At 42.0% G+C, this 70,431-nt stretch overlaps 5 protein-coding genes across 8 annotated transcripts in view; 1 reads left to right on the top strand and 4 right to left on the bottom strand.

Annotated features, from left to right (window-relative positions):
- The window catches only part of mob3c (MOB kinase activator 3C), a 7,859-nt gene extending 433 nt beyond the window's left edge, over positions 1–7,426 (bottom strand). Inside the window, exons 1-4 of one of the 2 annotated variants that reach the window (XR_004613596.1) lie at positions 6,706–7,426; positions 2,398–3,005; positions 838–1,040; positions 1–23 (exon numbers count right to left, since the gene is read on the bottom strand). The exon at positions 1–23 is cut by the window's left edge and continues 18 nt beyond it. Coding sequence is in view for 1 of the 2 variants with exons in the window: in XM_034582546.1 (XP_034438437.1) it covers positions 1–23; positions 838–1,040; positions 2,394–2,811 (644 nt within the window). In the remaining variant the exon portion in view is untranslated. Of the gene's footprint in view, positions 24–837; positions 1,041–2,393; positions 3,006–6,705 lie in introns of both variants that reach the window. The other variant, XM_034582546.1, reaches the window with a different exon arrangement.
- A 3,856-nt stretch (positions 7,427–11,282) lies between these two features.
- Positions 11,283–28,192, top strand: elovl1b (ELOVL fatty acid elongase 1b). 2 transcript variants are annotated; one of them, XM_034582544.1, is made up of 8 exons: positions 11,283–11,430; positions 25,840–25,942; positions 26,037–26,227; positions 26,446–26,526; positions 26,642–26,698; positions 26,782–26,887; positions 27,155–27,291; positions 27,370–28,098. In XM_034582544.1, the coding sequence occupies exons 2-8, from the start codon at positions 25,873–25,875 to the stop codon at positions 27,676–27,678; spliced, it is 951 nt and encodes a 316-aa protein (XP_034438435.1). In that variant the 5' UTR covers positions 11,283–11,430; positions 25,840–25,872; the 3' UTR covers positions 27,679–28,098. The 2 variants fall into 2 exon arrangements, with proteins under 2 accessions (XP_034438435.1, XP_034438434.1); XM_034582543.1 differs by lacking the exon at positions 11,283–11,430 and adding an exon at positions 22,336–22,594 and having other exon boundaries at positions 27,370–28,192.
- A 1,183-nt stretch (positions 28,193–29,375) lies between these two features.
- On the bottom strand, positions 29,376–39,478 carry zfyve9b (zinc finger, FYVE domain containing 9b). 2 transcript variants are annotated; one of them, XM_034583566.1, is made up of 16 exons: positions 39,173–39,478; positions 36,451–37,232; positions 36,217–36,316; positions 35,933–36,135; positions 35,662–35,773; positions 35,044–35,166; positions 34,685–34,840; positions 33,727–33,951; positions 33,559–33,641; positions 33,325–33,429; positions 33,074–33,224; positions 32,136–32,216; positions 31,722–32,007; positions 30,908–31,013; positions 30,642–30,821; positions 29,376–30,096 (listed from the first exon to the last, which is right to left on the bottom strand). In XM_034583566.1, exons 1-16 carry the CDS (start codon positions 39,234–39,236, stop codon positions 29,935–29,937), a joined length of 2,919 nt encoding a protein of 972 aa, XP_034439457.1. In that variant the 5' UTR covers positions 39,237–39,478; the 3' UTR covers positions 29,376–29,934. The 2 variants fall into 2 exon arrangements, with proteins under 2 accessions (XP_034439457.1, XP_034439458.1); XM_034583567.1 differs by having other exon boundaries at positions 31,722–31,884; positions 39,173–39,476.
- A 2,705-nt stretch (positions 39,479–42,183) lies between these two features.
- Positions 42,184–46,072, bottom strand: ptgfr (prostaglandin F receptor (FP)). The gene is made up of 3 exons (XM_034583568.1): positions 45,866–46,072; positions 44,400–45,206; positions 42,184–42,534 (listed from the first exon to the last, which is right to left on the bottom strand). The coding sequence occupies exons 2-3, from the start codon at positions 45,189–45,191 to the stop codon at positions 42,226–42,228; spliced, it is 1,101 nt and encodes a 366-aa protein (XP_034439459.1). The 5' UTR covers positions 45,192–45,206; positions 45,866–46,072; the 3' UTR covers positions 42,184–42,225.
- A 9,624-nt stretch (positions 46,073–55,696) lies between these two features.
- Positions 55,697–68,229, bottom strand: st6galnac5b (ST6 (alpha-N-acetyl-neuraminyl-2,3-beta-galactosyl-1,3)-N-acetylgalactosaminide alpha-2,6-sialyltransferase 5b). Its single transcript, XM_034583942.1, has 5 exons — positions 67,914–68,229; positions 67,265–67,480; positions 59,228–59,637; positions 58,077–58,184; positions 55,697–56,599 (listed from the first exon to the last, which is right to left on the bottom strand). Exons 1-5 carry the CDS (start codon positions 67,932–67,934, stop codon positions 56,359–56,361), a joined length of 996 nt encoding a protein of 331 aa, XP_034439833.1. The 5' UTR covers positions 67,935–68,229; the 3' UTR covers positions 55,697–56,358.
- Positions 68,230–70,431: the final 2,202 nt, after the last annotated feature.

The raw sequence follows: 70,431 nt of genomic DNA, 5'->3' as shown, positions 1-70,431 counted from the left end.
CATATCTTATCCGTCATCTCTTTCTGTAGGGAAAGAAAACAAAGGACACGTTAAACACATCAAGCTCATATCATGTTGTACGAGGGGATGATTGTTTTATTGTCAAATACAATGAAGAAATACATTTTTAACATATTGTTCCTATAGGACCGATACAACAATCGACTTGGCTACTTAAGGTAGGACAATAAAACCGTGTCTGTTTATATGATTTATTTTTCCTGCAGTGTATTGACATAAATGTCTCATCCCTGTTTCGTGTTGGGAGGGGAATTACACGGGCCGAGCAATATAATGATGATAACTGTGGCCTTTTATTAACGTGTGGAGAACCATTCTCCATCAGCTCATATGTGATGCAGCTCCCTTTATTGGAAAAATACTATGCAAACTCTTGTCTCATGATGACGGCACAAAGTCAGCAATTTCTCTTATGTGGGCTGTTGCTGCAAACCGAACCAATTTCTATAAAGAAGTTAATGAGTTTCTTTCATGATGAAAAACTGAGGGGGGAGTAGATGATGATTTCATTCCTAGTACGAGACGGTAAATTATGTGTGTGTATTGTTGAACACGTGTTGTTGTGTTAAATGCCTAGAGAGAGATTGTGTAGCATGTATAAGCTTCAGTACAAATTTTCTGCACTGCGCTGACAAAGATGAAACTCAGCCTCATTGCAGCATGGTGCATGGCCAGGTTATAGACCTGACCCGCTGACATTTTCTTTCCAGACAGAGTCATGAGAGTGACACTGACAACTGATCCGTTAGAAACCATCTAACTGATCCTCTCCCTCACTTCGCCCTGACACATATCGAGGTCGCGCTATCGTCTCACCAGGGGCTCCAGCTCAGAGTGATCGATGAGGTTGAACTCTGTGATGAAGTAGTAGTAGTGCTTGTAGCAGGTGTTGATGTGGGCCTCTGCGCCCATGCTGCAGACGCTGTCGAAGTGATGGATGTAAACGTGCACGAAGACTCTGAAGAGGCGGCTCAGGATCTTCTTGCACACCTGCTGGAAGTTTTTGGGGAAGGGCACACCTGAAGCGGAGAAGAAAAAGAAGTGTCACAGAAATTATGAGACTTCCACCTGAAAAATAGTTTGATTTGATAATATAATACATCATTTCTATATTTCTATATTTCTCCACAGCGTCATTCCCTTAAAAATCGGATGTTCATGGATAAGTGAGAGGAGAGCACTAAAATCATATTCCATTGCACCTGTAGTCCAAAAAGTGTCAAAAGACAGTTTCAGATGCCAATAAGCCTCAGTCGGACAAAATGTTTGAAATATTTCCAAGTAAATGTGCATTAGAGCACTGGTTCTAAACCAGGAGCCTGGTTACTAAGGATAATGTCTACAGATTGTGGAGCAGCCCAGTGTAGTTGACAAAACAGGAGCTATGGAAATTATGCAAATAGTATTACCAATTTGTTTTGAACCTGATATCACAACAACCAATAACACGAAGGGTCGATCCAGTTAAGGAAGATCAACTCAATATCTAAATTGTTTTTAAAATGTCGCAATGTTAAAGATAGTGAAAAGCTGTGGACCAAAGTTTGATGAGCTCTTCCCTGACCCTTACAGCATCGTTCCACCAAGTGTACATTTGTTTTTGTGTAATCTTGCTTATAATCAAACAAATGGACAGGGGTGAAAACATAACCTCCTTGGTGGAGGTAACAACAACAACATTAAGTCAGGATCGCAATGTGTTGGTGAGTTGGGAAGCTGCCCCTTTCAGAGGTGTAAAAATATCAAACACTAGCTATCCCACCTATGGTAGGCGGGGGAGAAATGAGGGAGATCTGGGATAAAAAAAGGTTTGTGTACCACTTAACTGCAGCACATTGATGCATACACTGTACTAAGTGCTATCATCCAGCTCAAGGTCACAGGGAATTGTGCACATACTGGGTAAACAGAAGTGAAACACCATGGACCAATTTCCCAATCTATCACAGACTAACAAATAGACTAAACACATTCACATCTGTGGGAACAAGTTTATTTTAATGTCTTATACGTCTAAATCCACAGAGAAAAGCTTATGACTGTGCCCCACCCCCCCCACCCCCCACCCCCCCCCCCCCCCCCCCCCCCCCCGAGCTCATATACCTCCATTACGACCAAGAAATGTTGATGGTCACATTAGGTGCTAAGATAAAATAAGACCAGGATCAGCCGTTCACTCTCCTCTAAATGCCAGCCTGATTGTTTAATTAACCTCTGCTTGAACTTTATCGTCCCATTTGCGATGTTGATGACGGAGAACACACTTCAGCTCTGATGCTGCACAACGTTAGTGTTGGCGGCGCTCATTCATGCATTAGGTGACACGTTCAATAACGACCCGTGGCCTTCATTTGTCGCCCCCTCACACACACCTACTCTGGTGGGGAAGATGTCCTCATTGTTGATGAGGGACTCGATCCAGTCCATCAGCAGGTTCATGTACTTGAGAGCGGGCAGCTTGGTGGGCTTCTTGTAGTCGTCCCCGTCCTGCCACCTGTACTCGTACCTCAGCCCCCCAGACATGATGGGACACGTGCGCTCGGTGCAGTACTCGCTCATCGTGCCGTAGATCAGGTTGATCCTGTTGAAGAAATCCACCACGTGGACAGCGATCCAATCATTGATGTTCTCTCCCTCTGGCAGCTGAACCACCTTCCTCAGGTCCAGGCCGGACTTGAGCGAGGCCTGGGCCTTCTTGTACAGCTCAAATCGCTGGGTGCCGGGCTCGAACCGCTTCCTTGGCCTGAATGTTTTGTCTTTGCTGAACACTTGTCCAAGACACAACGCCATTGACTTTGACGTTTCCCCCGAGATAAGGGGAGAATGAGCGCTCCAGAATGATGACTAGTTTTGAGTTTGGTAGAGGGTGACCTTCCTGAGCGAGGGAACCAGGCCGGTGGCAGCTCTGAAATCAGGTCACGCAGGGTCAGCGTCTGTCATGCAAAGATTGCACAGGCGCTTGTTTTCAGATGGCGAGGCCGTCCCTGTGAAACAGAAAAACAGGAGAAGTCGGCTTAGGCAAGAATGACAAAGAAAAACAGTATTTGAACATGAGCAGATAGAGCCACAGAACTACACATGTCCCTGACAATTGTCAACAAAGACGTTTTGTAAAAAAAAGTGGGCATAACATTAAAGTTTACGTCTGACATGTCAAAAACTAGGTAATTAAAAAGACTCATGTTCAACTATCTATAAATGATTTTGTATGTTATCTCTATCTCGGAGAAAAATGGATGTGCCATGAGGGAGAAGGCGTCTTATACTGTGCTGGAGAGGCTGTGAGGAAACCTTCCTTGTAAACTGTTATATGTTGTCGAGTGTTTGAACAATACTATATTTTTCTGTTTGTGAGTTGATTGATCTATCTTTTCATTTATTCAATTCTATTTTATTTTATTAAATTTATTTTAATTAGATTTAATTTAATCCATACCCAGCTGACATTGCCTGAGAGGCGGGGTACACCCTGGGCAGGTTCAACAGCGTATCACAGGGCAAACAGAGAGACAAACAACCATTCACATTCAGTTTCACACCTATCATAAATTTAAAGTCTCCAATTAACCTAAACCCAATCTGTATTTCTTTGGACTGTGGGAGGAAGCAGGAGTGCCCAGAGAAAACCCAGAGAAAACCCATGCAGACACAGGGAGAGCATGCAAACTCCACATAGAAGGACAAGGATTCTAGCTAACAGTGCTACCCACAGCCCCACACTCTTTTATTTTATTTTATTATAACTTGCTTTATTTTTTGTCTATAATATTTGACAAGGGTTTCTGCACAATCCATTTTTGCACTATTCCGATTTGCACTACTCTTATCCTATCCACCGTGTGCCTTATGACTGCATACTATGTCGTACTTTGTACTTTGTCTTGAGTAATTAATATGTTGCATACTTATATGTTCTGTCTACTTATGTAGATGAGAGATGTGGGGATGAGAGAGAAATGGCATTTCAATCCCGTCTATGTCTTGTACATATGGCAGAATTGACAACAAAGTTGACTGTGACTTTGTTGTAAATATTTGAAGTAATGTCATGTTCCTTTTTTGAAATATTTTGATGTTATAATAATGTAAATGCTATCCAAAGTGCACACTGCGAAGGAAACAGTAGGACAAACCAGTGAGTCCATCACAAATGCACCATTATTGCATCATCTGCTCTTCGTGACCAAGATTACCATTAGTCCCCAGTGATATAAATAGAAGCTGTTTCAGTTTGTTTTGGAAAAATAGTTTTCAAAAAAGTTTTCAAAAAATCAGGCCACTAGAGTCAAGTATAATTGTGGGAATGAATAACAGGCTGCAGCTCAGTGAGGATGAAAAAAGACTTTCAATGCAACGTGAGAGAAAAGGTCCTCGGCCCAGTTGTTATTGCTCAGGGAGAGCAGAGCACTATCACTCCCATTCACAACAGTGGTGTGTAAATGTTGATGCTATAAGAAACACTGCAGCCTGGTGTAAAAACACTGAACCTGACAACTGATGGGAAACAGAGAGTCAGCCCCTCCCCTGGGAAATGCCTCTCGGGATATGACAGGGGTTCAAAGGTTCAAGGTATCTTTATTATCCCAGAGGGGCAATTAGTCGTAGGGCCAACAGTAACCACACACGGCTAAAACCCATAATCACAATGAGGCATTTAAAAGGCCGGTGGCCGCAGGAGTAAATAACTTTTTTTATCCACTACTTCTGTATCTTTGCAGACTGTAGCTGAGGCAACAAACGCTCACTCTATAGTGGCTGGCTGAATTCATGGAGGGCTGTTCGGGCCTTCTTGACCTTGTACAGGTGATGAAGGCTATCTATCCATATAGATACCACTTATCCTTTGAAGGTCATGGGGGGAGCTGGAGCCGATTCCAGCTGGACATGTCGCGGGTGTATCACAGGGACAACATACAAAGACAAACTAGCGTGAACACTCACATTCATACAGTCAATTTAATTACTCCCAATTAACCTGACTCCCAATCTTCATCTTTGCTCACGGAGAAATGATACAAACGCAACACAGTAAGAACCGGCCGTAACTGGATTCATACCGATAACCTTCTTGCTGTGAGAAGACAGCGCTAACCAGGGTCGTGCTGCACACATCTACAATAACCTCCACCCTTTGAGGGGAAGAGAAAGTAACAACAGATGAAACACTACTCGTAAATTATTGACTGATGATTGTATTTTTTTCTGGTACCTATTAACCATCTGGAAGGTAATACACACTGATTGAGGGTGGGACCTCTCTGAATGATGATGCTCTCCAGTGCCTTAATTGCTATGATAAAACGTGAACTGTAGCATTTGAATATTAACCGAGAGGGCTATTTTTGAATGAAGAATGTGAACCTGATGGGAAAAAAATAACTTCAAAACTTTATTGAAGGACTGATGGATTTTTTTGGAAAGTTAGGCCCCTGTAATTGAATATCTTAAACTACCACGATGATACAGAGCTGTACTGAGTTAATCCAAGATAAACTATGCGACACCTTCAGGAAAAGATTGTCACAACATAAAATAATTTGGGGGTATTTTCAGTTTCATTTTATTCTATCTGAGCTTTTAGTTTGGTCATGACTTATTTTCTTATGCCGAAATGTGTACGGTTCTTCTGCGTCTCTCATTGTACTTTTTTTCATTGGCCGCTGTAAATATGAAACGCACAAATATTAATAACAACTTGGTTTAAAAAAAAAGAAAAATAGGGTGAAAAGTTAATACGAAATACACACTATATTCTAAAGGATTGTAAGGGGTTAATTTCAATGTGTTACACTGGCGACGCTCCGTGGAATTGTGTGTTGGTATCCAGTGCCCTGGAGGATTAAAACATGTCGCCTCTGTGGGTTCATTTGACACTGAAGTCACATTCAAGTGACTGCGGTTGCAACACGACACTATACATCCGCATTTATGTCCCGAGTCCGTTTTGCAGCACGAGTCTTAACATTTCCTGTGGTCACTTCTCAATTTAAAAGAAGTTTCGGTCTCTGAATTATCATCTGCTCTCACATAACAGAAAATAAACACTGATACTGGCTGTTTGCTGTGAACTTGACTGAGAAAAGTCACAAGCCACAGAGGCCTCACGTGTTTGTTAGGCTCCTTTTCTGTTTCACCCTTTGAGGGAACGGTGAGGATTTAAAAGAGCACATAGTGTTGGATATATGAGAAGGGGTACTTTAACTTTCCACTAGCCTCCACAGTCCGTCTGATCTCAGCTTAAAACTCACCACTGGGGGAGCGTGAATACGTGGTCATGAGATAGCTGTTAAAATGTGTCCATAACAAAAGGGCTTGTGTGGAGGGGCTTAAAGTCACAGTGTTTCGTTCTCCCCCAGACAAATCTCAAACTTGGATGATGAAGGCGTGAACGTTGGCACAAAAGGTGACATCATGTGAGAGAGAATGACTTCAGTTTTCATCTCTGCTTGCCTGAACAGCCTCCTGCATGTCTGAAGCATGTCTTATCATGTGGGTGTTGGCAGCCCTGCATGCATACTCTCAAGTGTTTTCATGGACTTTGCTTCTGACACAAGTCGAACACCAGGCATTACATTAAAAGGAAAAAAGAGAGCAGGAGCTTCTACGTGTGAAACAATAGAGGAGACGGAGGGAGATAAAAAAAAAAGAGAGACTACTGAATGGAAAAACCTGTCTGTACTGTACCTGGCTGAAATCCTGGAGAGTCTGGAGTCAGGCTGGAAAGTCATGGGAACTTCAGGAATGTTTTTTGACGTTGGATCCTTTAAAATTCCCTCTGGAGGTCAGCTCCAGCCGCTCTGTCCCCCCCCCCCCTCCCCTCCTCTAGAGCCCCTCTGGGTCTTCTCCCTCCTCTGGAACTTCTCCCTCCCCACCGGCCACGACAGACCGAGAGGCTCCAACTTCCCTCGGCTGCAGAGACGGAGTCACAGTGAAGGGAGAAAAAGTTGTTTGGCTTCTCTTCCTGTTGGTGATGTCACATCCTGACTTTGTCTACTTTGCCCCGCTGCTGCTGCTGCTGCTGTCTATGTGTGTGTGGGTGGGTGTGTGTATGGAGGACCTATAAATTGAAAGAGAAGAAGGGCTGGTAAAGGTCTCTTCAAACCCCCACTCGGGCCTCCCTCTGTTCCATTTTTTCCCCCTTCTTCTTCCCCTCATCCTGTAAGCAGAGGAGCCAGCCCACTTGTCCCATCAAAGCCCGGCCCTCTGGTAAAAGGTCCTGAGAAAACAACCCCTCCTCTTAAGCCACATATAGGACACAAGCAGCAGAATGATCCCACAGACATTTCTGGATGTTTGGCAGGACACGCCGCTCCTTGTATTTGTGAAGTCTCAGTAACATATCATTTAAATTCTTGGTCTTTTAAAGACATTGTAGTTGAACTCTGACTTTATAGCCTTAAATAGAAAATTTGCTCTTTTTTTTTTTAAAAAACAGACAAGAATCTGCGTTCCACAAGCGAGGCGTGTTCGACTGAGCCGGTCCATTTTCCCTGTGCCCTGGAGGGCCGAGGGTTCCTCTGATAGCTGCTCCCTTTGTCTGGAAGGTGAATAGGTGCCACAAAAAAATGCAACGGGTGTCTGTTTTCTCTCCTGTGTAATGAAACACAACCTGCAAAAAGAAGCTGGCTATAGACCTTTTGTGACATGATTCTCAGTGGGAGGGATGAAACGGTTGGATGGGATAAAGTGACAACAAGCTCTAGTGTTTAGGTTTGCTGCTGTATGAACAGATTAGGAATAACTGTAAAAATGCAGCTGCAGATGTGTGGAGGCAACAGTTAATGGGTTGTAGAGGACACTAGAGTTTATGGATAACTGTTGATTAAGGAGCAAAAGTCAGATGCAACAACAACCCTAACAATAACATTTTGTTTTGGCCTTCCTATATATTTGTGGGTTTCCTCTCTTTTTTGAACACACGCTATGTTGTATTATATTGCAGTACTGCTGTTTGATGGGTCCTCCCTGCACAACTATCATACATTTGAAATTTTGTTATTTATTTATTGCTGCTAAACTGGAGGGAGTCTAAACCTCCCATATCTCACACTTGATGGATTCAAGATGTTTTTATTCTATAATGTTGTCAGAGCTTAATTTAAGTTTACTAACCAAAAACTCCAATAACAAGATCACAGATAAAAGGAAATTCTGAGATGCAGTGACCCAACATATCCACTTGGGGTCACCATTACTGTTTTAATGAAAGGTGCATTATAACTTCTGTATCTATCGACGAGGCAATCACTGAGTTACACATCTGAGAGAAAATCAATATAAAATAATACTTTTTCATACTGGTAAAAAAAAAGTAAGGCTACGCTAATGTTATTTTTGATATTTTACATTTGTGATTAGGTGTGGATTTAATGAAAATGTAGATTTAATATTATTTAGCATGTATAATATAATCAAAGTGGAAGGGGTCAAATTTCACCACTACTTTGATTAACCTGCCAAACTCAATTTTTAAAAAGTCATCAGTCCTTTATATGCAAACAATTACATGAGATCTAACAAAAAGACCAAAAATGAGGATTAAACAGGACCTGGTCAAACAAACATTATTCAACTTTTTGCAAAGATTCACCCCAACAGGGACGACATTCACTGGATGTGTATGCATGGCCTGCAGCTACATGGCCTGCTTTGCACTCGGTGTGACTGTCACCACCCAGACATGTGACACAGGAGGAAGTGGAGTCAGTCAGGCCTTCTTCCCCCTTTGATCATCATTCAGCATAGTACTCGCAGTCATTATTCACCAAAACACGCTGCCGGTCGCTCAAACCCCTTAAACCGCACATTCCAAACAGATCAAGGACAAAGTTTACCCACACATCTGAGGAGAGTGGAGGTAAGTGATGAGCCTGTTGTTTAAACTGCTGCCACCATCTTATCAGATAAAGTGAAAGTTAAATCAGAAAAAGACAGATTTTATTTTCACTTTCTCTAACATTCGGCATTTGCAACCTTTTCAGCAATTTCTCAGAGAATAATTGGATTGATTCGAGAATAAATAAATAAATAACCAGACATGTTTAGAGGAATGATTTTATGAGTGTGTGTAATTTGGTGCAGATCAAACTAAAACTGTGGATCTAGTGAATTCAAATGTTGTTCTCTTGAGGGGACTGTTGGGCCTTGGCAGATGTAAGCACTCTCTCAGGGATCTTCTTTTTTATATATATATATATGATTGAAATATATTGTATAGTGTATACACTATTTATTATCAGTTCAGCCTTTGTCTGTGATTTGTTAGGATTTTAATAATATAATTAGACACTATAGCCCCGAAAAGGATAGATTTTACGCGCACCATGTTTGTACCTTAACAGAAAGACTTAATGTGTGTGTGTCTGTGAAGATGGCAATGAAACTGAACTCTAAACAAATGCAGTATGTTGGACAGGGGTGGGGGCAGGGGCAGTTTGGGCTGAATATGTGGGAAACATAGTGACTGATAGTAGCCGTTGCTGGGTGGTTTTAATCTTGAAGTTGATTGTTGTGTGTGTGTGTGCGTCACATCGCAGTTCAGTCTTGCACCTGTCTGATAATGCCTGTTTGAGAAGACTGTACATCTGTGGCATACAATACACTGTACTTTAACTTGTTCTCATACCTAACTTGCTATATTACAGCCTAAACTCCATTAGCTTTATTCAAACATCACACATACATGAATGCACTGTTTTCTTAAAAAACTGTGACATACCCTTAGAAAGAATTCAAGCAGCTGCCACTAGGGTCTGAAGGACAGATAGGAAAGGCGTTGTTTTGTCTAGAAAATGCGCATGCCATACTGAAAACTCACAAGCTGTCAGCCGATTCAAGGCTTGTTTTAAAACACCAAACCAAACACTGTCAGAATGTGAAGATTTTCCCAGCTACTATCTAAGGAGGGACGAAACGGGGAGCAGCTCCTCATCATTGGCGGATTCCAGTACCTAGAGGCTGGGACCAGCCTGTGCACTAGCCACGTGACTCCCCCTCGTTATTGACCAATGAAGTTCTACCTATTATTATAAATATTGCACCTGTCGTCCGTTCGGGGCGACTCTTGACTACCCCGTGCTACTAGAAAGCCGAGGCTGTGTATTGAGTGCCCATAGCTATGTGCACATAGCTATGCTGTACCTTTTCATTGCTTCTGAATAAATACTTGTTGAACCAAACCGAGACCGACTTCTCATATCTCGGGATAAAAGAACACGACAGTTTCCATAAGGAGACTGTTCTGTGTCTTATTTGTTCTCAAACTAGTCACAGATTGCCTAACCCTTACCCTAACCCTGAACCTAACCTGAATCTAAACCTAATCCTAAACTTAACCTAACTTCAAAACATGTCTTCACCTTAAAATGTATTGATTTGTTAGGTGGACTTGCTTTTTGTCCCAATAATGTGACTGTGTAAACAGATTTAGGTCCCCACAACATGAGAAATAACTGGACCACACACACATATGCACACACACAGGTTAGGGTTCGATAGGCCTGACATCTAAAGCAGCAGGTGGACCGGTAGCCATCACACACATGGATGATTTACGATCAGACCAGGTGTCTAACACACTGAGCTACAACTTGGCTGTAGGCGCAGAATATTTTCTCTCTGTAATCATTTTTCAACCAGTATGATGTCACCCTTTCATCTCACTTCAACAGGCTGTTTAATTTGAGAGTAAAGGGACACATACCTGAGCTGAGGCATAGTTTGTACAGGGGAGTTTATCTGTGTATGTAAAACATCCTGGTAAACACATGTACAATCATGTCTCTGTCTTCACCAGGGCCACATGAGGGTTTAGAGTCTGTCCACTTAGTTAATATAGTGTCTGTATCCACCTCATCACTATCAAGGCATAGAAAATGTCTCTATCCTGATTCCGAACAGTTTGTCCAGTGTTTCTTTACAGTAAACATCTACCTACACAACAGTCTTGTATACATAACAACAAAAGATGTATAGTTCAACCTACAAGTTGTCAGAAGGTGCAGTAATATTCAATGTTTTTTTTTTTTGTATCTCACCTGGATATATTGGATGCAAACATTTACGAGTCATTTCTTTGACTTCCAGTGAATTTCTCCACAAAGTCCAGAATAATCAACCTGGGGGGGGGGCAGAACTGCAGCTTGTGTGAGCGACGGTGAAACGCGAGGCTGCAGATCGCGGCAGACTTACAGTTGATTACGTCCATATTAGGCGACCAGCAGAGGGGTAGAAAAATGACTCCACCTTTTTTTTTTTTTTCCCCCTTAGCAGCTCCATCAAAGGGCTGGGTCATGAGGAGGAAGATTTAAGCGGAGAGGAAGAGGAAGAGGAAGCGGGGCTAACTTCACACGGACAGACACGCCCTTGGTCACATTACCCGGCTGCTTTCGACGCATTAACTCGGCGCAAGTGAGTAAATCTTCACCGAAGATATGTGCGTGTGTGCGCGCCGGTTTGAACTGCTTCTCTTACACTGTTCACTTTCCGCTTTCAGGTGCGTTTCACTTTCTGGGGGCGTCGTTGGCGGCGCGCTTTTTACGCCGCGTCTCGCTCATTCTCGTTTCATTCGTCTCGTTTCATTCATTCAAACGGCTCTGTGTGTGTGTGTGTGTGTGTGTGTGTGTGTGTGTGTGTGTGTGTGTGTGTGTGTGTGTGTGTGTGTGTGTGTGTGTGTGTGTGTGTGTGTGTGTGTGTGTGTGTGTGTGTGTGTGTGTGTGTGTGGTTGCCTCCATAACTTCATATAATCTAAGGGATGAACTTTAAAACAACAGATTTGCTGCTAACGTCAGACTTGGTTTCGATCTTCACTCTTGAACTCGTAGCGGTGCTGTATCCACTGGAGACGTGTGGTTGCAGGGGCCATTTGCAAACCTTTCAGCTGAGTTATTGGGGCTATTGATGGTGTTCTTGGTGTGTGTGTGTGTGTGTGTGTGTTCCTCATCATTGACATCTATGTTGCCTGTCCTGTGCAGACAACTGTTCACTGTCTGTTTGAGGTTGTCACATCCATTTGAAGGAAGCGATGGGGAGGTTAAGTAATGGGTGTGGGTGTAGTTAAGATGATAAAACATGACAACACATGACTTTTTCACAATTTTTCACTTGCTTTTTAAAAGAATTCTTGTACAGTCTGTTGATTTGTAAGAATGTAGAAAGTGCATGAATCTGATCGGAATTAACCCTCAGAGCTGATTTTTATATTTATTTACAGCTTCAACACAAGCTGCCTGTAGATGTACTTTAAAATATGTTGTTCCAATGGAGAATATTGAATCAGTTTGGCCAGACAATGTCTATTCTTCGCCCCCTCAATAATAAATAATTATCTTCTGAGAGGTGTTAACAACTTTCCTCTCGGTAGAGCCCAACAGTACCTCAGGCGCATCTTTGCACCATGTTTGTACTGTAAAGAAAAAGCAACAAATCCAAAAAATGAAATCTCAGTGTGTGTGTGTCCCTGTTTAACAGGTAGGCAATGCATTATTGCAAATATAGTTTCGCCATCTTGGACCGTGAATGAAAACCTATACCTGCTGGTCAAAGGTCACATGTTATAACGGTGACCCGCTGTGACTGCTGCCTCTCACCTCGCATGCTCCCTCACATCTGTTCTGTAAGCCAAGAGGTCAAATCGTTTTAAAGTCCCAGCAACGTGTTTGCCTTGTGCACTGCAGAGCAAATGGATGTGGTTGGCGTGTGTCGGGTGATGCAACAAACTATCGCAGTTAAATCGTTCTGAAGTCACTCTTAACTTCACCCTGAGTGGAAAATCATAAAATAAGATGTTCATCTCGTTACTAAGAAATGATTAAGATACTGAATTTTACCTCCGCTAAGGACGGTAGGTTCTCACCCCTCTCTGCTTGTTTGTTGGTTGTTTTTGTTTGCAGGATTATGCAAAAATGACAAAACTGAGAAAGGATAAGGGACATGGGCCAAGAAATAACCCATGACAGCACGAAACTATCATTTTTATTTTATTTGTTTTCTGTAATATAGTGAGATTGAGCACTTTATGACTTTTTTACCAATTTCTCAGAATAATTAACTGATCTTGATAGAAATAAGAAATCGGGCACATTTAGGGAACCGATATTTGAGTATGTGCAACTTAAATTGCTGTTGGGTTGTGACAGAGACAACATTCAAGTTTTTCAGGATATTGACACATAACTCTATCCAGACAATTTGTCAAAGCCTTAACAATAACTAATTGAAGCGCCGTCAAACTTTCTACTGTGCGAGTTTTCAGTACAAGAGCAAATATGTACACCATCTTATCATATCCAGTTAATGCCCTTTATACTGATAGCTCTGCCACGCACACCTATTTACTCAGTGTAACAGTATAGGTCATGTTAAACTCTTGCTTTATTTCATCACTCTGAGTCAAGACAGAACCATATCGTGCACCAACTTGTTTATGCAATGCACGATTGCGGAACAGATTCTGCTGAGGGCAAAGCTGCAGGCTTTTACAACACATGAACCACACAGTCTGCCAACTGAGAGCACAGTACCATCAGATAAAGTGGCACCGTGTCCAATTTAAATATTTGCAATGGACACATGTTAAGTTAACACTGTGCACGTGGATTTTGATGGACTTTTTTATTTTTTATTATTGCATAAGTAACTGACTGTACTTTGAGAACAGGATTTACAAAACATGAGCTCAATGTGTTTTTTAAGTATTTAACAGTAGACCTGATATATGGAAAAAACCATGTGCATTGGCCCCTTATTGACTCTTTTGTCTCTGCGGGTAGATAATGGATCACTAACCAGGTGTAAACAGTAGCCGCAGCTAGTGGCTGTGGGATGGAGACAACGGGCCCGAAGGTCAACCAGCACCGCAGGTGTACCTCTGATAGTAATGTAAACACGGCTGCAGCATTGTGACTGTTAACGCAAACTCAAGTTTGCATATTGTTATCACCTTCATCAGCGACAACACCCTCACATCGACTGAACTCTTCTTACAATGGAGGTTGAAGAATAGAGATTTTTGAGTGGCTGACATTGGGCAGCAAAAATATTTGCAATACTGATTTTTAATTGGATCTAAACCAAATTGCACACACATAAATATCAGTCCCCTAAACATGCCATGAATTATTCTCCTGAGAGATCAAGAAAAATGTTGAAAAATATCTAACAATGTTAAAGAAAGTGGGAGAAAATAATCCTGGATTTGCCCCTAATCCGGATCCACGCCGAAATTAAAGGGCTTCTTTCTGGGTAATGCCCAACCGCTCGTCAACATTTCATGGAAATCGGTTGAGTAGGTTTTGCTCCACATGTGTAGTACTTGAATGCAGAGAAAGTGCATATATTTATGTAAAACATATTAACCCCATGGCACATCTGCATTGTTTATTCTGTAAAACCAGTTTTCAAATTGGTCGAGCTCAAATATAAAGTCGAAGTTTCAGCCAGGAGAAATGACTCCTTTTTTTCTTTTGTTTGTTTTTAAGAAAACTCATGCAGGGCTGAGCTGAGTGTGCTTTTCTTTATGCTGCAGTCCCACTTAACACAGTTGACCTCTAACCGCTTTTCTAGAAGTAAAAGGAAAATGTTATTCATTGACTGTGCCGTTACTACATATTCCTTACCAGTGTGGCGTTCGAGGGATCCTTGTCCAAACACTGTTACTTCTCATTGAATTAATTCACTGACGCACAAAGTGAACCAGTGACAGCGATACAGATCTGACGTCCTACAAAGACGTCTTCCCTGTTCGCCCGGGTGTTTGAACAGCGTTACAAGCTCCAGATAATGATCAGTCCCATCGAGATGGAAGTCTCTGTTGCTCCATTGGATGTTGGCAGTTGATTTAGGGCTCGTGTTTGTTTAGTATAATAAATGAATATTTAAATCTTGGTTGTCTGTGAAGTTTACCTTATTTTTGAAGACCCATGTTAACGTTAAGAGGATGCAAATAAAAAAGGTCAAAGGTTACTTTTTAAAACCATTTGAACGGTTGAGTCCTGCTCTTTGAACATGATATTCTTTTGTTGTTTTAGGAAACAGATGTTTTAGGGCTGCCACCAAAGAGGTTATGTTTTCACCCCTGTACGTTTCTTGGTTAACTTACAAGTACTATTATTCCTGTACTGTTGTAATTGTGTTGAGTTGGACAAATATCAGCTGTATGATTGAGCTTTAAGGGGACTGTTGGGCCTCAGCAAAGGTTTCCCCTCCACTGAGTGTCATTCTAGATCATGTGAGTGTGTCCTCCTGTCACTGGAGAAACTGTTGTACCTGACATTCAGGTAAATGTTGTGTTAGACAGAATCCTCAAGTGGCCCTTCAAACTGTGTAAATTTGTCTTCTAGCAACTTTCAATCCCCCTCGCTTGAGGCTTGAACCCTTCATGGTGTCATTGTAATGAGTGTGAGGTTTGATTGGTATGTGTCAGCATGTTTGAACCCACCTGAACCAATGCAACTGTAGGTTTCTACATTACATCACGTGCTTTGGTGTTAAGTTAAGTTTTGTAGAGGCTGTAAGAGTTCAAGGTTTGGGCTGTACCTTCTGTAGCCAGCTCAGGACAATATGTACACACTTAAGTACATGTTAAATCAAATACAAAAATATAGAGACTTGCATTATTAATATGTTGTTTATCATGATGCCTAAATGTTTAGTTCTGCTGCTGGTTAAATATGCACCAGTTCAATTCAGTGCAAGTATTCATACACTCAGGGTATATAACTAAATAGAATGTGGAGTGAATTGTAAGTACTGACCTTGTTGTGTCTTTTAAATATGTCGTTTGTTATGACCAGCATGCTTCGAGAAGTCCATGCCAGGTTGCGTGTTTTTAGTTTCATCACTGACTGCTTTTGGAAAGTTGACTTTGCTTGTTTTGTAAAATGTAGCTTTTGAATTTAATTTAGCTTTTGAATTTAAGCTATTCCCTGCCTAGCTGTTTTTTTTTTAAATTTTTTTTTAGGTCGGTGTCTTTAGATTTTGGAGAATTGGAAAACATAAAAAAAAAACTGGACTGTGTGTTAAGGCACTGATAACTAATAACTAGCCGACTGGCAGATGCTTCCAGATATGCATCAGTCCAGAAATCTGTTCAACATTCCCTGATTTTAAAATCTTAAAACTGAATTAAATTATCTTGTGTCTATCAGGTTCCTGCCTGTATATGACCCAACTAACTGCATTTCAGTCAGACAAATCACTTTCAAATGTTTACTGCAACAGTAGAACAGGTTAGTGTTTGGCATATAGGCTCTGACTGAATCACGTATGATTACATAGATATAATGGGAGTGATGAGCAAATACTTGCGGATGGTGGAGGGGCTGAAGCAACCGGCAGCTGTACCGCTGCAGCAGCGGGGCAAGCCGAGGGAGTGATGGGAGATTATCTCTGCTTAAATAGGCCGCCTAATAAGGTGGGTGTGTATTATAGATGATTGTGGAGAGTGAGGTATGTCGCATGATGTAGTATGTCACATGATTGGCTGCCTGAAGTAGCTCGCAGGCGTCGCTCCAACACGTGGCCCATCTTTGAACCATAATGACAAACTAGAATGTCACTCACATTGCATACCTCCAGGTTTCAACAGTCTCCTTATGGAACTACATTTAATTTCACAAGATCCAGATTCTTTTTGGATCTGACATTGCACAAACTAATTAATATCAATCCCCTAAACATGTGTCGTTGTTTTTATTTTTCTTCAAGATCCATGAATTATTCTCTGAGAAATCAAGGAAATTGTTGAAAATCGCCCTCACAATGTTAAAGATATAACTTCACTAGTAGTGTTACAAAAAAGTATTTACATTCATATTCCTGGCAAGTATTCAGACATCAGTAGGTTGTATCTGGGGAGGAGTTGGTGTTAAGTGTTGTTCAGTGCTTGGTTTTTTCTTTTGTCCCTCCCTTTTTGTTCCTTTTGTAAATCCCAGTAAATTTTTCCTCTGGAATCCAGGATACTTCTCACATGACTCAAGCAGAGACTTGTCTTTTCTTTAAAGCTCAGTCTTGGGCTCGCCCTCTTTGCACCTTCACAACCTGGGACGTAAGAGGAGAAATCCTAACGTAACCTGTCCATTAACATGCATCAGATAAAGACTTATCGGTTCAACTTTGGCCCACAGTAATTTCCACAGTTGTTTTGCAGTGAGGAATTATTGCAGCTGTGCTTTTGCCTGTGAAATGCTTTGATAATCTGACTAAATATTTGGCTTATTACTTGTTTGAAGAATACGTTTCTGGCCCCATTTGACTTGGTGACATCAAACACTCAGATCTGTCTTTTCAGTATGTTATAACTAAAATACACGATAAGACACAATTGCCCTCTAATGTTGTGTAATCAGTGCTTGTTTGGTCCTATCTAATTCATTTTTTTCTCCAGAACATAATCCTTTGCAACATTTTAGCCTAATGGCAGCAGCAGTTTTCTGGTGGATCTATGTTTTTGCAGAACTTCAGTTTGTGGAGAACGATGACACCGCGTGAGTTCACTTTCCTCGTCGCTCTATGAACCTGTTGACGTTTCTCTATGATCTGAATCAGCTTGAACTCCTCAGTAAAGTGTGTGTGTGTGTGTGTGTGTGTGTGTGTGTGTGTGTGTGTGTGTGTGTGTGTGTGTGTGTGTGTGTGTGTGTGTGTGTGTGTGTGTGTGTGTGTGTGTGTGTGTGTGTGTGTGTGTGTGTGTGTGTGTGTGTGTGTGTGTGTGTGTGTGTGTGTGTGTGTGTGTGGGGAGAAAGTTCCAGAAATCTGAGTCGTCGGAGGGGGAAGTCTGCAGAGGGAGGGAGGGGCGTGAAGAGAAAGAGACCAGTGTTGAACAGTCGGTCTTGTCTGAATTCTCACAGGTAGGGGTGGTACTGCTCCCCCTACCTCTGCCACCACCTAAACACAATGTAGAGAAGATGATGTAGCCATCTAGGTCCAGAATCAAGTTCAGCAACATACTTTGTGTTTTTTGTTGGGGGGGGTTGACAGTGCTCAGCTTGTATACCATTAAGTCACTTGTATTGATTGTTATCATACCACAAATCTGGTTGGAGACCAGTGGAGGGGTGTGTTTATGTGCAGTCACTGATCCAATATCTTCACAAAGTCAGATGTCTGTAACAACCATGTTTTTGCATAATACAATGTCACTGGGCCGTGCATTTTTTATTTCAGATAAGGCAGAAGACGGATGCACAGCAGAGATGCAGTGCAGGGTTTAGCCTGTGACGTTAATACATTGAAGGCGTGCTATGAAGTCTGCTGAAGATGTTTATAGAAAAGTCTGTTAAGTGGTCTGTTTTGTTAGTTTTACAGGATTATGCAAAAAACAACTCAACTGATTTCTATGAAATTTAGTTGACTGGTAGGACATGACCCAAGGAAGAACCAATTACATTTTGGTGTGTATCCAGGAATTTTTTTCTACATTCTTAGATAATGCAAGATATATATATATTATTTATTTTTTTCAACATTTTCATTTATTTCTGTTGAATGAATCTAGAAATCAGACATTTTTAGGGGACTGATTTTAAAAGTGTCAGTAATTTGCAGCAGATCTAAATAGAAATCTGCATCTGGTGAATTTAAACGTGATTTCATAAGGAGACTGTTGGGCCTTGGCAGAGGTATGAACTCCATTGAGTGGAATTATCAGTTTTTGAAGAATTCAATAGATTTTAGAAAATAAATACTTTAATTTACACTTGCATAAACATGAATACAAATCACAGTTGGATCAATTTCTTGCCTATTTGGGTTTTTTGGCTGTGGGAGCATCAGTTTTTGGAAAAGCTGAAAAAGCTGTTTTTAGAGAAAGACACTTTTTAAAAACTGGACTGGGTGTTGCAGCATTGATGGGGAAACCAATAATCAGCCAGCTGGCAGATGCTTCCAGATGTGCAGCATTCCAGATAGCACAGTTAAACACATCATTTAGAATCTGTACATTAATTTGCACTTGATATTGCCAGGTACTTGCTTGTAATTCTGGATCAAGTGAATTTAAATGTGTGTTTATAAGGGGACTTTTGAGCCTTAGCGGAATTCTGTACTTTACTGAGTTTTTTTTAAGGCTAATTTAGCTTTTGAGGGTTAAATGATATATTCAGTGTGTGTGTGTTGCTTCTGGTGTTTCCGGTGTTTCCATCCGTACTCGGGCTCACACCCTCTGTCAGCCACACCCGTGCGTCTGTCTTTTTGTTGTCATGTGAAACTAGTGTCCATTTAACAGATTCCTTCTATCAGTTTCAATTTGGCTTTCACTTAGTTTTCAGGTCGGATGTTTCTGCGACTCAAGACTGTCTGATGACCTGTTTAAAATTGTAAGCGCATGAAGGAACTATGATGTCACTCAGTAGAGCACATGCCTCCGTCGATTCATGGATATCAGTTCCCTAAATATGCCAAGATTCATCAAGATTATCCCCTGGGAAGTCAGTGAAAATGTCGAAACATGCTGTCTTGCAATGTCAAAGAAAGGCATGGAGAAAAAAAACTTGTTAGTTCTGAGTCGTCCATCTTAAGTTTTTTGAAACTCTTAGACATTAAAGGTGATTCTTTGTCTTATGACTTCCCAGAGCAAAACCTAGTTCACCCTCCTACGCAGCAGTGGAGGTTTCTCACATATTCAGGCCTGCTATTAGTTCAGTCGCGAGGCCTTGGCGACAAAGTCAAACTCCTCGCACCAGCGTGTCACATGCTGATGGAAAGTCATCATGTGCTCGTTGCTATAATGCATCTGCTGCACACATGTATGCTCCTGCATTTACACTCTGCGTGTCAATGGATCATCCATGGCGTTATACAGTTGTGATTATCAGTAAGTTCAGAGTTGAGCTTCCAAACGTAGAGATTAATCGATTTTTTTATTGTTCCGTTTGGGTCCAAAAGTCTGCCAGGCCTCCCAGAAACAGCAAAATGTTCCCCGACTTTTGGACCCTGCTGCGGCTCTTATTTGTATCCTGATGGAGTCGTAGATAGCGTGGTTAATCAGTACAGTGAATCGGTTTCTAGTCTGTAATGACGAGATGCATTTTGCTTGGCACTGTGCCCAGGAAACATCAGTGTTTATCTGCAGCACCTGTCTAGTCTGTGGTTTTTAAAGTAAAATGTTTACGCCCTGGTTGTACTATACACGACTGCTAAAGCATCTGACTTTGCAAATACTTACAGGTCGCTCACAGCTCATGACGTAAGTAGCAAATAGCTGCACGTTTCTGGTTATCTGCATCATCGAGACATCGTGGCAACTGACTGCGACAGAGATAATCTATAACACCTTTAAGAATTTGAACCCTTCAAAAGGTTGTCACGACATGAAACCAATAATCTGTTGATCTATTCAAAACACTACTTAATCGTCTAACAATGGCTCAAGCGTGAAAACAATTTATTGTTTAAATTTTTTTAATTGTGACCGTAAAATCAAAAGTCAAATCAAAATCCTCGCTTGAATCCAAAAAGCTCAGATCTTTACTTGCATAATTTAACCACAGTCTTTTTTTTTTTTATATATGAGTACTTCTGATTTTTTTTGTTTGTTTGATGGATTCTTGTTGAGTCGCAGCCTGAACGGGAGCCTTTTTGATGATTATCGTATATAACGGCGTCAACCACATCAGCAGTCAGGAGTTAAATAGCTACTTCTTCTTTAAATACCACGATGGGCACTTCCACGCTCATTTTGCAAGCTCACGGCACAAGATGTTTATCATATTTGAATTGTCTTTGTCAGCATCTACTGCAGCGAGCGATGATGTATTTTGTTGTCTGGTGTGTTTTGGTATTTCGGGGGGAGGGGCTAAAATACACTGGAGTTCTGCCACTATCACCCCCAGCTCCCCACCAGGGCCAGAGTGACGGGTAGAACCAGCCCAGTCAGTCAGATGCAGTGCGAGGAAGATAACCTGTGCAACAGTTTCAGCTTAAACAGACCAAAAGGGCTTCTTGTTGCTGGATGAATTTTCAAGTCTCGCTTTTGCAAGGCAAATTTTTTTTTTATTTTGCTCATCTGTTGATCTGCAGGAGTGAACGCTGCCTTGCAGGTCGAAAAGCAAATGTTTAACTTGATGTTTAAAACCACTGTGTGAATCGTTGATGAACGGCTGGTCACATTCACAAATCTGAACGTGATGAATGAAACTGCGAGGTTTAATTCCCCTGTTCCGAAAGCCCAAAATCACTACTACTATTAGTGTTGTTGTCGTTTTTCCCTCTTTGGATCAGCTGGGTGTGACGCAGAGATCAGACCGAGTGATTCCCTCTTGCAGCGAGAGCTAAATCCTCCTTACGCAACACTCTATGAAGAATTTTTAAACATTATCGTGTGAGTCATCTCTTCCCTCCACAGCAATACTTTTCTTCTGCCATTGGCTTCCCTACCCAGCCCTGAGTAAACATCAAGGTTGTGTGACCATTCACGCTGCCTATGAGCTGTGGAGAGGTTTTCCTCTGCCAGGCTGTTAGGTTGTTCAGGAATCAATGTTGGATCAACTTTAAAAATTACTTCAATCGGTAACACTCAAATAAATTATTTTGATTATTAATGAATTTTAAATCAAATTCATCAATTTTGTTAATATAACTCAATAATAACAATAAACGATAAATAAACTCAATTAATTCTTCTTTTTTCAAATAAAGTTTGCAATTGTGTTGGTATAAGTTGTTCACGTTGAACAAACGTCAATAATTTGTGTGTCACTAATTGAAGTAAATTAAACTATATTGAGAAACAACTGGAAATTCTACACAGGTTGTAATAAACCTGAAGTTCACATCTACTCTGACTTGTTTCAGTCCTTTTAGACATGACATGATGTGGATTGTTCTACAACAGAGAAATAGAAATGGACGATAGTCTTGTTTTATGGGTGTTGGCCGGCGAGAGGCTCAGTAAACAATGGCCCCTTCATGATAACAGAGTCTCCACTGATTTCTCGCCCGCTGCCTGTGAATAATATTATCAGCCCACCCCCGAGAAAGGAACTTACAGGGTGACTCCTGAGTCGTGTGTGTGTGTGAGGTTCAGCGGGTGTAGGGTGTGATTGGGAGAGGAGGAAAAAGAAGGGGAACTCGCACATGTGGAAGTCAGGGGGGCAGCCACAAAATAGAACCCAGTTGCATTTTCATTTGGCGGGTGTTTTTTTTGTGCGGTGGGTTTAAATAGGGGCCATCTCGCTCTCACCCCAGTTGTACTCTCTCTCTCTCTCGCTCTCTCTCTCTTTCTCTCTCTCTATGCGGCGTTACACACTGCGCTCGTTCTCTCTCTCTCTCTCTCGGCTCTGCCTCCTTCCCTCCCTCTCCTTCTGTGAGCTGGTTATTCATCCACTGTGTGAGTCAGGGAGGGTGGAGATTTGGACGACTGCTGTACCAGTCACACTTTGTCAGTCTACTTTCTCATTCCCCTACTCTTGTCTCTCTCTCTCTCTCTCTCTCTCTCCCCTGCTCTGCTGCTGTGCTGTGTTTTTTGCAGCTGCATGTCTTCCCTGTCCGCCTGCCCCTTTTCTTTTTATCGATTACCAAGAGGTGAAAAAAGGAGCCGTTTTTCCCTTTTGGTGATTTAAGTGGAAAAAGTGTCGGCAAGGTAAGTTGCTCAAAGTTACATAAAGATGGTGAACTAACTTACGTGTGGAGTTTGCTCACATGCTGAGCAGCCCGGGGTGTGTGGTTTTATTATTTTCTTCCTCCTCCTCAAGTTTTCATTCGGTGTTTGAGGTTCTTCTGTTTAAAGAGACTTTATTATGCAGTTTTCCTGATGGATTCCTGGTTCCTCTTCCATGGTTTTCTTCCATCTCTTCTCCAGCTTGTTCATCATTAACTCTTAACCTCGTGAGCTCCCTTTTTCCATCCCTGTGAATCATGGACATGGCTCTCATTGGAAATGTTCCCCCTCCCTTTCCTCTGTACTACGTCCCCTTGGTAGACGTAAACCAGCCACCTTGCACCTTGTTGTCAAGGTTGCCTGATATTCAATGGGGTTGTTGTTGATGGAATATTCTCTCCTGGACTTTTTAGTTTGGTCACAAGAATAAGAGTGGTGTAACACAGGGCCGTAACTTTTTGTGCCTCAGTGGTCATGTGTCTGCATATAAATTGCGTCACTCTTTCATGAGAATGGTACAGGAAACCCTTCTTTTTTTTTTTTTTAAAACCTCCTCTCTCACAGTTATGAGTAAGATCCGGTCTTCTCGTAAAATCTCTTTCTACTGCTGATGTAACTGAACAAGGTATCGGGTGTCTTTGAGTTCATTGATAACTTTCAGATAATGAACGGTACAGATGCATCAGAGCAGTGAGAGATTGTGAGATGGTTTTGTGGTTTCACTGAGCTTGAATGGAAGGGGGCTGCATTTTCGGTTTTCTTGGAACTTTTGTTCATCTTCCATCTGGGTCTCTTATTATTAGAGTTGTCTTGATCATAAGACTTTATCCCCCTGACTCACACACTCAGTCGGTTATTATTAGTCAGTTTAAAAAAAACAACTGTAAGTCACATGTTCCTTCATAGGAAAGTAAGATGACTTTATTTAAAATTCCAAACCCAATCCTACTTATGTTGCAGTAGGATTTCTGAATTTAAACCTAAACTAAATCTGATTTCACTTGTATACAAACTCACAGCAACTTGAATTTAATGCATTACCCTCATAATTTCATGATATATTCTTGCCTTAAAATTTCCACAGAAAGGAAATAATAAAAAAAAAACGATTCAAGGTCGCAGTGCTCCAGTGACTCTAGCAGACTTCCCCACTGACCTGACCAGAGTATGATCAAATCTCTGTACCTGTTCAGCATTTTTCCTCAGAACAAGACAGACTCCGCACCACTGACATGATGGTACTCTTGTTGCAATGTGAGGCGTCTGACCAAACGCCTCATCGTCGGTTCAAAAGCAACCACAGCTTTTTTTGTGTAAGAGTTATCTGAAATGTCAAATGTGTCTTAAAACTGTCATTTACCACCACCAACACCAGCATTTTGCACAAGACAAAAACTGAGGGGGAAAAAGTTGGTCAGTGGTGTCAAGTGCTGCTGTCAGACATCGGTGTGTGTGGAATGCTGTACTTAGTCAACTGCAGGCTGAAACAAGAAGGAGATGACCAGAGAGATACAGTGGTGTTGACGTAGGCAATGACTAACAATGAACAAACCACAGTGGTTGTCTGCAGGAGCAAGAGGAATGTCCAGTTTACGACAGAAGCAGTTTTTTTGCTGTGCTGCTCACAGTCGGGTTTAACCTCGACACAATGAATACACCCAATATTAAATTAGACACTTTTTCATTTAATTCAAGATGAATTTTGATGTTTTTTCCTCTTTCTGGATACTTTTTAATCACAAAAGATACAACAATTAGATCACGGATGATGATTTGTCACAATTGTTGGTTTGTGTAAAAAAGGGCTGAATCTCGGTGTAAGTGACCGGTCACACAAATGTATCCGTGGCGAACCTTCACCTACAGTTCACCTCCAATCGGTGCAAGGGAGGAGGTGAATATAACAATCACTTCCTGTGGCGAGGCATGGACTTAACTTTGGTGAACGTTGGCCTGCGATATTCACTTTTATTCAATTTGTATTTTTAACTTTAAGTAATAAAGTATCTAGTGTCAGTGGCAGATGTAAAACCCCTGAAAACACACGAAATGGCATGCAAAAGTACATGAAAATGACACCTTGCAAATTACATTTCTTGTTCGACATCCTATGAAAACAAAACATTTTAAAAGCGATTCCAAAATTAGGTCGACATTTTCTTTTTACTGCATTTCTTTCTTGCCATTTTTTCCGCCCCCTAAGGTCCGCTCCCTGTCCTCCGTCCTTATATGACCCTCCCATTACTTACCGTTAATGATATTGGCTCAAGGAGGGCTAAGCTTTAGTTCTCACACTGTAAAAAATCGGAGCGTTGCAGATTGCACATCAAACAATAGCCCCCCTCTGGGTCGAGCGTGTTGAAAGGAGACCACACCCGGCATTGCCCTCTACATTGTGTCTACACTTTGCAGTTTACAGTTGATGAGATAAGCCCATTTGTCAACAGAGAACCTACGAAACCATAGCAACATTCCCGCGTGCAAGTGGCACTTGACATTAGTGAAATGCATCTCGTTATATTGGATGTGCTGATGAGGTTTGAGTATGCGGTGGCTGTCTTCCAGTCCTGTGTGGTTTACTGCATCCTGGATTATCTGTGTCAAGGTTCAGCAGTTTGGAGTTTCAGGTTTTCGTGATCAACAACTGGGGGGGGTGTGTTTGAGGAGAGCATTTTGGATGTTGTGTCCTGACTCGTGAGTGTCACCTCAGTGTGGGATGAGGGACGCCTCCCTCCCACCTCCTTGTGGCCCCTCCTTTCTGATATCAGGCCATGTCTGACGAGCAGCTGGAGCCACGGCAGAGCATCCTGGGCTTCTTAGTGGGAGTGTTTTTGTTTGGCGAGGGATGAACTTCTTTCCCAGTAATTGCATTTCAGTCTCGCTGAATCAGGAAATGTCACAATTGCTTCTCCTTGAAGACATTTATTGGTCATGGGTGATCACCAGCAACACGCAGACAAAGAATTGAAGACATGTGAATTTTATTTTTGTCATCAGTAATTCACTCTGTGTCCAGTGTGGCTGGAAATTGTGTAGAAAAAGTGTCACACAAGCCATTTCCACAGAAAATAATACATTTTTCAGTTTCTAAACATACAACAAAATATTGATTTCTTGAACTGAATGATATGTAAGTGTTTGAATTGCTGTCATGGGACTGCTGGAAGGATTGCTGCTGAGCTCGGCTCTGATGAGCAGAAACTAACAATGGGCTTCTTTTTTTGCAGACAATTGGGTCCTAACAATACAAGACGGTAACCATGCTTCAAGCGATCAAGGAGATTGGCTCACACGCCATGGATATCTATGACTACCTCCTGGCCGGATTTGGTAGGTGACTGATCCCTAGAAACACACATACTCATATTAATTTTTTTGAATCGTTTTGTTTTGAATTTCATGTTGTTGTCTTTTTCCTCTTTAGATCCACGGCTGAAGGACTACCCAATGATGCAGAATCCCATTTCCATGACTGCGACATTGCTTAGCTATCTGTTGTTCGTAATGTACCTGGGACCTCGCTTCATGGCCAATCGCAAGCCCTTCCAGCTGAAGGAGGCAATGATAGTGTACAACTTCCTGCTAGTGGGGCTGTCGATATTCATCGTCTATGAAGTAAGACGCTGTCTGCAACACTTTCAGAAACGCTCACGTGCTGCTGCTGCTCTCTAAACTCTGGCTAAATCAGTGTTGTTTTGTTGACTTTCTGTTTATATGGTTATTTTTTTTTTTTTTAATTTTTTTTATGTATATATATTTGCTTATTAGGTAATGACTGATGACTTCAATCCAGTGTTTTGTCCCCACGTAAAGACAGTTTACTTGTTCTTTAGTTCCTGATGTCCGGCTGGGCCACAACGTACACTTGGAGATGTGACCCAATTGATACCTCAAACAGTCCTGAAGCTCTTCGAGTAAGTCCCCCACTCACTTCTCAGTCCCGCACACTTCAGTCATTGACCAAAATCAGCTGCATTTGTTCGTAAATGACGATTTCCTGTTAACTTGACTCTGCACTCCCTTCACTAGATGGTCCGAGTGGCCTGGCTGTTCTGGTTCTCTAAGATCATTGAGCTCATGGACACAGTAAGTCCGCTTCCTCAACCCGACGCCTCCGTGTTTGATCGTAAGAGGATGACTTCAGCTAATCAATACCCTCTCTCCGTCAGGTCTTCTTCGTGTTGAGGAAAAAGCAAGGCCAGATCACATTCCTGCACATCTTCCACCACTCCTTCATGCCCTGGACATGGTGGTGGGGAATCTGCTACGCTCCCGGTAAGTACACATTAACTGGAACTCTGCTTGTAGAAGATTTTAGAAACTGACGAGCAGTCGGGTGTAGCAGTTACTTCTTCCTGTATTCCAGTCCTCCCGTACATAGACCTGTACGATCAGTCACAATGTTCTAGGCAGTGCAGGCTACCAGAAAAGACTTAAAACCTCCACGTTCTCTACATTCTTGTTTTGTATTATGTTTTTTGCAAGGTTTTTGGGGGATTTTGGAGTTGGTCTAATGTGTGTGTGTTGTCATTATTACTCCAGGTGGAATGGGATCCTTCCACGCCATGGTGAATTCTACCGTCCACATCATCATGTATTTCTACTACGGCCTTTCAGCTGCTGGACCTCGCTTCCAGAAGTTTTTGTGGTGGAAGAAATACATGACAGCCATTCAGCTTGTATGTATACAATGTGCACAAAGATGAATCCATCTAAGTAAGTATGCAAGTGGCTGACTCCTGATTCCTTCCCAACAGATCCAGTTTGTGCTGGTGTCTCTCCACGCCACCCAGTATTACTTCCTGCACAGCTGCGACTACCAGTTCCCCATGGTCCTCCACCTCATATGGATGTACGGAACCTTCTTCTTCGTGCTCTTCTCCAACTTCTGGGTGCAGGCGTACGTGAGGGGCAAGCGGCTGCCCAAACAGGACCTCAAGCAGAGTCAGAACGGCTCGGCCAACGGCAAGTGCCACGAGAACGGCATCAGCTACAGCAGCAGCAGCAACGGCTCGACCAACCACGACAACAGCAGCGCTCACATGGGCAAGATGAAGAAGGCCTAAAAGATCTTGGGAAGAAAACTCCCAAGAAGTATGACCCAGGAACCTGTTGTTGAAACTACCTTACATTCCAAAGATAATTCCGCCGTTCTTTTCCTGTTTTTAGTTTTATATGCAAAACATGGGCAAAAGACGTGGTCAATGATTTCCACAGTTGGGGTCTCACGTTATGGTTTGTTTAGTTTCTTGGAGTTGATGAACCATCTTTGGGACACAATGTATGAAGAGAAGATGTTTTTAAGCTAAATGTTGTCTTCAACCTCCTTGTTCAGCGTCAAACCCGGTTGCTTCTCACCCCTCTTGCCTTCGCTACTTATCTGACACCCCTGTGATCCCCCCCTCCCCCCTGTGGACAGATGACTGTACAGTTTATATCAAACTTGAACATACTTTTTGTAAATAGTTTTACAAAAAAAAAAAAAACACGAACTAATTCTATTGGTATGCTTTAGACTTTCTAAATTTTGTTACCTTGTGTATTTAAAATAGAAATGCCAATAAATTTAATTTTAAATTATCTTGTTGTACAGAACTTTCACTGCTCGTGTAACTTTCTGGACGTTCTCAGTCAGGGAGACTTGCATTGTGCTGTGTTGCAGCAAAGAATACGAAACAAAAGGTTTTGCGTCGCTTGCTTGTGCCTCTTGTCTTCGCTATCTCAAGTATGTGGAGCGAGTAGGAGGCGGAACAAGAGAGCCATTCTGCTTTGTTTGGAAAGATCCATCGGAAGAGGCAGAGAGAGAAAGTATCCTCCAGACTGACAAACGCCGCGGGTTCATCAGGGACAGAACATGGGTCATATTTCAATATTGCTCTGTAAAAACCTGCTGCTTATATTCATTCACTGTGGTTATGTATATAAGCTAAATAAAGCACTCATCCACAATGAAAAATAACGACTCTTGTCAAGTTACAGACTGAAGCAGCAGCTTCTCTATTTGCCGTAAGCTGCTTGGTCACACCTGGAAATGTGCCTCCCTCAAAGAGCTGTGTGAAGCTGATATTGTCAACAGGAAATGCTTTAATTTAAAATTGTAACCAGTATTGGTGTCATTTCCATAAGTAAAACCACCATTTAAAATATAGTGTCTTTTAAAAAAAATAATTTTAATGTTATTGATGAGAGGAATATTGATCCAATCAGAGCAGACAGTTAACATTAGACCCCGCCTCCTTCAAGAAGACCTAAAATGGGTTCAGAAGAGCCGAGACTCAGTCATTAAATAAATGACAAATGAGTCTGTGCTGTTGTTGTATTAAACAGAATATACAGCAGGCATAGTTAGTAATGTAGTTGACCAATGCATTAGGGAATAGGATACTATTAGTACTTTTACTTATAAGAATATATAAAAGCAAGTATATTACTAACTTTTGCTCAAGTTCAAAAGTTAATGCGGAACTTTTACTTTAGTACGAGTACTTTTATTACGTTAAGTTAATTTAAATGTTTGTCCTTACCTTTACTCAGGAGAAAAGTTAATGTTTTCCTATCTATTTCAAATTTTAATTAAGTAAAATATTTGAGTGCTTGCTCCACCAAACGAGGATGTACACTGTATTTGTGCAATAGTGCAAGGAGATATATACAGTATGCCTATATAGACTGTTACTTAAGTAAAAGTACTCCAGTTTGTACTTGAGTAACTGTACTGCGTGTTGTGCAGAGAGTCCTGGATAAAGACGCAGTAATAATCCAGTCATTGTTTTAAGTTTAATTCCAGGCTGACATAACATTTCATTAGCAGTCAGTTAAAACACATCCAGTATGAAAACATTCTTCAGGCATTCATTCTCTGTGCATCAGGTTTCTACAGATCTACTACGTACAGTTCTTCAAGTCATTCTCTTCTTTTCTTTGCTTTAGGGTCGCAGGGCTGAATCCAGCTCCCACTTTAAAGGTTTTCTCCATATTTGGAAACTGTATTGAACGTTGAGACATGAGTGATATCAAGCTATGAAAATGCTACTACAGTGCAAGTACTGAGCACCTTGATCTGATGGTCCATCGGAGGTTTCATCATGCGTACTGGGGATTGTCTGCTGCAGGGCAGAGTGAGATCCGAAAACCACTAAAGGAGTCAGACCACTTCTCTCTACTGTTGAGTGGGTGAGATGGATGCAGACCTCGGGTGTGGTCTGGTTCGCCCTTTTTGGAGGCTTTTAATCGCCCTGAAGCCAACAGCAGTGCTGATGAGACGTGCCCGCGACAGAGTCGTGGTCAGGGTTTAGTAGATGAAATTGTTAGATAAGTGCGGCCTAAGTAATGTTCTCAAGGATGTAAAAGATGAGCTCCATCACTATGGGCTCGTCTCCCCTCTTTCGCCCCCTGCTGTGTATGACAGGGATCATCACACTATCCAGGGCGTTGAGATACCGAGCAGGGAGTGGCTGCCCGTTGCTCCCAGCCACAAATCCAACCTGAAATTACAAAACAGACCACTAATCAGCTTCAATATGGTCACACCCAGGAGCCTGAGTTATAAACTATACCACTGCGCATTATGAGGCACACGTTATATTGCTACATCTGTCTAACCATATATTTATCATTAAATACATTTAAATATGGGTTTAAAGATAAATTTAGTATACTATGGTGAATTTATAAAAATGTTTATGCATACATACGTATGTATATAAGCATATATGTATGCAAAAATATACATATGTATATATAATACAGATACAGTATACAATTTCATGCAATCATCCTGAGTCACTGTACTTTACTCAAGTACATTTCTATACAATATAATATATAATATTCCTGAAAGGTTTACATTAAGTAAGTTAATTCTGACAATCTGCTGCTATAACAAATGAATATCAGTAATGTTTTTTCTTATCTTATCTGATTTTATAACAGATGTCCAAAAGTCCGATTTTAGAATTCATGATGTAAAGTGACATCTGACGTTTAAGAGGCTGATTTTGAACCTGATGTATCAGACATCTGTTCTGACCTCTTGAGGGTCAAACGTGACGCGCAGCCCCAGTTTGGCCATCCCGTCCTCCTTCAGCAGCTTGAGGTGCGGACACAGTGCCAAGCAAAAGGCTCGGGCGATCCGCTCCGTCAGCCGGTTGTGTTCAGCAGAGTCACTCGCTCCTCCTTTGGGATCATCCCCCGTCTGCAGGAAGAACACCTGCAACAACACATTCACACACATGTTGAGAGGGGAGACAGTTTGAGGTGGACTCGTTTTGGTTTTCAGCAGATCAACATATTTACTTCTGTCCAGCGGATGATTTTCCCATTTTCTTTGTACTCGGACTTCTGGAACATCTTCGTGCTGCTGATGGACTCCATGGATTTCCCATCGATGGGGCTTATGACTCTGAGGAAACAAATGTTTAGACAACCAACAATTTGACACAGTGACAAGAAAAATGAGGTCTGGATGGTTTTAAAGCCTCCGCTGGATTGATTTGACAACTCCTAGGACACAAGATGATATCATTCTGAGTTATGGCACTACAAGGACTAATTTCTTTCAAATGTGCAATACCGATTTGTTTGTGTAATCAATCTGTCACTGTGATTTAAACATTTTTAATGTTTAATTTTACACTACATATATATTTTTGCTTTCTTTTGCTTTTGCTTTTCTTCCTTTCATTTATATTGCAATTTTAGAATCTTTAATATTGCGAGAAAGGGCATTTTTCTAATTTTTCCTTGATTTCCCAGAGAATAATAGACTAAATCAGGTTTAGGGGACTTACATTTTTGAGATTTGGTCCAGAAGTTAATTTAAATGTGGTTCCATCGGGAAATCATTGTGCCGTGGCAGATCTCTGAATGCCAATCTAGTTTACAAGTTACTGCTAATGCTTCTATTTTGCTATCCCCTATGAATACAGCAATTTCCCCTGCTGTGGGAGTAATAAAGGAATATTACACATTACATTGATATTCTCTAATCTTCATCTACTATTCTAATCCCTTTGAACGTTTTCATGAGGCTGTGTTTGAATGTGGCCGTTCTGTTTTTCTCTTCGTCCTGCAGCTGCCACATGAACTTCAGACAGGTGGACACACTCACCCTTTATTCACAGTGCACCTCTCCTCCACCCACTGTACACAAACAAGCTCCTGGCTGTCTGATTGGTCAAGCCGTCCGCAGGTGACAGTGTAGTCTTTCATCTCCCGTAGCGACCGGCGCAGCTCTGCCATGGTTTCCACGGTGATCTGCACCATTAGCCCATCTGAGGAGAGGGGACAGCGATACGGGAGAAACACACATACAGACACCAACGGGGAGACACACACACACACACACACACACATACACTCATACATCAACACATACACACGCCTAGACACACAATCTTTTAAAATGTAGACAGACACACACATAAAAACACCAGTTGGAAGGCAGGGGTGTTAACATGCACTACTTCATGTAAACAGGTGAAAGTCAAGGTCAACCTGACGCCCCTCTGACTGAACATCCTACCTTCTACTATGCTGGACTTGGCCAGGTATCCTGCAGACGCTTTCAGAGCACTGCTGAAGATAAAGAAGCACGACCCAGTGACTGTAACAGAGCAAATATTTGTACAGAGAGAGAAACAGACTTTAGACACAACTGGTTTTAGTCCATTTTCAGTGAGTCTATACAATGACAGGATGATGCAGCATCATCTAGTGTTAAAAAAGGGAAAGTGCACCACTGACAAGACTCTTTTACCGGGTTTTTTTCTTCACTATTCCAGGTCAATTTGATATACCTCTTGTGACTTAACATTTATGTCTTTTGTTAAAAATATAGTGTAAACTACTATAACTACTAAAATAACCACTAGATTCCTTGTTATCCTTTGCAACCCTGACATTTCCCCTGCGGCCTCCAGAGGAAATATTGTATTTATAGTTTAATTATATACTGTATGTACATCTTGATCTATTTATGCCTGTTTCAGTGCAGCTTAAATTCAGTGTAATATTAAAATCTATAATTTCTTTGGCTGCACATTTACACCAACTGGCATTATTTTATCTACAGTTCATAGACCGAACTATAGAATATTTCATATCTTGTGATTTACAATGCATTTTTATGGGTTTGCACGTCATGCAGTTGCGAGAATGCATTTTGTGCAGCAATGCTCATTACTCAATTAATTTATTTCAAATGTTAAAAATTTAAATTGTCAAATTTTGAATTAGTAGATTGCACCAAAATGTCTTTAGCAGGTTTTTATACAAAGTTTCTAACGCAAACTCAGATTTTAGCTTTTGTACAGATGTGAGTGTGCTGATCATAATTAGTGCATCCCTGAACAGCAGATAAATGCAGCTTATCAGTCCTCCACTGCTACTAGATTACAGAGCCCAGACTCTGATATACTGTCGGTAGTATGCTGTCTCTTCCTGTTTAACGTCAGGACCCACCTTTGCGTGGCTGATTGTGGATGCTGATGGCTTGGGTCTGGTACTGGCCGCCGTCCGCTTGCACACAGATCAGGTGGGAGTCTGCTGCCTCGTTGAAGCACGCTGCGATGGCCAGCACGTGCTCATTGGACTTATTCAAAGCCTTCATTAGCTGGTGTGACACAAGCAAGCAGAGAGGGGAGGATGATGGATAATGAAAAGCATGTAACCTTAGCACTAAGTGGGAGGCGTTTCATAGCGTATAGCCTGACCTCATTATACCCGGTGGTTGGTATCTTTATGCAGGTCCTCTGAGCCTCTAGATCCACGGTGAGCCCGGGCACCACTGGAAGGCTGTAACGGTAATTCCTAAAGTCCTGGAAGAAACAAGTGACTGTCTATTATTCAGTTTGGTTAAGGTTACAACACAAAACGTCCTGTTTATGATGTTAAATGTGGTTTTGTAACATTCCCAAGAAGAAGTTGTTGCAAAATATCACACTCACCACTAGTAGTCTCATTATGGTGTGACCTATTTCCCCAAACAAGGGCTTCCTACAACGCACGCTGTACAGGGGACACGGGTAAACTATAAAAAGAGAAAGAAAGTAGGTAACTTGAGAGGAAAGGTGTATTATAACAGTTGTGAGGTTTCATACCAGCACCTGGCTTACATCGGTACTCGGCCCCCAGTCGCAGCATGAGCCGCAGGGGGAAGGCTTTGGCCCAGGCCACCTCTGCTCTGTGGACCAGCAGGCCGAAGAGGTAGGGCTGGTTTGGCAGAGGTAGACCTTGCAGGGACTGGAGAGTGGAGTGCACGTACAGGAAGCCTGCGTGCTCCTCACTGCCGAGGAAACTGCTGCCAAACAGGGAGAGTGACAGGTGTTGCACCACCTTCCCTACAGAAATAAACAGGAAATTGTTAGATGTGTAATAATGTGCAAATATTAAAATAAACTAGTATTACCACCCTGAGGTTAATTGCCTCTGCCAGCCAGTACAATTTCAGTCCAGTTTTTCCTTACATCATAATTATGTGAGGTCACTGTGACCTTTGACCTTTGACCACTAAAAACAACTTGAAACCAGTTAATCTGGGAGTCTAAGGGGAAATTATTGCCAATTTTAAGGATTCTCTCAAGGCGTCCTAAAGATAACATGTTCACAAGTGAAAAAAAGGTTTCGTGAGGTCACTGCGACCTTGACCTTTGACTTTTGATCGCCAACATCTAATCAGTTCATTTTTTAGTCTGAGCGAACATTTCTATTAAATTTGAAAGGATTCCCTGGAGGTATGTGTGAGATATCGTGTTCAAAAGGTTCAATAAATGAGTTATGTGAGGTCATGAGACCCTGATATTTGACCTTTCACCACCAAATTATATTGAGTCCGAGGGAATGTTTGTACCAAAACTGAAGATTTCCTCAAGGCGTTGAAATATATTCAGAAGAATAGGATGGACGGACAACTCAGAAACGTAAAAGAGAAGAAAGTGCATTGAGACTCTTTTCCAGAATGGGTGTATTATGGCCCAAAGGTGGGGGGTGATACTCAACACAGAACATCACGACTAAGTACTGACCAGTGAGGTTAACAGCATGTTGGCGTATATCTGTCTGTATGTCTCTGACCTGTGAGCATGTCCCTGTACAGCTGGATGAAGTGGCTGAAAATGTCTTTGGGGAAGCTCTTCTCTTCTGGCAGGCACTGCAGCAGCACCACCACCTCCACCTGGCCCACAGCATGCATCCCCTTCGTCGTCACGCACCAGCACTTCCTGTTTACATCTGTCAACCAATCAAGTCACAATCTCAGTGGTCCACAAGGAATTTTGTTTGCACTGTGTAGAATTTTGAAAGTATAAGCAAGAAAAAGTATAAATACTTCTAATTGGGTTTTCAAATTAGCTCCTTAGTCATTTAATCATACCAGCACTGTCCCACTTTATATGTAGTTTATCGTTTAGTGTAAATTAAATAAAAAGACGTACAGTTGACCAGCTTGACCATAGCGAGCAGGTTGGCGTTGAGGACAAACACCAGGGGCTTAGGTCTGCCGCTCTCCAGCTCCTGAATAAGCAGCATCTCAGAAGGCTGCTCCTCCACAGTGTAATCTGAGCAAAAACACGTGTCACAGCATTTAGACGTTAGTGTCTTTGAGTTTGAAAAGCCCATTACAAATGACAGAAAAAGACAGATTCATGTTCAAAATGAAGTTACATACATACATAGGGGTGAATAATCGCTGGTCAGTGAAGAAGGGTTGGGTGTTTATCTTATTGAATTGTACTGATTTCCCTTGTGACACGAGGCCAAACTGAATCCATATAATGATAGGACATAAAGATGGACAACGTTTTTTCCACTTCCTCCAGCTATCCAGAAATTAAGCCAAAATATCCCGGATATAAACACTGACATCCTGCGCATTTATAGCCCGGATTTGCGCAGTAGAGATCGGGGGACAGAGTAGTAAGGTCCCTCTGATACACACACTTGACCAATCCTGAGTGAGTCTCAGCTGTCAATCATGACGTTTCACACTGTTTATATATCATCAAATCTGATTCTCGCTGTATTCTCCAAGTGGATCTTTGCACCCGTCTTACCTCCCTTGACTCCTGTGGAGGTGAGGATGGGGGGCAGACCTTCCAGGGGGATGAGGTTGGCCGAGCTGCTCACTAAAGCGGTGGTGCCCCAGCCGTAAGGACCACAGGCCTCCTGGGAGAAGGGAGAGACAGAGGAGTGGGTCGAGGTTGCTGTCAAATCTACGATGTTGTCAGAACTAGCAAACAGAAGGCCGTAGGATTCATTTCCCCCTTCATCAAGTATCATGTTCTCTGTGTTCTGTCTTTGGTGTCACGTTTTGGATGACCCTACACTGATAGATGTCCCATCCGGCCGCGTGGCTCTCCTGATCTGCGGCGAGCCCACGGGACTTTTAACCGGCTCGCCCAGCGCTCGTCTCGTCAGCGGCGAGAACGTCGGCCCTCTGACTGGCGTGGTGGGCGCAGACTCCGACCGCTTGTTGGTGAGGATTTCGTCAGCGAACCACACCCTCCTCTTCCCCCTCGGAGGTGTCCCTGCGGAGGAGATGTCACGATATTCATGCAAAGTTTCCTCCAAAAACGATGAACTATAACTAGATGTAAATATGTCCTCACTTTTGATGAGTGTTGAGTGACAGCAGACACACACTCGTCCCTCCTTGCCATCCAGATGTGTAAGTCTGAACTTCAGATTGGAGCAAAGTGCACAAAATACCTGACGACACACACATGCACATGCACACACCAAATAAGCACAGATGTACACACACACACATTTCCCACATCACCTATCAAGTCACTTTTTTGACTTTGAATGCTGCACAACACATGTAAAAATATGATGCTCACCTTCCCACAAGCACGGCAGTGGTGCCTCCTCTTAGTAAATGTAAACTTTACCCCACACTTCATGCAGACCTGAGCCTGAGCATCAGGGATCCACACTGGCGCTACCTCCCCGAGGACGCTGCCTCGATCCTTGGACAGAATACCAGCAGGGCTCAGCTGGGACTCATTGTCAGGATCTTCACAGGAGGACGCAGAGTCTCCCACTGCTCCCTCCCAACTGGTGTTCTCCTCATCTCTTCCGTTAGATGTGGTCTTCTTAAACTGACCCGGAAGCTCCCAGGACACAATGCCACACGCCTCCTCAGGTGTTGCAGTCGCCTCCGAGCTGCAGGGCTGCTCCTGCTGCTGCCCGCTCTCCTCCAGCTCCTTCTCCTCAACCACAGAGTCCTCCTTTGACAGGAGAGCCTGGGGTTTCTTCCCCTCCTCCACCAACTCGGCCCCCTCTTCCGGCCATGCAGCCTCGGCAGGGCTCAGCACCAGGGGGCTGGCGGACTCCCCGAAACGACTCTCACCCCATGAGGAGATGGCGGTCACAGTGCAGCTGCCCTCCTCCAGCTGGGAGGGTGAAACTGTTTTGGCAAGGTGTTCAGATGGTTTCTGCTCGCATGGCACCAAAGTGGTTCTAACGGTGGCATCTGAAGTGGCCTTGGAAGGAGACTCTGCTCTGATCTGTCCGCAGCCCAGTCCGGGTTTGGACACGTCCCCATCTTTGAGCACCAGCAGGCAGGGTCTGTTCAGCCAGTGATGCTTGGTGTCCTGAAGAGACGGATTGTCTCCTTCATCTGTATCGAAGGGGAACATGATGAAACCATCAACACTCACTGCCTCTGGCACCTCTTTCTGTCGAGCTCACACACACACACACACACACTTACACATGCTATGAAGCAAGCTGATTAATAATGACTCATTATGTGGAAAAGCTGTGTTCACATGTGCTAAGTGGCCATTTAGCAGCATGTGTTAATTCACATCATCACCTCTCAGACACCCCGTGGCTTTCAATCACCTCTAAAGGCAACGTTATAGCATGTGGTCGTCCTTGAGAACTGATCCAAGAAAAGACAGTGCACGTTTAAGAAAATAGATGAGTGTGAACTAGATACTGATCTCAAATCAATAAGTGATTGATGTTACCACATACATGTAGAACTGCTGGTTCCCCAGAGAATATAAACACGTCAATACACTGCCTGTGTATATGATCTCATATTAAATGTCTGTATTGCAGGGCTAGGGTATGGGTTTATGTTAGAGGCCGACCATTATGGATTTTTGGCGCTGATGCCAATACCGATATCAGGGAATGAAAAAATGTTTCGACTGATATATCCAACAACTATATATTTTTTAATGACAGTGATTTGTAAGATGTTATCAAACCTAATACCAAACTCAAAGTCATTCCCTCAAGCTGATCCGAACCCTAACCCTGAACAAAATGAAAACCAAGTTCAAGTGAGTGTTTATACCGAATGTGAGAGAATGCCCTCGAGGCGTATCGCATTCACAAGGCAAAATATGTACTTTGTGAGTTCACACTGACCTTGACCTTTGACCACCAATTTTTATTCAGTTCATCATTGAGTCCAAGATAATATTTCTACTAAATTTGAAGAAATTCCCTCAAGGAAGGCGTTCTTCAGATATTGCGTTCCCGGGATGGGACTGATGGACGGACAACCCGCAAAAACTGAATGCCTGCAGGCACTGGCTGTAATTGGCTTGGAGTCATAAAAACAAGCATGGTTAAAAGGGTTTGGTTCTAAGTTATCCATTGATAACCTGAGTGTGCCCTCCATAGATGACTGTGTTTCATTGTGAGTATATAAATATACGTCACTGCTCCATTCTCTGATCCCTCCATTCATATCCTCAACATCAGGTTCTAGAGAAAGGTAAATTCCTCATGTTGTTACATCCAATTACTGTGTCGGCATCAGCCATGATACGACGAGCACATTATAACCATTACTGTGCATTAGCAGCAGCTAATTCAACTGGAGTTAATGGGGTTTCACTGATGATTGTGACTCAGGAGCCTCTGAAGAACTCATCTGCGAACCTGAACCACTTCATACTAAAACGTGTTGTTGTTGCATTGTGGGATGTGAGGTTTGGCACTGATGGAAATGATGTTGCATTTGTTAAAACTGCTCAAGCTGCACATGCTCCAGGTTAAACTGCATTGCAGCTCCTTCACACGAATCTTGCAAAACCGGGGGGGAAATGAGAGGCGGGTGGTGTCGATCCCTCTGCGGACAACACGGAGAAGATCTCCTCACACATCAGCCTCAGTGGCTCTCTCTCGCTCCGCGGGACGGTGACGCATCAACACACACACACACACGCACGCACGCACGCACACACACACGTGCACAGTCAGATGTTGGATCCGGCTCGCAGGCAGCGGTCCGGCGGCACTGCGACACTCTCTCGCCCCGTTACATCAGCTCATGGAGGTGATGGTGCTGCTCAGCTCCGCGGCTCACAGCGCAGCCTGCGGGCTTATGTGCGCAACACACACACGCACACGCATCACACGTCTCAGGTGATGCTGACTGTGCGCAGGCAAACGCTGCATCAGCGATTTTCAGTGACAAACACAATCACCCCCCCTGCAGCACACACACACACACACACACACACACAGGCAATGAATGGGGAGCATGCACGGACTGAAGCACCCCCCTACCCAGTTCAAATCATATGCACGTCTTACCCTCTGTTATTGCTCCCAGCAGGCTTTCATTCTCGTCATCCCGCGCAGAGAAGAACTTCAGCATTTTATTTATCCCGTTACATCTGAGAGGAGGACGGATTCAAGCAGCAGCAGCAGCAGCAGCAGCAGCAGCAGTGGCTTCCCTGACAGGAGGAGGAGGAGGAGGAGGAAGATGGGATGGTCTCTCTCTGCCCCACACTCAGCTGTGATCTCCCTCAGTCCCTCCTCCCCTGTGCTCCTCTGCAGCTCTTTGAACAAACTCAGGAGGTGTGCAGAAATGTCCCTCCCTGTGTCTCCACATCCCGCAGAGCAGCGAGCGAGCCAAGACAACACAGCTGTGTACGGTGCACAGATATGCACAGCTCTGCCTGCATGCACAGCCTTGCATATACGATTAAATGTGTGAGGTTAAAGCTCCATGCAAAGAACTTCATCATAAAATCTGTCACTTGGCTGAGAACCATCAATCTTCTCAATGAGGCTCCATTCAAATATGTTAAATTACTTTTATTTTAGTTATTAACCTAATAAATGTATTAGACTACTGATGACCACTGTAACCCTGACCATTTCAATGATTTGTATAAGTGCACAAGCCAGTCTGACTCATTCCGTGTACATATTTCTACTCTGACCTTTGACCACTGAAATGTAATCACTCCATCTTTGAATCCAAGTTGACCTTTGACCTCCAGGCACCAAAATCGAATCAGTGCATCTTTGAGTCCAAGTGAGTGTTTCTAACAAAGTTGAAGAAATTCCCTCCAGCTAATCTTAAGATTTCACATTTACAAAAAACATTAACAGAATTGTGAGGTCACCCTGACCTTGAAGTGTTGGCTTCCAAAATCAGATCAGTTATTCCTTGTGAGAGGATTCCTTCACAGACAGACAACCCAAAAACAGAATGCACAGGGCGACACCGCGGAGGCATAAAAAAGAGAGACTTCTCGGGTGGCACAGGGATTGCTTGTTTTACCTAACATCCAAAAGTCTTCTTCAACTCTACAGGTATTCAGGGTACCTCCCATTGGTCAGTTGGTAGGTACAGCTTTCTTGTCATCTTTAAATTATAATATAATAAGGGGATTTTACTGAATAAGTCTTATTTTTATCATTTAAATTTTTCAGTTTTTCCACTTGCATGTCTATCGATAGAATCCCACTTCACAATCTTCTTTACAGACATATTAACAGTTTACACTTTATGATTACTTTGATATAACTATAAGATATTTAAAGATGTGTCAGCAGTGCGACACCTGGAAATGATATTTCTTGTGTTGTTACTCATGACCAGTTTAATGTGCTATTAACATTTTACTTTCTTTTAAGATGCAAACTCAATCATTCAATTAGCTTTTTGAAAATCATCATGATTGAGTCATTTTAATTGATTATAAGTGAGCACTGTAAGAGTCTATAATAACCATCCCATATAATGTAAAATGAGTCCCATATTATGTGATTATAACGAGACATTCAATTTACTGTAATGTTTTTTCCATTTGTTTTACCATATCACATTTGTTACATTGTTCAGTCCAAAGATTTCACGTGAGGAAGTTGACATACCTTATAAACACGTGTGCACACCATCACATTTAACATTGATTTACATATATTACCAACCAGCAGATGACTGACTGACATAACTGTCATAACTGCCTGGAAACAATGTTACATGAACTTCTGATGAAAGAGACCATGAAAATCTCAGATAAATTTGTGTTGCAGTAACATTCATTATCTGTCATGATGTTTTGTGCCATCAGTTGTGGCTCAGGAGGAAGAGCGGGTAACTAACCAGAAGGTCACTGGTTCGATCCCCAGGGCCTGCATTGCTCCTCACAGCTGTGTATGAATGTGTGTAAAAAATGTCTCAATGCAACGTGTACTGATGGACAAGACTAGAAAAGCACAATGTAAACACAGCTCCTTTACTATTTACCTTCATCAGAGCGGAAATTTCCATTTCATGTAGAACACAGGTCAAGATGGTGAACATCCCCTTTATGTTTAAAGGTCTTACGCACTGGTTTGATGTTAAGTTTCCAACCACCAGCAGATGTCAGAGATCACCAGCAGATATTCGCAACCACCAGTGAACTTTAGGGACATATCATCAGTTGGTACCTTACTGTCATTCTGCCTTTCAATCACAAGACACCCTCTTCTAACGCAGGCCCACTACAGGCTGATCAGATAGGCCTGTGTCCCTGACATCTCAGGGCCCAGCTGGGGTCTTTCCTCCGGACCTAGACCCATTACCTCTGGACCCTGTTATGTCTGGTGCAGGGCTTGTCCCAGGATTCCTATAATATAGGAATAAGAGCCCACTGATCTCCAGTAACTGGCTGAATGAAGATCCATCCCACCTGCTATGTTCAACTCCAGCTGCCTTCAGACACATCCTCACTGGTTGTAAACTGAGTCTCTCACAAGGTAGTTACACGTGGAGAAAGTTTTTTTCTCTCACATTGTGTTGATCAAAGTGTGACTTGTAATTGTTCAATATTATAAACCCTTAAATAAATAAGGATAAATATGTTTGTGGACTGGATCAAATCTGATGGTGGGTTTTACAACAGAGCTGTCTCAGGTTAAACTGCACATTCTGCTGCAGACGTTTGTTTTGCCAAAACAATAGAAACTGCATGAAGCTGCTTCACATTACAACTAAAACATCACATGTAGCTGTGTGCATCACTGCACGATTCAGGTGTTTATGATTCTACCAGTAACACCAGTGATAAAATAAGACAAGGAGAAACAAACACATTCAGTACAAATAGTTCCAATACAAAAAACACAATCAAATAATATTATCATAACATATTTACATACAAACATTAATAACATCATTTATCAATGATCTAGACAGAGGTTGTTTACAGGCTCTGGTGCATAAAACAGAGCTTAAAGTTAAGAACAAAAACTTCATCCCATGTTGCACAAAACATCACAACTTTCTAAATGATCAAAGTTCTCCTCATCTTCAGCCTCCGCCTGTTTTTCCTCAGTTCTCAGATCAGAACCATTCAGACCAGGTTTCAGGTGATTGTTCTGATCACAGTATCCTGAGGAGGTAATCTGCCATGGCAGCGGCAGTCGGACACTCCGATACCGGAGTTGCTGGTGTCCTGGGAGCTGCGGAGGAGGGTGCACTGCCAGCGGGGAGGGTTGTGAGATTTTGAGCAGCAGGGGAACAACATGAAGATTTTCCTCAGCACGGCCCTCCTCAGCAGGATGTACACCCAGGGGTCCAGGATCTGGTTCCACGTGGCCACACGTATCAGCATCAGCAGAGTGAACGACGCGGTCTCTTCTTTGGCTCTGGTGCTGAGGATGAAGACGTGAATCTGGTGGGGCAAACACAAAAAAGATGGCAGTTGCAGAAATATTTCATTCTTGTTCAAAATAATGGCTCCTCAATCCAGCATCAGCACTTTACAAAACGCAAAGCAATAACCACCACTGACTTTCATTGTATTTTGTATTTTAGTGTATTTTTAAGCACCGTACATCCTATTCTATCTGTATTTAATTTTATTCTGTATTTTACAGGGGTAATGTATTTGGTTTCTTCTCTTGTTATGTGTTTTGCTGTGATTGTTGAAGAATCTTGAAGAAGTCATGTTTGAAGATGTAATATTGTGGTTTGTGCACAAATCCATCAATACAGACCTTAAATAGCAGAAATAGACTAATGCATGATTAACAGTGGTGGTTCTCATGGACAAATGAGTTAACTCCATTGTGAATTATTTAACATAACTGTCTAAGTCTTAATTAAGAAATCCCACTGGGTGATGAAAAGCTTCATCTTGTGTGTTTTTGTAACGTATGCAAATGTGGAATCATCTTTTATCGCCATAGTAACATAATGAACCTTTAAAGCAGCGAATAATGATGGTATCACTCATTAGTTCTCTTCACTTGAAAAACACAGTGATTATAATCCACAAATGTGCAACAGTTCAACACACAGACATCTTTCAAACGATGACTCAACAAGTCATTGACTAAAGTGTAAAATACATTTATTCAAATGTGTGAAAATAAGTGAAGAGCTCAGACATGGTGTTTGCTTTCTTTTTACATTCTACCTTAATCTCGCTCTGTCATGTTCACACAGCGGCGCTTGTTTTCACCTGACTTTCATCATGACAAAGTCTGCCTGGTCACAGCCATCACAAAGTTTAGTGGCAGAAAAAAATTGTATGGTGTATTTCTTAACCCCATCTGTGTTGTCTGTGTTACTGCAAATTCATCATGAAATAAAACAGTGTTGAGGAATAACCTACATTTTATGAGTACCATAAAACTATGTGAGAATGAGAAGGGCAGTCAGTCAAGCATAAACCTCTGCCAAGGCCCAGCAGTCTCCTTATGGAACCACATTTAAATTCACTCGTTACAGATTATTATTTGGATCTGCACCAAACTGCACAGACATAAATATAGAAATGAGAGAAATCAAAGAGAAATGTTAAATCCATGAGAAATCAGGCATAAACCCCCTACTCTGGATCTGCACCCAAATGTACTGGGTTCCACCAAGTTCCGGGGTAATCTGTCCAGTAGATCTTGCGCTATCCTACCAACTAACAGAATAAAAACATCACCTCATTGTCGGAGGTGAATAAAGTGTTTTTCCTCATTTCAATTTGAGGCGGGTGGGTGGTGAGGATATATTGAGCTGATGGGAGTGTACTCTGGGAGTAACAACAAGGGGTATTAAGGGATCATTTGAATGGAGAGCCCATTGTGTTTGAAATACATCTCTTGTATGAACGTGGATATTATGAAGGGCCATTAATTAGGAGTTCAGGGAAAAGGCCAAACAGTAAACTGTGGAAATGTTTGAGTGCTAAGCGGATAAGAGTCTCAGCAACAGGCCATGGACAGGTTGCAAATGAATGGCAGCTTTATAGCTATTCTTCAGTCATCTTTTCATGACACTTCACAAATAATGGGACCTAGCAGATTTTTGTCTGATTTCAAAAGCCATCTCACTGCCTGTGACAGTTTGTACCTTGCAGTGCTCAAAATCTATCATAGCCCACTGACAACTCGCTGATTTGGCTTCAAGATCCGAAATGCAACATGAAAATGTGCTAACTCATTTTAAGTAGCGTCAGCATCTTGAGCCAGCACTCTCAAAGAGCGGCTGCAGTGTCAGCCTGCACTCTGGGATTTTATTAAGCTGAAGATTAATTCTTACCAGCAACGGGCCCCAGCAGACGCAGGACACCAACATGATGGCCAGGAGCTGGCAGATCATCTCTATGTGGTAAGAGGTGCCTCTGCAGTGATGCTTGCGGCGGAGTCTGGCCTGCAGCAGGGTGCAGCTTGTCAGAGTATTGCACACAATGGAGAGCAGCAGGGCCAGCAGCCCGAGCATGGAGAAGAGCAGAGGCAGGAATGTGTCCAGCCAGTCTTCAGGTCCCTCCATGTGGAAGAAGCAAAAGCTCCTGGAGCTCTGAACCTTGTAGCGCCTCCACGGCAGCGGCAGAACGGCCACCAGGGCAGCGAGTGGCCAAGTGAGACCCAGCAGCCTTTTCATGTGGTGGGGAGCCAGCACGGTGGAGTGGAAGATGGGCCTGGTGACCCCGATGCAGCGCTCCACCGCCATGACACTCCCCAAGAACAAGGGGCTCAGGCCGAAGAACACCAGGCACGCCCCGAAGGCGCTGCACACGATGCGGTGAGGGTCAAACGATTCCCATTTCTTTTGAGAGCTGTAGACAAACATCACCATAGTGCCGTTGACGAGGTGACCCAACAGGTCTGTGACCACCAGGCTGCTGGCGAACAGCAGGAAGGACGCCCTGGACTTGCTGCGGATGCGCTTGTAGGATTTGACCAGGATGAAGATGGCGAGGCTGTTGGAGAAGATGCCCACAGTCATGGTGATGACGGACGACGTGATGGCGTGTTTGCTCTGGTTGTAGGTGCTGCTGTTGGGTCTGACCTCTGACATGCAGCCTGACTCTGAGCTCTCATTGGTCGACATGGTGGAGAATGAAATCTGAAGGAGAGAGGGTAACTGAGTGATGGGCTGTGAATCAAAAATATTGATTTTGAACAAAACTTTTGAATTTAAAATGTTGTCTGGTGATAGATGTACTTGAAAAATGATCAGTTCAGCTCAACTAAAAAAATCAATGACATCTTGCAGACTCACCTTTTTAAGAAAGTGTGAGCATTCAGTTTGTTGCTGCTCACTTTGGAACTCACTTAAAGCACAAATAAATGTATACAATAGTTATTAATTCATTTTCCAAACAGCATGTGATTTACAAATTGCTTTTAATTGTTTCTTATTTTTTGCATTTTAACTGTTTCCCATTGTTTGCCTTACAGTTTTCCTTTTTAACCTTGTAGCCTAACTGTTGTTTAAACTACTATTGAAATACAATGTATTATCATTATTATTATTATTATTAGTATAGTAGTAGTAGTAGTAGTAGTCGTAGTAGTAGTAGTAGTAGTAGTAGTAGTTTTCACAAAATAATGATTAATGAAGCATAAATAGTCTCCTGAAACGTAACAAAAGCCACTTCAGTCAACAAAAAATAGATTTTACTTTCCCAGATTGTAATATAAACCTTCTCCAAATAGTGGTAATACAACAAATAACTTATGTCAATGACAGAGGGACGATCGATATGTGGCACTGCTCCTTACCTCAATGTCGGTCCCCTCTCTCACTTCTCTCCATTAACCAGCAGCCTCTTCACTCCCTGTCTGTATTGACAGTCAATCAATAAAACAAAGTGACGTCCTCTCAGATCAGCTGTAAACACCATAGAAACCTTTCTCCTCCCGTCGAGGCAGCGATCTGTGCCACTCGCTCCGTGCGCGTCAGCTGGTGCCAAGTCACAGGGAGCGCGCACCTCAAGAGCCTGAGCAAGTCTGTCGCATTCAGAGAAAATCGGCGTATCTCAGTGCTCAGTGTGCATGTGCACATACAATGTGACTGGGAATGACAAAGGAAATAACTGTGCCCTGATAAACCTGTTGCCAAAACTAAAGATGAATTAGTAACGCATGACTGTCCTGCTTATTTCTGACAAACCCTTCAATGAGATCGCCAATTTCTTTTTTTATTTCCGCTCTATTTATAGGCTATCTTATTTTGTACTTCTGTAGCTATGTGATTTTGAGGCTCCTGAGTCAAAATTGAATCCCTCTTCCCTTCTCCATCCTCTCACTGCTTGTAGTTCATGACACCTGTTTTGTTTTCAGAAACCTGTTATCAGCAGCTCCATGGTTCCATGGATGTGTCCTTGAAAGCATTTAATCCCCCACTGAAGTCATTTTGTTTGTGCAATTTAACAAAAAGAAACATTTAGTTAAAAAAAAAATATTAAATTCCAGGATATATATCTGACTCAAAAAGGCTCCATCATGCACCTGCTTTGATAAAGGTTTATTTGTGTATTGGTTCAATCATCTGATGGGTATGGGCTAAACAACCTTTTAAAGTGGAAAGATGTGGAACATAATGATCTACATGTTCAACAGTCTTGCCTGCAGTCCAAACTTCATTTAAGTTTCACATCACAAGATTCAAAATGTTGTTGTTTTTTGTAACAGCCAAAGCTTAGACTCAGTTGGCCATTGGCTGTGGGTCACAGCAGTATGCTTTCATTGAGCTGTTTATCTGGTTGTTTTCAACAGCCTGCAGCCATTGTGATAAGGAAGCAGAATGAGCATGCTTCATTTGAGAAACAGATGCTGGATTTTCCAAGTCCAAAATGAAACCTGTCCTGTTCCTTTGCATCTCATTCCTTTTCATCAACTCTGTCTGTTTTCTCTCTCTCCCCCCCTTATACTCAGAAGGATGAATAAAGAGCAGCTTTTAGCATAAACTGTCAGGTGGAAGCTGTTTTTCATGAGAGTCTCTGAGGTGCTGCCATGGGTTGTTGTAACAGGGGTATAAGCAAATATATATATATATGAATGGCTTGGATAGTGTACAGGAACATCTGTGGGGGTTTTGAAGTTGTGAACGACAGAGCTATGATGCTGACGGACTGACAAACAGCTGTTGACTAACCAACAGGATAGTTGGGGTGGACAAAGAACATGGGAGGGCAGTAGTGATAGATGTGGAAATCCCAGCGGACAGAAAAATCAGGAAAGAGGAGCACGAGAAGATCGAGATGTACCAAAGGCTGGGAGAACAACTAGAACAGCTGGGGAAGGTGAAATCCAAACTGATCCCAGAGGTAGTCGGAGCATTAGGGGCTGTGACCCCGAAACTGGTCGGAGAGGGTCCAGCAGATCGGGAACAACATCTGAAGCCTCTGAGAGTGTAGTCCTATAGGAACAACTAAGATACTGGGCAGAACCCTTAAACTCCCAGGCCTCTGGTTGAGGACCCGCGCTTGAGGAAGACATAGCACCCCTACCCATTTCTGGAGATCTTCCCCTCAAAAGTGTTTGCAGTAGTTCTTCCCACACTCTTACTTACGTACTCAGCTTTTGGAACAGCTCAGTATTCAGACAGGATAGGTCTGAGTTGTCTTGTACAGAGTTTGTTCCTCTTGAATGAAGATCGTCTAATTTCTCTGATGAGGAAGTCAAGTTGCCATCGTACTCGACGTTTTCTAGCAGATGTCAACGAGAGAAATAATGAACTACCACACATCACATTCAGAAAAGTGCAGGCGCTGAACCTGTAAGCTCATCACTCCATTAGACTCCAGCACCAGCATATTGATGTATTATAGATTCTGTCTCCTGACCTCAGCCCAGTGCTGAAACACTTGGCAAATGAGTCAGAAAACCTTTGGGTCACACTCCCGGCTAAACGCAAATGTCACCTAATATATAAACCAAATTTCTCATTACCCTTTAGCTGTTGTTTTGTAGCACTTGCACGTAGAGAGTTGATAGTTTTTCCATTTTATCGTGTGACTGGTTTTAAACTAAAACCATTCACACACACATCCATTTTCTATTTCTCTGCAGCACTGCTTCTATCACACACCATTCTCTCCCTGCACAGCCATAGGGGCATGATGTGGTTCAATATCTTACCCAATGACACTTCAAGCGAACTACAGGAGCCAGGGATCGAACTACCGACCTTCTGATTAGTTGACAACCCACTCAAACTCCTGAGCCACAGCTGAACAAAAGAAAGTGTAATATGCCGCCATCGGAGTCACCCCTTTTTTATTTTATATGTTATATGTTATATGTTATATGTAATGTTGTGTATTAATGTAATTTCCGACCATAACTGTCCTGGGGTTCTCATATCAACCTTCAATCTATGTAAATGCTATTTCCTTTAAATAATCTCATCTGAAGTGAAGTTTGTTAAGACACTGGCATCTTCTTTTATTTTACTGCTGCAGCCTGGAGGACTTTAGTGCTTCATGGTGCCTGAAGTTTGAAGAAATACTCCTCCACAGATTCATTTCCTCTGTAATTTATTTGCTCAACAGATGACAACAGATGTTGTCAAATGTTCTCTTTGTTCTCTTTTGCCTTTTCCTCCTGCAATATCAGCAAAGTGGAGAGAGAAGGGAGGGAAGTCAGAACCAGGGACGAGCTATGGTCTGAAAAATACTGTAACTTTTCTCTTTATGCATTTCATAACTTGTGTGTATTTCTTTGGAAATAAAAACGACTGAAAGGTATAAACCTTTGCTCATAAACTCGCCAACTGCTTCTGTCATGTTAGTTACAAAATATACACTTTGTGAAATATTTAAAATGATGGGATTCCCCCTTTAATTGACAAGTGACTTGTAGAATAAACGCGTTTCCTTCTGTTTTTTTCTGATACTAAGTCACCAGGCAAGGGATGAGCCAGACCCTCCACTACATGTAGAAATAGTTTTCAGTCACTGCTGCACAGCTGATGAAAGAGTCCTGGAAATGACAAAACGGAGAAAAATAAGTTTTTTTCTTTTTAATGCACACGACCTGATATTTTAAATCTGTGATGGAGTTACTGTTCCTCTCAGTGTAAAAACAGGATGTCTTGTCCTCTCTAAGTGTTAATGAGACATCTTCCTCCTCTTTCTCGTGTTGCCGAATGGTCGCAAATTATCCAACAAGGTGACTCTTGATAAAAATCTTCTCCCAGGTGACATTGCACCTTCAACGTGTGGTGTCGTACAGTATCCATCTGCTGTAATGAGGGGCGGCGGAGTGGTCGGTCACAATGCAAGGCCAACGCGGGCATGGGTGCGCAATCACATTCTTTTGTGGAGAGCTTCAAATCAGGCCTCTGTAATGGACTGACTGTCTCAGTGGGGCACAGATAGAGTCAGCCGTAGATTGAGGGTTGATGGGAAAATAACTCATAATACAGGCTTTTTGCCAGCAGCAGCAGCAGCAGCAGCAGCAGCGGCACTGTCGCCTCCTTCTCTGTGTCTCCATCTAATCACAAACACTCTCGAGCTGCAAAATTCACAGGTAAGAAAGGTTCAGTCCCTCAGTTCTCACTCATCCTGTTTCTAGCATTATTTCCTTTCTCCATCTGTCACCAGAGCTGCTTTCAGACGAGCACTGAAGTCCAGACATTTTCCTGAAACTTTCCAGAGCGACTTATATGTGAGAACGCGAATGTCCAATAAGTTGCTCCCGACATTTTTGGAACTTTTCCTGCCAGCCCCCTGAGGAAAAACTAGTACTTCACAAAATAATGTTGCAGTGAGCTCATGTGAGAATACAGCAGGAAAATGTCAGGAAAATTCAAAGCGAGTGAGTGGGGGTGTTGATGACGTTTCTAACACATGTCAACTTTAAAAAAAGGGCCCACAGAGGAGTTGATGTGATATAGACAAAAACATTGTTTATAATTTCCACAGCAGAATACGTCATGCAAGTGTTGCGTGATATTTTCCTGCTGCGAAGGCGTCTGACCTGGAACAATCTCCTGCCGCATTCTTCATGTGTGAAAGTCAAACCTGAAATATTTTCCCTAATTTTGGAAATTGTTCAGGGAGCAGAGTTGGTGTCATGAGAGGAAATTGCTGAAGACAAGAAAGAGTCCAGAAAAAGAAAATCCTTGGTAGATTGGATGCAGGTCGGGTCCCTCGTCCTCCATTCACCTCAAATTCTCACCATCTGTTCAATCAAATCATACTGTATAAGGTGAGTGGCGATTGAATGATGGGACACTACTGAGGGAGAATTAGAGGACAGCTGTCAGTATGAGGCTTTTACCTTCCAGATGTAACATGGTAGCTGGTGAATTAATTTAGTCCCACAAGGTCTGTCAGACTGAACCTACTGTGTGACCTTCATGAAGGCACTGATAAAACACTACAGCTATAGATGATGGTGCTGATATGGATTAAAGGTTCAACAAAGGCATCAGTGTAGATCTGATAACTACTAATAATCGATGTGTCTATCAACAAGTGTTGTTTACTCTAATAAGTATCTATAGAACAAACATGGTTGTGAGCTACAGGATTAATATCGTAAATTCTGGAGTCCCCATCTTGACTTCTCTCTCATACTTTCTCAACCACAGACTGTACATAAAGATGGACGACTTTCTCCGGCCATCCAGAAATGAGGCCAAAAGATCCTGTATATGAAAACCATTGCCATTTTGCACATTTGGAGCCAGAGTCTGTGCAGTGATCGGGGAGATGGAGCCACAGTAGTGAGGTTCATAACTAATACTCAGCTGTCACTCATAATGTGTCACCCCACTTTTAGAGCATAGAATAACTCATTAAAAACCAAAACTTACCAAGAAAATTCTTGAAAAAACATTAGTGTGATAAGAACTACCCGAAATGACAGAAACCATTTTTGAGTAGAATGTGTTACTCCACTAACATGGAGGAGACTGGATTATGACCAATACTGCAGCCAACTACCAGGTGGTGTTCAAGGCGTTTTGGCTTCACTTTTGGGGAGCTGTCATGTCTTCCATCTTTATATACAGTCACTGATGTCAACTGTATTAGGCTACTACAGTGGCACCTAGTGGTATAAAGTAGCAGTGATACAAAGAGTGAACTACACAAATTAAATCTCAGAGTTCTGATTCCTTAACTCCAAGAACACTGCTTGTTTTACAACGTCCCATCAGTCTCTGATATCATACATTGATATAAGAGATGGTGTTTGTTTTTGAGAAAATTACACACACACACACACACACACACACACACACACACACACACACACACACACCTTAAACATGTACGTGTATTTGTTTCTACTCATCAAAAGAAAGACTGGGAGCATTTAAGAGCTTGAGGTTCAGACATGGTTTTTGCACTTTGTGTAATTTACCTGTGTTTACCTTGGATGGCTCCTGCTCTGACTCTGCCCTGATGGAAGAACAATTCAATTAAGGGTAATAGAGTGCTGTGTAGAATGACTCACCTTTCTGTGAGGAGCTTTTTAATCATTAAGCCGGCAGGACAGAGGCTGAGGACCCTCGCAGACGAACAAACACACTGATCCATTAGTGAGGAGCATCATGGGAAAGAGCTTACGCAGTTAACCTGGACTGAAGAGGGTGGAGGCAGCATTTACTTGAACTTTATAAAGTTTCATGATCCTGGACAGAAGGGCAGGAAGGAGATCTTTGTCATTGTGTCTGCATCTGCTGGGATTTTATGGAAAAGACTCATAACATTTCACAGTCATTAAGCTTTAAAGATACATAATTGAATAATAAACTCTAATCTGTGATTGCGGTGATTGATTCAATTTATATATCTGACAACAAGATGGTTAAACCACACCCATATCCATTTATTTGTTTTCACACACACAAGTTCAATTTTAGTTTCATGTCTATTTTGTCTCTTGCTTTTCATTTATCAATATAGCTGCACCCATGTCTCATTTGATCCAAGTGTCATATTGTATGTGCATTTAAAAATGTATCAATAAAGTAACTGGAATAATGTACCTCAGATTGTGTATCATATCTTCAGAGGAGGTAATAATGACAAATGTTGCAGCAGCAGGGATCCTTATGGTGATAAATGCAAATACATGCAAATTGTATTTTGATGGCAAGACTACATTTTGTGACTCCCAACAGAGCATCATTTAAAACCTGCAAATGGTTAAATGGTGCAATAAAACTTCAGAGGATGTCGATCATGGTGCAGTTTAGTTTCCAGCGTCATCAGCTATAGTGAGGTTGATGGATGTGAGAATGACTGAGGGACAGCAGATTCTGACAGTGGTCTTATCAAAGCAGAGAATTAAAACTGAAACAGATTTGACACTGATGTAATGGAAATTAAATTAAATGAAATTTGAAAGACGCCTTAAATGCTTTACTCCGACACTAAACACTCAAAACATTTACTGGTATAGGTATTGGTAGATGTGACTATACAGTTCACTTTACAAATATATAGTTGTTTTTGTTCTGTGCCTCCGAAATCCCAAATCAACCTTTAAATAAAAGTGGCAAAACACAAGAACATCTTCCCCTTTTGTAATTAAGAGAAATAAAACTTCAAAATAAATGTATTTAAAGTGTAAAATGTTTACCTTTAAAAACCTGGTGAAAAACATGATCGAGTGAAAATCACCCCAGTTAGACATTTAAATCTAACAGTTTGATGAAAGGTCATCTGATTAATTAAAAAAACTCACCTTATAAATAATAATGAAATAAAGCATCAGATCTGTGAAGCCCTCTCCGGTTCGCTGCTTCTCAGCCACAGTTTTTTATTTTGCACTTTTGTCATCAACTTTTAAACTTTGAAATGATTTAATTCATACAATTATCATTGTCACTGACTCTGACACTACTACACCACTACATTATGTTACAATTCTTTAGCTACGCCTGTATAATATACAAAATTATAAAATATAAAAGTGTTTTAAAGCCTGAACAAAAAATGATGAGTTCAGTTGCGACCACTAGATGCCAGTAAAGATTCACAAAACACAGTCAAGTAAAACACTTGTTTTAATTGAGCCTGGCTATATTAAAAAAAAATGTTGATGATGAGACCTGGTAATGTGTTGTGAATCATAAAGTCTGCAAAGGATGGTGGTATATTGTCGAGCGTATCTATCAGGAACAGTGCAGATGTGTAAGTCACAATGTGGCTGCGGGACGTGTGAGATGAGTAACAATGGGATCCAGAGGAGATGAACTGTGAGTTCACGCTGCTGAGCTGTTTGAACACACGTCCCTGCCAACAGAAAGTGGAGCTGTACGGACATAATGGAAATTAAAAATCTGGAGATAAGGGGTCATGATTTATTGCTAAAGAAAAAGTCTCTCACTAAAGTTTGAGAAGAACCAAATTAAACTGCATGAAAATATCACTATAAATGGAAGCCAAAGATTTGTCTAGTTACATTAATAGCGTAAAATAGTGAATTATGTTTTATTATAGGCTACTTGGTCAAAATCCAGACAAAAGAGATGTCACAATGAATAGCAATGTTTTTCTCTTTGTAATCACATCTAATTATTCTTTTATGTTACACGTCCTGATTTAGTTTTGTATCTAAACCTGTCAGGAACCCCTCAGTATTTTCCATTCTCTGTATCTCTAGGTTTTTGTTTGATGTCACTAACCACCCCTCTCGTTTCAGAGCTCACTTCCTCCTCTCGTGTGCTTTACAATGCCATGATTTTTTATTAATTTGCACTTTGAGTACTTCCTCCACCACTGGACTTATTGCCCCTCTTTGTGTATTTAGTCTTTTCCCTTGTGTCATTTCCCGGTGAAGAGCGTTCCCGTCATTTTTCTAGTATTATTCTTCCTAATATTCATTACTCAGCTATTGTCTGCCTGATCCTCTTCTGTTCTATTTGCCTGTAATATCGCCTACATGTGTATCGACCTGTTTGTTGTAGTAAATTTAGAAAATTTCGTGCATAGATGTGTGCCCTTCTGGCTCTGAGCACTTCAGTAACCGTATGCGCTCCTGACGTTTCGAAGTTCAATGAAAATCCCAATGTTGCCTGAAGCAACTGTTTAAAATCTCAACATCAGACTCAGTAGAAGCCAGTTTGTCCTCTGAAGTCTTTAAATTCCAACCTGTCTACATGAAGGGCCAGTGCTCAGTGTGCAAACCACACAACACAGATCTGTTGAGGAGCAGCGAGCGCACTTAGCACGACGGCCCAGCAGTGCATGGGCTTCTCTGCGAGCACCTGAGAGCTTTACAGCATTAAGATTCCACCTGAGTGCAGGCTCCGGTGGTAAAAACCTGAATTAACGCAGGAACAGGCACTAGTCAGTGCCCTTCCCCGCAGGACGGCACATCTTGGATTCTGCAGCAGTGCTGCTCCCCTCACCCTGGAGATGTGGTTGGATAGTGCACTATAATCCCCTGCTGACAACCAGCCCCCCTCTGTATGCTGAAGAGGTGGAGACAGAGACCTGAGTGTCAGGACTGAAGAGGCTGTGAACATTAGTATTAATTTAACAGCGGCTGACGTGCTCTGTGGTCAGGAAAAACGCCTTCGAGTGCTTGTTCTCATTTTAACATAACAGGACGAATCAGGCTGCCAGGGCCATTCTGACCAAGGGCCATCTGCTCTGACCTACAGAGGTTCAAGGATCTTTCTGCTAAAATTTATAGCTGTGGGTTAAATATTCACATTGTTACAATTGTTTGAAATGTTTTAAAGTCGCCAATCTTTTGACCAGATTCAAGTGAGAAATTCAAGTTGATATTTTAACAAATATAAGCTCATTACTTCCAGAATGGGCTGCTGATTTTAGAAATATACTGATGTCAAAATTGAAATGATATTTAATTTTTTAATTTTATATCTTCATTTCATCTTTGACTTTATATTTATATATAAAGATTGATGATGTGACAGCTCCACAAAAGTAAAGCCCAGTCAAGTTGATTGCCCCCTTGTGGCTAGCTGCAGTACAGGTCACAAAGCCCACCTCCTCCATGTTAGAGTACGGGAAATGGACCAAATTAAAAAGTCAATGTATACTGTACGTCAACAAATGTTTTCTCAAATATTGTTTCTGTCATTTTAGGTCGTTCTTATCACACTGATGTTCAAGTGCTCATTTTTCCAACACGTGAAACGTGATGATTGACAGCTGATACTGACTTACCATTGGTTGAGAGCATGTATAAGCGGGACCTCGATCACTGATCACTACTGTGCAAAGTCTGGCTCCAAATCCAAGATGGCAGCGTTCATATCCAACAATTAGTTGATTATTCACATAGTTGATCAATAGACAATTTAAGAACAACAGTTTTGAGGGATTATATAATTATATGTATACAATGAACACTAACTGCTCCCTGCTGTGACAGTTGCTTTTCTCTGACTTATATCATTGCACTAAATATCTTGAGGAAGTGGACTGTTTATTTCTAATGATCAGTTGAAGCTTTAAACAAATCAATAGGTTGATCAGTTACGTCATGATGAGTTTGAGACATTGAAAAAAAAAAGACAAGATCTAGTTTTCTTTTATTGACAATGACAAAGTGGAAAACCTGTCAACCTCTAAGAGCCGCTAACACCTGGACTTATGTCAAAAAACTCAACTCCTTCTCCTTTTTATTGGTTTGTATTCTTTTAATTCTATTAGTATTTCCTTTATTCCTTAAATGTATAACATTATACCCCACACCTCGGTATAACTGGCTTACTGCAATAGACAGACTTGTTTTATCTTTGACATGTATGAAAAGAATGTATTATATATATGTATATACATATGTGCTGTTGTCTTCCTATTCATTTTGTCTTTTTGAAAATGTACAAACGTATAAATGAAACGATAAAAATTAAACGTAGTGACTCTAAAAATATCACAATTAGCTTTAAAAAACACAATTTGTTGTGTGTGGCTGTAGAATATAAATTCATTTAAATAAAAAATGAAATGTGTTGTCTCATCATGTGTCCGCTCTCTGACGGCTCGAGCGTTATTAAGGCAGCTCTACACAGAGTCAAAACACACACTTGAGCCGGCCTCCATGAAATCCATCCTATAATAGTTACACTTCTATACCATTGTTGAGCCTTTGTGCTGCTAATGCAATGATCCCATTCTGCCAAGCTGCTTACAGTACAGGCCTCCGTCTAACAGCCGCAGCCGCTCGCTCAGTCCTGTTGCTGCCACGTGCATTGACCAGACTGGGGGTTCTGCACACTGGAAACTGTCCACACTCATATCCCACACTTCTTAGGATCGTCTCCGGAGAGAGAATCAGGATCCAGCAGGAGCCGGAGCGCACGAGCTGTTCATGCTGGCGATGATGGCTGCGGGCTTCCAGTGCGGCTGGTAGAAGTGGATGTTGAGGGCCCGGGCCCAGTTAGCAAACACTGTCTTCTCCGTGATGAAGCGGTGGTGGCTTCCTCTCTGACTCTCGTGGGAAAGGTACATGGAGCACTCGTCGGGCCCCAGGGGCTCGTAGTAATGATACGGCACTGAGGGATGGGAGGAGGACCTGTACACGGGAGCAGAGAGGAGAGATGAGTACAGCATGAGGAGGCATGAAAGTCAAAAGTGTGTGGAGGGATGCGTGTGGAAGTAGCGTGGGGATAATTATGAGATGGGGTGGAGGAGGGGAGGAGAGGAAGTGAGTCACAGATGGAGATGAGAACAAAGAAAAACAGACAGATGAGAAGAATGTGGGATAAAAGATGTTTTCATTATACAACAGCTCATTGCTCTGATACTTTCAGTTACATGAAGCTCAGCGGAAGACACGAGAGTTACTTCCCTCAAACTGTCCTTTCTCGTCACATGAGAACCAAATTGCCAAATTGTTCTCTTATTTCCAGTGCACCTGAGTGTTGCATTGTAGGCATTTTAAAAGACTTAGCATTGTATTTTCAGCCCATTCAGTGAGACGTGTTCTTTTTATTCCAAAATGTCAAAATGATTGCGTTCCCTGGTGCTGTAATCACAGCCATTCAGCAGCCGGACTACACTGCAATAAAAGCCTCCTGAATTTGCCACTGCAGGGATTATAAATGTTACATTGTCATTACCAGTTGACGACATCATTAAAGATGCACTCGACCAGATTTCTATGTCAAAGCCACACTCGCATTGTCAGCACACGGTAAATCACCGAGAGTGAAGCTGCGGCAGAAGAGAGCGTCCCATCCTCTTCATGCACTAGTTGCCCCACTTGCTCAAACAGGAAGTGACAAACTATAAATGTAAGTCCTGGGGTAGGAGGCATTTCCACGGTGTCTGGGATGTATAATTCAATAGATGAAACAGCGTGATGCAGAGAGTGAGTGCTCAAAAGAGTCTGGATGTCTTCCAAATTTGCTGCAGACTTCCTTTTATAATACGACGTTACACGCGAAACACAAAACTAAGATAAAAATAAGACAACCCAAAATGAATCAGCAGAGGACTGGAGATAAATGATATAGTGCAGGTTTTATGGTTTTGTATTATTTATTTTAATTAATGTGCATTGTATTTTATGTGATAGGCTTCATCATGTTTACTTTATCATCATATTTACTTAAATGTCTGAGTTATTACTGTAAATATTTCACCTGAATGTAAGACAAATTTTAATATTTGTTTAAAATCCTATAAAATGACTCTCCCTGGTCAGTCAGGGGATTCTTTGGCTTCTGAGATTGTCCGTTCATTTTGTCTGCTTGTAAACAAATGCACACATGCACCACTCTGCATGGAGACTTGTATTTACATGAATTACGCCTCCCACCTATAAAGGGACACTGATTGTTCATTGTTCATTTTAATAAATGAACAATGCATGGTTTGCTGGAGCCACATATTCGTATTAGTATTATATTTGTCCTATTTGTGGTGACATGCACTGAGTTTCTGAAGCTATTTCATCTGTGCACCATGTGTTTCTGTTGAGTCATGCTGTCACCTTTAATCCAGCTGGGCAATTGAAAACCTTGGATCAAACAATAATATGACTCTACCTGCAGAAATCGGGGGGCACCATGCCATACACGTTGATCCTGTCACACAGCTCCAGGGCTATGGCCATGGTGAACCAGCCAGTACTCAGCCAGGAGTTGGAAATCTTCCTGGAAGACAAGAGAGCATCACCATTTCTAGCAAACCCATAAAGATAAAGTGCAAATACACATAGAGCATGTTGGCTCCTTCTATGAAACAGAATGATTGGATGAGACAAGCTGCAAAGCCTTGTTTTTACATTTTATCTGATCAGTCAGCTCCAGTTTTCAGAAATAGATATAGATGAAGGCAAAAAGAAAGACTTTCTTTGTTTCTACAAAAAATGTTTCCCACTCTGCTGACTTGAATGAGCTCGAGGGTGTTCTGCAATATCAGGGTTATAATCCATCTTGAGCTAATTAAACTGAAACAACTTTTACCACAGGCATGATCACGAGTAGACCAAAATAGTCATGCGACACATGCAGTTGGAAGACAATAAAATAGGTGTAATGTGTAATCCTGTATTGAGAGGATATACAACTTGTTCTAACTTTGAATAGAATGATAATTTTATGATTTCCATGTATTGTTGTGTTAATGCTGCAGTCAGAAGTGACAAAGAGAATAATATTACTGGCCTTGTGTACTCAGAATAAAGTGACAATTTTAGGAAATATGCCAAAAAAATGTATTTTGTAAATGTTCCCTACTTCGCTACTTTGATAGTAAAATGAAAAATGGGGTTTGTCAAATTAGAAAAGTAACCATAGCTCAATTGCTCAACTTGATTTCACACTTTTGGTCTTGGTCTCAGAATCTTTACACCCCAACTGTTTCAGTTTTTTTTTTTATTAGTTCATATTCAGCCTACCATGTTTTTCCATCTCTTTCAGTAGACATTTTGTTTGTATCTGTAACAAACTAACAGTGCTGGACATTATTTTCTCTGAGGGCCCATGTCAGTGTAGGGCCCTTGGAGTCATCCTAACTTTCCTCTGCCTGCCTTACTGTTTGCAGCTTGAACTTATTATTGCACATATAAGGGTTTTCACAAAGTATTGCGGTGTGTGACGATGTTTGCAGGCCCCTCTTTTGTGTTTGTGCTTTGTCTCAGTTATGTCCCTCCAATATAAACCTCTTAGAGACAAGACATTCAGTGGACATTCACCTGTCAATCCCTGTTTCCTTTTTAAATAGTTCATCAAACTTCAGCATCTTGCTCCGAGAAATAATGTAGATTTTTAGTTTGGGCAGTCGCTGGTTTATCAGCCTCAGGTTGTTGTAAACGTGACCTTTTCCATCCCGTCTCATGCAGCTGCTTGGTCCCCAGAAGATGAACACTGCGTCTTGGCTCGCATTGAGCAGCTCCTGTCTGCTCCGCAGCACCCTCTGCAGGCTGGAGTGTGCTACGACACGCAGGCTGGTGCGCTGGCCGACGTCCTGCTGGTAGCCTTCGCTTGGAGCATCGTTCATGCGGATGACGCATTCAGAGCGATCGATTTCTTCACCCCGTTTGTTCCCAGTCAGCTGACCCGAGCTGGTCACCAGAGCACAAGTACTGCAACGCATCTTCAAAGACTGTGGAGGTAAAGGGCACAGGTTGGAAATGAGAGAATACTGAAGGCAGACAATTTTTATCCACTGTAGTATTCTCAAGCATTTCGATTTTCACTACCCAAGCAGTTATGTTTTTTTATATAGAACCTATTTAGATATTACACTCGGCATATGAAAGGCTATGCAAAGCTTTCTAAACAAGACTAGCCATGTATTCAGACAAAACACCAATTTTAGATGCAGCATCATTGCTTTTATAGTCACTGACACAAGTATATGCAAATTTGTGTGGGTTGGTGTGAATTGAAACGTCTGTGCGAGTGGAAATCGTTCCAGCTTGCGAGAAAATCGGAAATGAATCTGCTCCATGCACATGCAGATAGAGGAAAAAGAAAAGAAACTATACAGAACAGCTAACGTCAATAGTTAAATCATTTCATCCATTTATTATCTCTACCACTTCTCCTTTGAGGGTTTGAGGGGCTGGTGGCCAATCCCAGTTGACATTGGGTGAGAGGCGAGCTACACTTTGTACAGGTGGCTCGTCAATCACAGGACCAACATACAGAAACAATTCAGAATCTCCAGTTAACCGGCCTGTTTTGGGACTGTGGGAGGAAGTCAGAGTATCCAGAGAAAACTCTACACAAACTGCCCCTTGTTGGGAGGCAACCATCCAAACTATTTTACCACCATGCTGCCCATCATTTGATCTTAATCACAGAAAATGTGTTGATCCATTTCACTTAAAACCACAAAGGTCAACCTCATGGCAATGCAAAATAAAAACCTCAGGGGAACACCAAAGTCAGGAGGAGTCATCCTCTATACAGCAGATTCAATATTTGTTGACACATTTCACTCACAGTTAATCATCAGAACGATATCACTATATGTAGAGCCAAGCTAGTTGCTCTAATGAATCTGCAACTTCCTCCAGGTCAATTATTGCTCGCAAATTTTTGACTTGGCCTTAAAATGTGGCCCTGGCCAAGTTTATTAAAGTCTATATATACAACAACCCATGCAGACAGGACGGTATTTTCCCCAAGCTTAATCTAAAGTGTCACTGATAATGCAGCCAAAAGTTTGGATTTCAAATCCAGTCTTTTCAGGCCTTCCTCCACCAAGAAAGTTATGTTTTCACCCATATCAATAACTTTGTTGGTTTGTTTGAAATCAAGATGGTGCAAGCTCCATGATACTTGGTGTAATGATGCGGTATGGATTAAAGAAGAGCCCATAAGCTGCCTGCATGCCGTGCCCTTGGGCAAGATACTGAACCCTGGCAGCTCCTGGTGTGTCTGAACTCTTAACGGTTGCTGGCATGTGATATGTTGTTATGTCCAACCAGGTTCTCACAGTAGAAGAAGGTGAGCTCAGAATGAATGATCCAACAGCAAAAAAAAACCCAGAGAGTGTTCACATGAATTATTCCCAACCTTAATGGAGAGCTGCATTGACATTCTGAACTGTGCTCCGAGCTTCACACTCCATCAGGTTCTGAGGTGATAGTGTGTATGTGTGTGTGTCTGTGAGTACGTGCATACATGTAGGTGATATTACCAGGGCCACAGGCTGTGCTGCTCCCACTGCTATTTATAATACTCCCCCACCGTCTCTCTGACCCCACGCTGAATGATTACCTATAGTGTGTGTGTGTGTGTGTGTGTGTGTGTGTGTGTGTGTGTGTGTGTGTGTGTGTGTGTGTGTGTGTGTGTGTGTGGGTGTGTGTGTGTGTGTGTGTGTGTGTGTGTGTGTGTGTGTGTGTGTGTGCGTGTGTGTGTGTGTGTGTACAGAGCTCGATGTGTCTCTAGATATCACGATATGTAATACAATCACGTTTCTCTGGCAAGTGTGTGCAACTGTCTTAAAGTGTCTAGATCCAGAATCAGCTGTAATCCCCTCTGTTCACACACACACACACACACACACACACACACACACACACACACACAAACACACTCTGATGATGCACGGAGGAACAGGAATTTTCATTCCCCGACACATTGCCCAAAAGACGCCATTTCCTGTAGGAGTGTGTCTCTGTGCTCACACCTCCTCCCTCAATAACAGGTAGGCTGGAGTGGATTACACACTTCACTGCACAAACACACCCTCCCTGACATCGGAAAAAAGTCACACTCCCGTTTTCCTGTTTCTTCTTCTTCATGCAGTGGATTGAGAGCATTACCCCCCCGGCACTGTCCAAACAATTACTCCTGAGCAGGTTTTAATCATTTTAATAGTCAGGGAATGTGTTAAACTGGTAAAAGGCAATTGAAAGTTACATGGATGGTCTCATAGTTTAGAGTGCCTGTGAAACAATAAAAAGTGATGCTGATGCGCAGGTTTTCAGAATCAGATGGATAGATATATCATATGGCAATGAGTGGAGGATACAACCAACAGAAGGTTGAATGAATGATGAAATTAACAAGTGAGTAATCAAATTCATATTACAGGCAGCTCATGATCAGCCTTGAATTGGCAGAGGGGTCCTTGAGCACTTGCTGACACGCTCAGCCTGCAGATTATCATGCAGACAGAGGGTTGTCTACCTTGATCAATAATGCACAACCTCATAAGCAATACACTTTCCTGGATTAGAACGATCTAAAAAAAAAAATAGGTTCAACCTTAAAGAGCGACCTCTGATGAGATGCTGACTGGATTACTCAAAGCCATGGCTTTACTCTGAGAGGGGCAGCAGAAGAAAAAGGTGAGGAGTGTTGCTCTGGTTCCAGTCCCAGTCACTTACTGCCTACACACCGACGCCAGCCTCATCAGTTTAATCCTGTTTATACTTTTCCCAGGGGAACCCACAATCACAATTGCTTTCAGAGCAAACCCCATCAGTCAGCCACTAATATTGCACCAGAGCATCCAGAGTGCATCTGCCTGCACCCCTTTCAGTTTAAGACGAGTGTAGAGTGCAGCCCTGAAAGGAAAACAACTTGCAGGATCAAACATTTTAGAGTTCAGAGAGGAGTCATGAGCTAAGAAACCGAAAAAATAAAAAAAACAGGCCTAGCAACCTTGGATTTGAAGGATAAGGTTTTAGTACATATTATGCAGTGCATGTCTGCAACAACCCTACATGGCAATTTCTGCAAACAAACTTACAAATAAAAATATTTTGAAATGACTTAAATTGAAAGCACATCAGGAGGGGATCTCTTAACGGCCAGTGTGAACAGGAGAAATGATTACAGTATGAAAACCTGTTTGTGTCGGCACCTGACTATTGTTATTGGTTTGAGTTTGTCTGTCACAGATGACAAAGAAAGAACAAATCAGATACAAAAGACACGAAACAGCTCCGACTTCAGGTCTGAACCGTCCCTAATGCTTCTTCAAAGCGTGTTCTGTGGACTCAAAACACTTCACCCACGCCTCCATCAGCACAGTGGTGAGTAGATAATGAGTGCATTTTCATTATTGGGTGAACTATCCCTTGAATAAAGATTATCAGCTGTATTATCTTGCAGGCAGAAAATTATTTAGATGCTGATAATGATCATTGCAGTAACTGTACACTTTCTAAAGTGCGTGGAATTAGGTTAATGGCTCAGGCGAGAGCAGAGGTAGATCAAGCGGCGCCTGTTCTGCGGTGCCAGGGTTTAACGATCAGCGCTGCTTTCTTTTCTCTCAGGCCAGTTAATTACACTGCAACCCTCCTGACAGTTGACGTCTCATTAAGCTACTCCTGGTGACACACATTCAAGAAGCAGGTCTGAAGTTTCTCTGCTCTCAGTTTGAGAGAGTAGAAGCAGGCTAGTCGAGGGGGATGTGCTCCTCGTCTTCATCCAGTCATCCTCAGACAAAGAGGAGGGAGGACGAGGACACAGCCTTGTTAGCAGCACAGAGGGAGACATGTAAGTATTTGAAGATGGTTGAAGCGTCTCCACTTCTTCCAGAAATTAGGCCAAAATATCCCGGATTCAAACGCTGCCATCTTGTGTATTTGGACCCTGGAGTCTGCACAGTAGCAATTAGAGCCAAGGTATCGACGTTCTGCCGATACAAGTGCTCAACCAATCGTTAGTCAGTCTCAGATGTCAATTATTACCTTTCACCCTGTTTTCATAGCGTTAAACAACAAATCAAAACCAAACTTACTGGAAAAATTAACACTTAAACAAACATCAGTGCAGGGGCGGATTTCCCAAGGTGGACAGCGTGGGTCTGGAACCCCCCCCTGAAGAGAGTTGTTGCCCTCAATATCATTGCAAACATAAGTAATGAGTGTCTACATAATTTAAAATAGTAAAACAATATGCACTGAATGCATGTTTGCGACCTATAGATGCAAAATAAAGGATTCTTAAGCTTTGACGGATTGCATCCCCCCTCTCCTTGCCTCACAGTGCTTTGGCTCACTGCTCTCAGATCCTTATTTTTCTTGTTAAGCATCTTGTTTTTTCTTACTACTAAAATATGGCATATTATTTGCTTTAGCAAGGTTAATGGGTGTTGCTTCTCTGCTGCTATATATATACAGTACATGCGGTGGAATGAAACATCCGCCCCTGCATCACTATCATCAAAATGACAGAAATCATCTTTGAGAAAAAAAATCTTGACGTGTACTTCGACTTTTTAGTTTTGTCCCATCTGCAAACCATGCCATCCATCTTAATATGCAGTCAATGGTTTGCGATTGAAAAAAACCTGATGTTCATAATTCTGTCTCTTGCTATTCACTCTGTTTCGCTAGATGTGCTTCCTTACTGTGAGCCGAATTAAACATTAGCATATTCTCATCCATTCAGTAATCTTGCACATAGATATTTTTTTGTCATTTCAAACGTCTCATATTACGAGCTGCTTTCTACACCGCCGCTTAAAATTCAAGAGAAGGGTCATCGTCGGTACAGGACTTTATTTGTGCATAACTGACGTCCTAATGATGCCTGTTGCTCTGAGGCCGATTGCTTAACAGGGTGTCAGAGAACAGAAAGGTATCGTCCATAATAAGTAGATACATCATAAACTGGTTCCCTGCACAGTCCACATCCATGCACTCACACTGTCTTTGTGATTAGAGCGTATAGAAGGGCAATGTAGATTGATTCTGCTGACAGTTCTTCAAAGGTCAGCATCTCTTTGAAATCGGCGAAGCATCGGAGAAAGGAGAGAGGAATGTGGCGGCTGTGTTCAAACTCAAAACGTGTGGACGTGGATGCGTGTGTTTGAAGGCGCCTATTCAACTCTGCAGCTCCAATTACTGTAGCCTGTCAGAGAAGAGAAACACATACCAGAGGAGGACATCTCACGAAAACACGCAAACATTGCAGAAGGCAGGAAGAGAGCAAGAGAATAAATACAGAGACTCCAACTAGGCTCAAAATATCCGGAAATTTGAAGTCTGATCTCACATGAAAGATTTGTGGGTTTTGAATTCACTCCTCTCTGTTTCCGTTCCACCATTAAGCACCGGAAGGACTGAAGGAAACAAGCCAAATGTTTCAACTTTGAGCCACGTGAAGCAAGATATTCTCAGTGATAAACGTGTGCTTTTATGACTTCTTCAGCGAGCCAAACAGACCAGCACCCACCTTTGTGAAATGACATGCAAGCTGAATGCACGTACAGTGATATGGGCCATAAACAGGGTCCAACAGACACATTAGACCGAGCTCTCCTCCCATTTGAGGGGCATACAATTTTAACGTGTCTGGCCATTTGCATGGGCTTGTCGGCATCAGTGTACCGGTGCTGTTTGAATGCGTGTGAGCTATAGCTGAAGCCACGACTCCCTCCAGCAACAGCAGACCTCAGATGACCCTGAAGGGAACAGACTGATCCACCCACTCCACTGCACCCTCCAGCAGGACTTCTTTGGTTAAATCATTCCCTGGCTCTGTCGGAGGGTGCAGCAGGAGCAGCAGCATCGTGACACTAAGCAGCATGAAAATGTCAGTGTGAATCCATCATGAATCAGCCGTCAACCAGGAGAAGGTGGACGGTCAGGACGGATTGTGAATAATAAATGTGCCAACGCTGCAGCCTCTCGTTTCTCTTAAGAGTTCCTGCGATAAGAAAAATCTATGAATGAATGTTTCCTTTTCATTGGGTTTGAAAGAGACCGGATGGAGGTTTTCGACATCTCAGAGGATCGCTGAACAAGTCCAGCAAGCCTCAGCCGGATCAAACCTCTCTCCAAAGCACTCACCCTCTCATGTCACTGATCATCAAGCAGTGAGACCAACACTTTTCTCCAAATCCTCTCCTGCCCGGCGCCGCCTCAGCAACGCGACGTCCTTTCCACTCTGCTTTGCTTCACTGCATATATTTCTCACCGAGGGCAGAGAGGACGCAGCCTGAACGATCTGTCTGACTGAGCTGCATGCAACACCGGGTCTGACTGATGGGCCCCTGCGTTACAGTAACAATGACTGTTGTGGTGCTTATATGGCCAAGAGATTAAACTAGTGATGTCCCATGTTAGTCATTCTGGTAGAAATCCATTGCCTTTTAAATGCTTTCGTCGCTAAATATTTCATGGTGGACGCATTAATTATAAATCAAGAAATGGAGTAAACTACAAAGAGAATTTAGAGATGGTACTATACCACAGTATATTCAGCTCCAGTGAGATTACATGGTGTTATAGTACATTTACAGGGTACAGTATTGCTGAAAGTCCTTGAAGCTTATTTTTCATATATTTAGCATTTCAACAGAAGTTGCTGAACAATTTTCACAACCAAAATTGGAGAACTTTATTGTTATACCTAAAACAGTATGCTGTTTTAAAAGCATTATAATGAAATGTAAAAATAATACTTAAAATAATGACATGCCATTGGACTGGTTTATGCCAGGGCGGCATGGTGGTGAAGTGGGTAACACTGTCAACTCTCAGCAAGAAGGTTCCCGGTCTGCATCCAGTTTCCTGTGAGGAGTTTGCATGTTTTTCTTTGGGTACTTCGACCTCCTCCCACAGTCCCAATACATGCAGATTGGGGTTTGGTTTAGACTCTAAATTGACTGTGGATGTGAATGTGAGTGTGTTGTTGTTTGTCTCTGTGTGTCAGGCCTCTGATACGCTGGCGACCACCCAGATTGTACCCTGCCTCTCGCCCAATGTCAGCTGGGATTGGCTCCAGCTCCCCAGATGTCCGCGACCCACCCACCAGGATTCCTCTCGGTGGTTCCGATGGCCAGACTGACTATGCCACTGTTGGCCTCTCTGTGCCTCCTCCAAAATATTTAGTCACAAGGCACTTTTCACCCACCAGCATGGAGATTTCCTGGATTCCCACTCCCCTCTATAGGCACCTGATGCACATAAAGCTGATCCCTCAGCCCAAACCCTGCCATATGCTTTTGTTGGGACACACAACCAAGCTGAGGTTTAACCCTTTGCTTCTGTGGTTGTTGGTGAGTGATCTCTCTTTGTGCCAACCAGTGCTACTTTCCTGCATCTCACATTTCTTGGACAGATGAAAAACTGACAGCCAAACATACTGACGAAGCCCTTGATTAATATCATAAACTGACACACAAATCTTCTGCTTCCTTTTCGCCTCATTTCTGTGGCATTCATGCAAGTTTGGACCTGTGCACCGAGATAGCGATGCAAAATTGGAGAAATTGCATGAGGAGTCAGATCTGTCCCTCTGTGCTGATGCTTATTTACCTTATGATCCATGACACCCGCGTACCCCTCGAGTGTAGATGTCGTGAGTCTCTGCAGTCTCTCCGGCTTTTTTGTGGCCGAACTCGCAGCATCTAACCGGCGGGAAGTTGATGATGATGCGGATGACGAAGGTGATCTGTCACCGGAGCCGCTGTTGTACACCAACATAATGCTGGTAACCATGGTGACGATGATGATGCCACTAACCCCTTGGTACTGAGGAGACACATGAAACACATCTAGTCAGAGTAACTGATTTAGAAAATGTCACTACATTTATGTCCCAAACTGGCCATAAGCAGCATTGTTCGGACTTTGCTTTCAAAGCAGGAGCAACAATATAACAGCTTCTCATGCAAGGCAGCAAATGAAATGTCAGCTGAGCCACTATCATGCTCTGGCAACAAGGAAACATGATTTAATGAACGGTGCAAAAAATTTGGCTTCTGAATTCATGTTTCATAATTAAAAAAACAACTTGTTGTCTTATGGGAATATTTTAAATACAAACGCTACTGTTAACAATGATAATCAAGCACCATAAAGTGTCATTAGTTCACACTGTACTATACAATGACAGAATAAACATTAAATGTCCCCACAACGGAACATAACAGTGATATTTCCAGAAGCTCTCATTCATAATTACCACTCTTATCTTCATCTTCATTTCCCCTCGTGTCCTCTCGCAGGTCGAGCCTTCATCCTACAGCTTTCTATCTCTTCAGCATGCAACACTTGAGCGGCAGCCTCAGCTGGATCAGCGCGCAGAGACAGAAACCAACGCTCCCCTCTACTCTTCACACATGCTCTGCCTCTACAGGGAGAGACGCCCTCCCTCAGCCTCAGTTTCCTCATGGTCCTAAACATGCAACTCTAACCAGCTCACATTCTCATTGTCAGGGTTTCCTGTGAGTTCATGTTATGGTAATTACATGGTAATCAAGCACAAGTGATTATCCTACAGTACTGTGCAATACTCCAGCATGTGGTCAATTGTGTGTTTTTTAGGAATAAAACGTGTATGATTTCATGCAAAAAGGTTTTCTCACCACGCATCACAGACCAGGAGGGTAAATTTCTTTGAAAATATGCCTTTATTTTAATTATAGAAATGTCTTCCTTTGAATGATTTTAGCATATTGTATGCAAATTAATGCAAATTTATCAAATAAAAATAAATAAAAATGATGACTATTGTGATATCCAAGGGCTTGTTGTGAAAGAATTTCATACACCTCACATCACATGGGCTGTCGCTGTGATTCATGGTGAGAAAAACCTTTTTGGTTTGGTTTGAATCTTACCAAAAGGACCGGGTTTAATTTGTGACTATATGAAATTACACATCTGATTGGACATACATGTGGGGTTCCTCAAGGCTCCGTTCTGGGGCCTCCTCTGTTCAAAATAGACATGCGCCGCACTTACTCAGATGATGAAAACTACAAAGCGTGTTACCACAGTTAGGCAGAAGACACATACACACAACCATACCACCAGGAGACTATTATCCCAGGTGTTGAGCAGGTGCACATCAACAATTGGATGCGTTAGAATTTTCTTCAGTTATACAAAGATAAAACTAAAGGAGGCTTTTTACCATTTAGCCTATTGTACAAAACAATGCAAGGTCATACTTTACTTCATTCTCATGCCTGTACATGGAATATTTGATGAATAAGAAATGAACTGCACTTTCTGTTATTAAGACTTTTCCTTACATGAGTTAATTACTTCAGGGGTGAAAGGGGGCTCTCCTCTTTGTGGCAGTGACTCACTGGATGATTCTTTTTTTATATGTCGACATAAATTAGTTATTTTCAGTCAGTGATGGCCTTTTATAGGTCAGATGCAGTCTTGTGCTGCACAGAGTAAAATGATGTTACAATTTAGAGTGTTTCATAAATTCTGCCTAAGATACCGTGAAAACCTTTTATGCTGTCACATTACCTTTTCTGTTTGGTACTGCTTAAAGTTACATACTCTTCAGAGCAAACTGACAATTCATCCTGTTTTTTTCTGCCATCAAAGTATTGGGACATCCCATTTGAGGACAGGACACATTTCTTTTCATTGTCACTGCAACCCGAGCAGCTAAAGCTCCTCATGGGAGACAGATTTACTGGAAGCTGTCAAGAGGTATACTGGGAAACGGGGAACAGGTCTTTTTATAGACGCCCTCTGCTCTGCCGTCACCGAGTTCATTTTTGAACGTCACTTTCATGTCCTCATTAGCCGAGCAGGTCCAATTCACAAACTGAAATATATCTGTTGGCTTTGTTGGAACTGATAAGTAATTTATCTCAATTTAAAACAACTGAGATTATGGCAGTCAGACCAGATGCTGAAAGAGAAATCGGGTTAGCCTACATAAAAGCTTCAGTGGGAACAGCATGTCTTCCTTTTTCATGTTTCTGGCCCAGATTTATTCACGTTCCAACAAATACCTCGTTACACTAATTAGCTTTCAATCTGAAAGCCAGATACTGTGTATAGAATACATGATGCAAGATTTAAAAAACAACAAAATGTAATGAAATGTGATGCAATATGACATTACACCATGTGTAATAAGACAAGATTGCACAAAATAGTCACCAAGGAGTGATAAATAATGCTGAATCAGATTTATCATTTATATGTCAAAGCAAAGCATGAAATAAGAAATCATTTTCACACACAAAATGATGGGGATTTTTTATCCGAATCATGGATTAATCATAATGGAAACGGACACAGCTCATAGACAATATGCAGCCTGTGTTTGGTTATGAAGGGTCACAGGTCACTGGCTGAACAGTTTAAAATAAAATAACCCATCAGAAGTTCATGCAATGTCAACATGAAAGATTTAACTAAAGAATGAAGATTTTATTTCTGCACTATTTAGCTGAATCAATACTAATGTAATATAAGAGAATGTGAGACAGTGTAATAAACCAACACATCCAAACACATAGCAAAATTTCAATTCACTGCTAGACCAAAATGACTATTATAAAAGACAGGCTTATAACTTGATACGTGTGTAAGTGTTTTTAATTTAACCTTCTGAGGACAACAGCTCTGAAAGAAACAAATGGATCCTACTTATTTGTTGGTTAGACAGCAATCAATACGATTTGTAATTCAATCCTATATTTATGCCTGTGTGAGGCGGATAA

The sequence above is a fragment of the Hippoglossus hippoglossus genome, chromosome 4 (genome assembly GCF_009819705.1).
Source record: "Hippoglossus hippoglossus isolate fHipHip1 chromosome 4, fHipHip1.pri, whole genome shotgun sequence".
Classification (NCBI taxonomy): Eukaryota; Metazoa; Chordata; class Actinopteri; order Pleuronectiformes; family Pleuronectidae; genus Hippoglossus; species Hippoglossus hippoglossus.
Note: the sequence above shows the minus strand (reverse complement) of the source record. Positions and strands in the feature narration are given on the sequence as shown.

Bases quoted from the DNA above. Each gene is read 5' to 3' on its own strand.
- elovl1b (XM_034582543.1), top strand. From the start codon at position 25,873: ATGCTTCAAGCGATCAAGGAGATTGGCTCACACGCCATGGATATCTAT. The intron at 26,699-26,781 runs GTAAGTCCGCTT...TCTCTCCGTCAG, and splicing joins TCATTGAGCTCATGGACACA to GTCTTCTTCGTGTTGAGGAA. The intron at 26,888-27,154 runs GTAAGTACACAT...TTATTACTCCAG, and splicing joins GGGAATCTGCTACGCTCCCG to GTGGAATGGGATCCTTCCAC.
- zfyve9b (XM_034583566.1), bottom strand. From the start codon at position 39,236: ATGCTGAAGTTCTTCTCTGCGCGGGATGACGAGAATGAAAGCCTGCTG. The intron at 36,317-36,450 runs GTGAGCATCATA...GTGTGTCGTCAG, and splicing joins ACTGCCGTGCTTGTGGGAAG to GTATTTTGTGCACTTTGCTC. The intron at 30,822-30,907 runs GTAAATATGTTG...GTGTTGTTGCAG, and splicing joins AAATCATCCGCTGGACAGAA to GTGTTCTTCCTGCAGACGGG.
- ptgfr (XM_034583568.1), bottom strand. From the start codon at position 45,191: ATGTCGACCAATGAGAGCTCAGAGTCAGGCTGCATGTCAGAGGTCAGA. The intron at 42,535-44,399 runs GTAAGAATTAAT...TTGCCCCACCAG, and splicing joins TCTGCTGGGGCCCGTTGCTG to ATTCACGTCTTCATCCTCAG.
- st6galnac5b (XM_034583942.1), bottom strand. From the start codon at position 67,934: ATGAAGATGAAGATAAGAGTG. The intron at 58,185-59,227 runs GTGAATGTCCAC...CTTGTCTTCCAG, and splicing joins AAGGAAACAGGGATTGACAG to GAAGATTTCCAACTCCTGGC. The intron at 56,600-58,076 runs GTAGAGTCATAT...TCCCGTGTACAG, and splicing joins GTGCCCCCCGATTTCTGCAG to GTCCTCCTCCCATCCCTCAG.